Raw genomic sequence first — 72089 nt, forward strand, 5'->3', positions numbered from 1 at the left:
GCACACTTCAGTGGAGTGATCACAGGCTCTCAGTTGTATGTTCCATGGTTTTCTAAAGTAACATTCACTTTTATTGATTCTATACAAGAGCTAGGGACTAGATCTGACTTTCCCTTTAACTAATCATATTGCCTACAAAGTTTGTTTTCATTTACCTGTGCTCCAGGTTGGCTGAGAGAAAGCTCGGAGGCTATCCTTTCTCAGAGCAAAGTCCCAGACAGGTAGCATGGGATCCAGGTGTCTCATTCCCAGCTTCCCCAGTGCACCAGCTAGTAGAAACAGGCAAGTGGCATGGAGAACTCCTCCTCTTTACTTCCAAATTCCACACAACATAATAAGAACATCTAATGGATAGAATCTAATTCACATCCAGAACTTTAACTGCAATAAAGTCTGGAATCATACATTTTAATTTTCCAGCTTCTTTAAAACAGTATGACAAACTAGCAGGAGAGAAACCAGCAAATCCATTTCAAGTAAGCCCATGATTACTTTCTCTCTTACAACTGTACATAGATTTATGCCGCTCTAAGAAGTCTCCTTATTCTGGGGAATTTTCTGGACATCGTAATGGGAACTTAAATCTCACATTATTCATACCTCCATAAGGAATTTTTTACTTTTGTAGGCATAAAGAGCATTAGTAAATATTATTTCTTCCCTAGGACACTACACCAGAAGACTGCTAGCAAGTCTTTCCTATGAAGATATCTGAAAATTTAGGCTAAGGAAGAATGAAAAGCTTAGGGAAATTTCACACATTCTACTACTGGGTCCTTCCGGTTGCTCCTTTATCTATTTAGGGAGTGGCTTATCTTCTTATCTGAATGTTTAATAAGAAAGCCTGGGCTGGACTTTTGCACAGCAATGCCTAATGCACTGAGACCACAAGGAGAAATTCAGCCTTCTGTCGTTTCAACTCCCCAAATACTGAAGCACCCTTCTATTTCCTGGATGAAATGTCTGCCGGTTTTTCCCTCCAAAAGTAAGCTATTATACCAGGTCTACTTTCCCTTTTGTCAATAGTCCTGGTCTGCAAGTAGGAGTTTAATTCAAAATTTTTCCTTATTCAAATCGGTTTCATAGGATGTGATGATAACTCCATTAGAAAACTTAGTGCAGGGGTTAGTAGTTGTAAAATGCAGTGAATAACACCTACCACATAAATTTTTGCGAAGATTACATTAGTCTGTATATATGAAGTTTGTAAAATGGTACCTAGCTCTATTACACCTATTAAGCTTATGAAACTCTTATTACTGGCTGTTCCTCTTCCAATCTAGCTCCTTTCTAATGGCCTGGGAAAGCAGCAGCAGAAGGCCCCAGTCCTTGGGCCCCTGAATCCACATGGGCAACTGGATGAAGCCTCTAACTCCAGGCTTTGGCCAGGCTCAGCCCCAGTCACTGCAGTCATCTGGGGAGTGACCAGCAGACGGAAGAACTCTACTCTTCATCTTCTCATTCTCCTCCTTCTCCTCCTCCTCATTCTTCTGCATCTGCCTCCACTACCACTGCTGCTGCTGCTCTCTTCTCTCTCTTTGTAATTCTGCCTTTCAAATAAATAACATAAATATTTTTAAAAAAAGAGAAATGTAAAGTTTCAAGATATGATGTAATCTCAGAAAAAAGGAAATGCCTTTTGGGGGGGGCACACTACACAAAACACTGCTTTTTGCTAATTTTTCTCTCATCCAATATTTATTGAGCAAGAAGTATTAAACCCTGTGCTAGAACTTTCCCATGTCATTTTTTTATACTTCACAACAACCCATTGAGATAATAATCTTCATTTTAGGGGCTGGCACCGTGGCGTAGTGGGCAAAGCCGCTGCCTGCAGTGCCAGCATCCCATATGGGAGCCAGTTCAAGATCCGACTGCTTCACTTCCAACCTAGCTCTCTGCTGTGCACTGGGAAAGCAGTAGAAGATGACCCAGTCCTTGGGTCCCTGCACCAGTGTGGGAGACCAAGAAGAGGCTCCTGGCTCTGGCTTCGGATCAGTGCAGCTCCATCTGATGCAGCCAATTGGGCAGTGAACCAGCAGATGGAAGACCTCGCTCTCTCTTTCTCTGCTTCTCCTTCTCTCTCTGTGTAACTCTGACTTTCAAATAAATAAATGAATCTTTAAAAAAAAAAAACTTCCTTTTATAGATGGTACAAGTGACACACAAAAGGTTGTGTGTATTTTCCTATAAACAGGTCCAATAAAGTGACTGGTTCAAATTTACATATTTGAAGTTCCAGGCCAGTGCATTTTCTACTGCTGCACATTGCCTCTCCAAATAACAGTTCATTTATAGAATTACTTACTGATTATAAACTAATTGTACATATATTATTTCATTTATTTTTTCATAATAATTCTCTGACAGGATAATTCATCTGTAATTTAAAAAAAAAAGGCCTGGAAGTAATCATTTAATCAAATAGGGGTTTATTCCCTCACACAATACTAAGTCTTGGTAGCTTGGTTTCTGACATTGTATCAATGGCTTGGTGATGCCTTCAAGAACCCAAACTCCTTCCATCTTTTTCCTCTGCCATTTAACACATGTTGACTTTTCCTTCTTCAGTTTGTCACCTTGGGTTTAATAAAGCTTTCTGATAGCTCCAGTAAAAACATTGGCAGAAGCAGTGTGCTGAGACAGGTGTGGAAAAAGGAGGAAACAAACAGGACTTACGTCATTATCAAGGAGGAAAAAAATACCTCTTTCCTCAAAGGGTACCAAGAAAATGTTATCACATGGCCTGCCCTAGGCACAAAAGAGAGTAGGAAGATGAACTGCTGGCTTTTTACGGCTTCACTAGCAGGACACAGGGCATGGACAAAGGAGGTTGGTAAGAACTCAGTAGTGAGACCACAAACAGTCTCTCTTTCAGCCCTAATTATTACCATACACATTTCTCAGACAGGGGCCCAGGTCCACAGAGATTACACCTGCTCATTGTCTTAGAGGCAACATGCAGTGTCCCAGGGACATAAACCATGGTTTCAGACTCTGTCTTCTAAAATTTCCACTGTACCACAATAGCAACATAATCATGCATTGTTCCTAAATTTTTGACATGTGCAGTAAGAACGGTCCTTGAAAGTACATTTGGAGATATATTTAGACCATGACTTCTTCAAAAATAATGAGGGTTGCAATAAAAACGAATATGTCAAGTAATGTTGTATAATGAAATTAAAAATAAAAACAAAACAATAAAGAATAGAAATAAAATATGCTAATCACAAGAGTTGTAAATTTACTGATATTTATATTAAATTATATATATAATTTATATATATGTATATATATCTTGTGGAAAAGGGAGAATCAAAATGGATTCATATAACTTCCCGTTATATTTTAGAACTTAAATGAAACTATTCCAAACTTGAAAAATAAATTCTTTTCCATGCTAAATTCAAAAGGTAATTTATCCCTTGTGAGTGTACAAAAAAGACACAGAAGAACACAATAACTAACAACTTCAACATTAATCTTACAAAAAAAATTTAAAAACATAAATGGGAAGGTGATGTTTATAGTAGCAAAACTCATATTTTTATATGATTGTCTTGTACTCTAACTTGACACGATGTAAGAACATAAAATGGTTAAAAAAAATCACTGGACAACATGTTTCTTAGACCACATTACATAGGAAATAGTTCTCTTGGCCAGGCTTTCATTTGGCATTGACACTTTAATTCTAATTAACAAGATACTAAAAGCTCCATGAAAATACATCCACACACACACAGCATGAATTTCATGCTTTTATTTCCAAAATGCAATGATACTGTATACACTGTTTTTCTCTCTGATGTTTCCCTTATGAATGTGTCAGAATCACCATCCCTAATTGATGAATAGCATCATAGAACATGATTTTTAATTTCAGTCACATATTGCATTATGGACATAAATAGCACAGTGTTGTAACCAATTTTCTAATTTATATATTTAGGTTTAAAATTGTCCCCTATTATAAGTACCAAGGTACATCATTGCACACATTTCTGGTAAATTAAAAGCAGGATTGTTGTATCAAGATTGTCAGAACAATTTTTTTGTCGTATACTACAAAACTGATCTCAGAGATTTATTCTCTCACCATTGCAACCAGGCTTTTGACAGGAGCTGGATGGCAGATCATTTGAAATACACTCTGAAAAGTACCACTAGGAAGCACTGCTGAGACAACCCTCCCCACTCTGACTTCAAGTTTGGAGTTAAGATTGGAAGTGTTGACCTGGCATCAGAAGATAGAGGTCTGGCAAGGATGTTATTTTTTTATTTCATTTTTTAAGTTTATTTGAGAGATAGAGCCATAGACAGAGAGAGTGAGAGACAGTGAGAAAGGTCTTCTAATCACTGGTTCACACCCCAAATGCCTCCAATGGCCAGAGCTGGGCCTATCCAAAGCCAGGAGCCAGGAGCTTCTTCAGGTCTCCCATGTAGGTGTAGGAGCCCAAGCACTTGATCCATCCTCCACTGCTTTCTCAGGCCATCAGCAGAGAGCTGGATTCAAAGAGGAGTGGCTGGGACTAGGACTGGCACCCATACGGAAGGCCAGCACCACAGGCAGAGGCCCAAACTGCAACACCACAGGCTGGCCCCAAGGATGTTATTATCATCATTACTTACTTAATTGGTCATTATGAGATCAAGCATGATCATAAATGTGAAAATTCTTTATGATATCATAGAATTTTGCAAACCTAAGTGATTGATAGTTCAAAAGGACACTCAGGGGTATCCTTGAAGGAGGAGACATTTATCCTCATCATAATGGAAAGATGAGAAAAAAAATTTCTTGAACAATGCTCAGAGGAACGGAATTGCATGTTCTCCGTGTTATTTTTTGTTTTTAACTTTTAGGAAATATTTAAAGATAGGTTAAAACGCACTCAATTGTACAGACTTCTTGCTAGGTGTCAGTTGTTTAGTGATTATTCCAGAGACAATTGGATATCAAAAGACAATACAAGAGGGGTAAGAAGCAGCTGTTTACTCTTTCATGACATGTTGGGGAATTCAAGCTTAATGTTTATGAAACACTTCAAGTTTTCTGGCAATAAACGCTGTACTTCATGCTATTTCAAAATTCCTTTATACACTGAGTACACCACAAAGTCATTGAAACTACACTACATATCTGTTTGGACAGGATGGTTATCTAATTCTGCATCTATTCTCATTAAATGAAATCAATGGTATTATCATTATCTCCTAGGACATAGACTTCTCAAATTTATAATATCAAATAAAATAGCGTGGTAAAATGATTTCTTCAATATAAACAATGATGCATGGTTCAAAATAGTAGAATGTGTGTGACAATGAAGTTTGTTGAACTCTTAACAGCAATGTCCGAAGCTGATGATAATTCTGAAAGCCTTGCTTTCGTAACTTGGTCGGAACATGAATATTGTTTAATGTCACTTTTTTATGTCTATCGACTTGGAAGAAAGTGTCAGAATATATTCTATTTCTGACAAAATTTGACTCTTGGCATCAAAGAATTAATAGCATTGAGTTCAGTGAAGGAAAAGCTTATGCACTGATGCTTTTCAATGGCGTTTTCTCTTGCTGTTAAATCAGCTGTTCACCAAAATAAATAAATAAATAAATAAAGTATTGCCTGCACTTGTCACACCACATGATTCTGTGCTCAGACAACCCCTGAAATTCAGAGCATTTTTGCTAGTGTCATATACTGCATGTCACACCAGCTGCAACTTCGGTACTTTTTTCCTCCAGTATTTTAATGGGCAAACTTGAGTAATATATTTTCCAATTTCAAACCCTTCAGCACTGACAGTCCAAAACTCCTGAGGATATGAACTAATGCAAAAGGTTCCAGCAAAGCTGAGCATCTTCAGCTCTGGTCTATCAGTGTCAAGTCCTCAAACTCTTGAGAAATAATTTTACTTATTAAAACACATTTTCCCTCAAAAATACTGTAGGAAAGACAAAGCTCTCAGTGACCTCCCAGAAAATTGTTGAATTAGGAGAGAGGTCTACATAACTCCTCCATTTTAAAGTCTAGTGAAAGTATAATTAACGTACCAAGAAAGAACTCTGCTTTTCATTCATAGATTTGAATTATTGAACTGAGCGTGTACCTTGGGAGTATGTTGCAAACACATTGCTTCCCCAGCATCTCCTTTCTCTCAGAGATAAAGATAGACAATGCCAACAGGTTGCATTAAAGAGTGCGGCAACTATCTGCAGGTTTTTATTCAGCGTCTTAGCATCCTTTAAGATTTTCTGTTAACCCAGAAATTTCATAGCTTATAAATTGAAACAAACCAATCAGTGTACTTTTGATGAACTCTTTTTTTTTAACTTTTATTTAATGAATATAAATTTCCAAAGTACAGCTTATGGATTACAATGGCTTACCCGCCCCCATCACTTCTCTCCCACCCGCAACCCTCCCCTTTCCCACTCCCTCTCCCCTTCCATTCACTCAAGATTCATTTTCAATTATCTTTATATACAGAAGATCAGTTTAGCATATATTAAGTAAAGATTTCAACAGTTTGCTCCCACACAGAAACATACAGTGAAAAATACTGTTTGAGTACTAGTTATAGCATTAAATCACAGTGTACAGCACATTAAGGACAGAGATCCTACATGAGGAGTAAGTGCACAGTGACTCCTGTTGTTGATTTAACAAATCGACACTCTTGTTTATGGCATCAGTAATCACCCTAGGCTCTTGTCATGAGTTGCCAAGGCTATGGAAGCCTTTTGAGTTGACCGACTCTGATCATATTTAGACAAGGCCATGGTCAAAGTGGAAGTTCTCTCCTCCCTTCAGAGAAAGGTACCTCCTTCTTTGATGACCTGTTCTTTCCACTGGGGTCTCACTCACAGAGATCTTTCATTTAGGTCATTTTTTTTTTTTTTTTTTTTTTTTTTTGCCAGAGTGTCTTGGCTTTCCATGCCTGAAATATTCTCATGGGCTTTTCAGCCAGATCCGCATGCCTTAAGGGCTGATTCTGAGGCCAGAGTGCTGTTTAGGACATCTGCCATTCTATGGGTCTGCTGTGTATCTCACTTCCCATGTTGCATCGTTCTCTCCCTTTTTGATTCTATCAGTTAGTATTTGCAGACACTAGTCTTGTTTATGTGATCCCTTTGGCTCTTAGTCCTATCATTATGATGAACTCTTTAAGCGCCTGAAAACCCATTGTTCTTGGAGCATTTTATTAATTTGATTTCATAGAACAGGTCAGCTGCATGATTAGAGGTGTCTCTTGAATTATTATTAATGTGGAATGAAGAGCTACTTGTAAATTTATTAATCTAGTCCCCTTGGTAATTTTATATCATGTCTTTTGCAGAAATATTACATACTCTGATGACAACTCTTTATGAAAATATTTATTCAAACACATATCCTTTTAGAAATGTGTATCACATTGCTTATTACTATGTGTGTGCCATCATGGCACCTTTGCCTTCTTTATTAACAATTATTAAGACAGCACTTTGCCAAGTGTAGGGTCAACAGTGGACAAAAATCACATTGTTTACTAAAACAAAGCAATCTCAGTTTGAAGAAAAACTTCTTGTTGAGAATACTAGTAAAGATAGCATCCTGACTTAAAGTTTGATACGTCACTTGTTTGGAGCAGCAAGTCTTTATTTGGTAATGGCAACTTCTGGCTCCCAAGTTGTTCGTGGTCCAATGGCAGAGAGTAGACCAATACCTATGGAAGAGTCAAAAGAGTGCTGAAAGGAACCGTTGTATAACTTACCAAGCAAATTTCAACTCTGTGCAGAACCGTAGGCAGGATCAGGAATTTTTTGGTGAAAGTGTCAGAGAAGAAGCAGTTGACCATTGGAATTGTTTCATATGTTTCTACCAATGACCTTCCTTTTGCTTAGTCTCATAGCTTGCCAAGGAGTGCAACTTTGCAAGCTTTATGGCATCTAATGCCACTCCATTTTTGGGGTAAAGAAGAAGGGAGGGGGGTACTCGGTTACTACTTATTCTAATGAAATTATCATCAATACTCAATGTTAATTCTAAGGAATTTCAATGTAATGTTGTTTACAATGGCAAAAATACGTACACAACTTAATTTTTTTTAGAAAAGGAGTTTGCCTATAAAATAATACATTGAAGAGACAAAATAACATGTTATACAATAATATTAAGTGTCTTGGAAAGATGTTCAAAATGCATGAGAAATATTATCAAGTAACATACTTGTAAATACATACTTAATTTAAAGAAATCTACACCAAATATGTAAAATTACAATGCATGATAAAACTGTGAATGATTTTCTTCTTGTTGTTTGTAAGTTGTAGAAAATGAATTTTTCGTTGTGTAGAGAAAAAAAACTTCTTCAGAAGTGACAACTTTCCTTATGGAGTCTGTACTAGTTAGCTAACACAAATATCAAGGTCTTAATAACAAATTATAGTGTTGTTTGTGTTACTTGCACTATTATTATCATGACATGGGGTTTCTGAAAATACAATTTCTCCAAATGGAGAAATAAACCCCTAATAGAGAAATTTGTCTGTGATCTCTAATCATCCTTTGTGGAGACTTTGGAAGAAGCTTTCAGGGACTTCTCCAGAGACATCTCTTATAGCTTGATCTTGCTGCTCCTGTTTGGATACGATTTATCTCCCAAAAGTTTATGAGCTGAAAGCATTGTCCCCAGACTCACAGTGTTGGAACTTTTAAGAGGTGGAGTGCATTGAAAAGTGATTAGGTCATTGGCCTCCATGTTCATGAGTGGATTAATGCTGGTCTCATGGAGTGGGTTGAGTCTCACTTGAGTGAATTAGCTCTCATGAGAGTGAGTTGTTATAAAACAGGCTAGTCCACATGATTGGTTTCTTCTGACTATTGCCTTTTGCTTTTATGCTTCTCCTCCGTGCAGCCTAGAGGGCCCTCACCAGGAAGGACGTCAGCACCAGGGTATTTGGATCTTCCAGCTACCAGAATTGTAAGCCAATTGTAATCTCTTTAGTTATAAAGTATGCCACCTAACACATTTTGTCATAGTAACAAAATGGACTAAAAAAACTAGTCACCAGTCATTGAACATTTAAACCTCATGATACAGGAAATTTGAAGCAAAGCATTAGAAGTATGCCAAGGACATAAGTTGGTCAGGCAGGAGCAGGTGATACCATTGGAAACCCTGTTCAGATTGAAAATAATAAAGGTATTATATTTTTTTATCCTTAAAAGGTCATTCCTGACTTTGAATAAGTTCAGCAATTTAATTTTTATAGCTCTTCTACCCTTTAATTTACTCACCATGTAACAATCACAAGAATTTATTTTACTAGGTTACTTAAGCTCTATTCTTAAGGAAAATATTTCTATGATTTGTAACACTTTGACAAGTTGCTAATTGATGGAATCTTAGAAGAAAACTACATAGAAATTTGAAATATCTAATAACTTATGTGTTGGGATAGAATCTGTGGTAGGAAGAAATAATTCTCTGTGTCCTGCTCGATTTTAGGTAGGAACTTATGTATTCAATTAAATCCTGTAGGCATTCTGTACATGTCTGGTACAAAGATTGGTGAGCTACCAAATGTGCCCCCAAGAAGTATCCAGTCACTAAAATCGATAATGTAAATTTTAAGTTGATCATCAAATTGCAGTAAGTTACTAGAAATATTTAAACATAATAATGAATGGTCTGATCCTGGAAAAATGAGAAAGTATGTCTACCATAGAAAAATCTTTCTACCGCTCAATATTTAGTAGAGCATACACTTGCTACTACAATTACCATTGTGAGAGAAAAAAAAACTAAAAATAGTGGTATGTGAAATAGCAGCACCTTAAATTGCAGAAGAGGGTAAATGTTCCCATGCACTGGTATTGCTCCAAACCAAACAGGTCCTCTCTGGGCCCCTGTCCTTCAGTGGATAAGAATGCATGACACACAGTATTTATTTTGCCACCGATTTTGTCATATCTGTATCACTTGTACTACATTTTTATTTAATATCTTCATATAAATCAATTTAAATTGAGTTACTTTTTATATTTAGATCTATCCTGACCAATATCTATGAAATCTTGACTTTGATATACAAATTGCATTTTTCTAATACAATTAAAATAAACACAATGCTAAAATGAAAAATAAAGATCAATGTCTCATGTAAAAAGCCATAACACATCTCATCAGTAACAATACAGTATAGACATTAAGGCATAGAATTCTGGAGTCACACTGCTTGTATTCAATTTTCAGCTTGGTAGCACATAGTTGTCTAATTTTCTATAACCATTTTGTGCCTCAGTTTCCTAATCTGTATTTACTTTCTATGTGCATCATAAGAAATAAACAGTTTAATATATGAAAAATATTTAGGATGAAATAAACCTTTTGTAAATGTTAACTGGCATCAGCTATCATTATACTACCACTCGAGTGTATTCCAGAGACTGGGAACAACTAATATCTTCCCTTGAGAGTATTATCTATTTACAGCCAAGAAAGTACTGTCAGAAAGGATCTTGGTTCTCTGACACATTCAATGAATGTGTTGAGAGCCTGTCATCTGAAAGACCCCAACCCAGGAAGGAATATACTCCAGCACCACTCCAGGAGGCTGTATTCTGGTCACAAGGTCGCACATGCCTTTGTGTGACTGTAAATAATGAAATGAGTCACTCAAATAAATCCAGGGGTTCACTTCCTTGCAAGAGGTCACCAAATAGAAAGCTTCCTGTTTTCTTACTGATTTAACATGGAGACAACACAGAGTTCACAGCTTAACAAAATGACCTATGAAAACTCTTAAGAAGAGGAAAACCTGAAAGGCCAATCCTATTGTTTCTATCACCTTTCTTTGTTCTCCAATCACAATTGTAGCTGGTGGTGTAAATGCAGCATATTCCTGCCTAAGGCCAGACTCCAAATGTGCTTGTGTTTGTAAACATCATTGATTCACAGAGTCACTTAGACTCTGAAGTATAATTTCCTGAGTTTGAACATCAAGGTCTAGACACAATAAAATGTAACCTCAAATCTCATTTGTATTTGAAAGTAATTGTGTAGACTATCCATGTGGCCGTATGTGACTGTATACAAGCTTTTGACAAAGAGGCTAACTGGTTAGGTAAAGCCTTAGGTGGGAAATTCTATTTCCACTCTATCATTTCTATTTGTAAACAGCATTCTTGGTTTTGGATAATCATAGAGGAAAAACACACACAGAGAAAAAAAAAAAAAAGCCCACTAAACCATAGCTCTGAAGCAAACCTCAGGCAGGGCGGGAGCAGCCAGCCTCCCATTATACAGCTGCTTGCCAACAGGCTCTGTGGGCACACAGGAAGGCTCCTACTGAATCTGAATGTGCTTTGTACTGTGTTTTTTCTTTATTTATTAAGTCATTTTGCCTATTCTGTAATCTCCAATAGTGATCTGCATTTCAAACACTGTTCCAAATAGCTGAATTGAGAAGTGTTCATCTTGAGTATTTTGGAATACAGAAAATATATATATATATATATTTGCAGTTTAATTAACTAGGAGATTGAAATATAGTGTAATGACTAGGCATATTATGTATATGTTCATAATTGTATATATACCTTATAAACACACAAATGCAATATAGAGTTGGAACGAGTTGGAACACTGCCAGTGGCAGATGTAGCATGTCCCAGCTCCTCCAGCCTTACCTGTGCCCTTCTCCTCTTTACTTCTTGCCTTTCCACCATCCATTTTTCTGGAATTGCTTCAAAAATATGCATTTATTTTTTTTCTGGCATGTCAGGGCCTTTCACAGTGTTCTTTCTGATAGGCACTCTCCCTACATCCTATATCTAACTACATTCAATTCACTTTTATTCAGAATCTAGCTAAAATATCACTTCATTCACTCATTTGTTCGTTTCTTCCTTCAAGCAATTTGCTCTCATTGAACACATGCTGAATTCAGAAAACAAAAGAAATGCAGCCCTCACTTTCATGGAGCTTAAAATCTAAAGGGAAATAGAAACAATGAGTAACCATATAAATTTGCATATTACACAACATTACACAAATATGACAATGAATTTTCAGGTACACAAAATAATGATGTGAAACAAAAATAAGGATCTAAGTTAGTGAGCCTGGTGTGGAGTGAGAGAGTTGGTTAAGGTTGTGGCAATGAGACTCAGATATAAAAATTACATTAGACAAATAGCAGCAAGAGTTTTCCTAGGTACAGGAAACAGCTCAAACACTGGACTTTCCTTTTTATATTCTTACAACATTCCATTCTTCTTTTTAACAATAATCACAAGAGTGATTTGCAAAATACTTGCTTCTTCCTCTAGACTCTCATGAGGTCAGTAATAGTATCTACCTTGTCCCATGTTCTTTCTCATGTACAAAGCATCATGACAGTCTGAGTGACATAGGCACCAACAGAGGACTGCCAATGCATGCAGAGAGTATTGATGACCTGCAAAGTCAGGAAGACTGCATTGTTACTTTTAATCAATACTGAATTTCTGCTTTATAACTGCAATGTAGGGGTAGGTGCTTAAGCCTTGTAATTAAGAAGTCAGTTAAGATATCCATGTCCTACATCATCAGACTGCCTGCGTTTCATACCTGGCTCTGACTCTTGACTCTATTTTTCTGCTAATGTAGACTCTGAGAGTCAACAGAGAATGTCTCAAGTGGTTCAGGACCTGTTATTGATGTGGGAGACTTGGACTGAGTTCCTGTTTACTCCTATCTACTAACTTTGACCCCTGCCCAGCCCCAGTCAATGTGAGGTGTGAACAGGTAGGAGCAAGAGGTCTCTCTCTCTCTCTCTCTTTCTCTCTTTCTCATCCTTAAGTTATTAATTATGTTCACTTATACCCATTAAAAAATCTAGACTAAAGCATGCAATCAACCTAGCTAGCAAAACTTACCATCCATGCTATTATCTCTGTGTGGCACAATGGAGACACCCATATGCATGTGCAATGAATAATTGTTAGTTAATAGAAGAAATGTTTATAGCTATGATCAGTTACACCAATTCATTTATTCAACGATATACTGGAGCCTATTATATATCTCAAGTTTTCCTGGGTGCTGAAACCATTTGGGAGGTCTCAGAGAGTTCAAAGAACTCAGAAAAAGATTACAATTTACAAAGACAGTGAGGTAAGTATTCAAAAAGCTATAAGCATTAGTTACTCTGAGAGTTAAGAAAGAATGGGGGCGGGGAGAGAATTGGTTGCTCTAGAGTAAGTAACTAATATTTTTTTCAAGAAGTGAGGATAGTGGGTATGATGCTTAGGACCAAGATGGGATTGTCCAGATAGGCTATCAGGGGAAGTGCATTTATCCCAGCTATTTCAAATTTCAGCCATTAACAGTGAAGTCTAAATCATTTGGCTGCTTAGCCTTTCCAGCCATATGGGAACTATCTCCCAAAAATGGTATATGCTATTGAACTTTTCTGCAAAGTTACTTTGCACTTTATAGACTGCTGTATTATATGCATTAAAGCAACACAAGAGGTCTAACTCACTTTCTACATAATTAATGGATATGAATTGCAGAGAGAAATGTATTCCTTAAAAGGAGGTAATTTTTTGTTTTTTTTGTTTACAGCCTCAGGGGTGTGTGCTTTCTTTTAGACTTGAATGGGTTTGGAGAGGATTTTCTCCATGGAAGGAAATATATGAAACAACAGCAATAGCACAAAGCAGTAGATCTTAAAATTATGGATAGTATGGCAGAAATAATTCAACATGATCGAGACTTGTTGGTTGTGAATTGCTAGTTAGTATAATTACTAACATGTGGAGAATTGCAAATCAAAAATTTCCAGCTTTGCTTATTATTCACATGACAGCACTAAATTAAAATTAAATATTACAGTCATCGAGTAAGCAACAAAACATTCTATAAAATTTCTTAGGAGCAATCTATTAGAGAACTATAGAATCATTCAGCAATGCAGATAACCATTTCATTCCATTTCTATAAAATATATTTTTAGAAATTTCAGTGGCAAAGCTTTGTAAAGAGGAAAATCTATAAAGATTTATATTCAATTCCTTCCAAATCACAATGCAAGAACATATCTTCAATATGTGAGCTTTTTTACCAGTCCCCCAAAATCCTATATTAAATATAATGGTGAATCTCCTTTATTGCTCACACAAAAGCTGAGAATTGTATTCCAAAGAAATCAATACATATTCTGAGCAGAAGAAATTCATGGAAATACCCAGACATGTTAGAGATTATAAAGAACTTCTATTTTATGCATACTAGGAAAAAAGGAAAAAGGAAAAAGCACATTCATACCAAAAACTTCTCACACAAATCCTTTGAAATTATTTTCTATTTGATATTCAATTCAAAATTACCCACTAAAATTAATACTTATATTTGAGCCAGGAGTTAAACCAAACCCACAATAGAAATATAGCTTGAAGTAGTTTTAATTTAAATCAAAAAGTAAACTTAAATCAGTATTTTCCTTTTAAAAATATTTTAAATTAATCCAAGAAAAGAATTATTTAGGTTCAAAAAGCAACAGTTAATGAGGTTGATACCAACCACATCAAATTTGTATCCTAGGCTATGAAAATGGAAATGAAATTTCTAGAAATTGTATTTTGTTACATAAAATATAGTGAGACATCTCAAAATAAACTGACGTGACTCTCTAGAAAGATTGTGATCCCATATAAACATGTATAATATGCATCTTCATAGTCAAAATTTAGATAGTGCACATTGACAACAAAATGGCTTTCAGAAACACTGAGAGGGACTTCCAAGATGGCTGAATATGGTGTAGTCACACTAACTTCAATTGCTCCAGGATATGAAAAGAACAAAGGAAGGATCATGTTTCCAGGCCTCCAACTTTTTGGTGAAGCAGTGAAAAAAAGAAGAAGAAGGAGAAGGAGGAGGAGGAGGAGATGGAGTAGGAGGAAGAGGAGGAGGAGTAGTGCTGGTGATGAAGAATAAGACTCAGTGAAACAAGAGGAGAGAAGAAGCCCATGTCACTGCTGATATTGCCTTAGGGAGAAACATGTGGACCACACTGGCATTTTTCCTTTTGATTTATTTATTTGTTTGTTTATTCATTTATTTATTTATTTTGATTGGCAGAGTTATGGACAGAGAGAGGGAGAGACACATAGAGAGGTCTTCTATCCACTGGGTTACTCCCCAAATGACCACAATGGCTGGAGCTGGGCTGATCCAAAGCCAGGAGCCAGGAGCTTCTTCTGGGTCTCTCACGTGAGTACAAGGACACAAGCACTTGGCCCATCTTCCACTGCTTTCCCAGGCCATCATCAGGGAGCTGAAGAGGAAGTGGAGCAGCCAGGTCTCAAACCAGTGCCCATATGGGATGCCAGGCAGAGTCTTAACCTACTACACCACAATGCCAGCCCCCCTACACTGACTTTTAGTCTAGGCGGAGTGCTAACAAGGGGCAGAGTGCCCAGCTAACCTTGTGCATAGAGAGCACATTGCTTGCTTCCCATCACTACCCCCAACAAGGGCTCCCCACAACAAGCACAGAGAAGAAACTATCTTGATGTGGCGAGTGAAAGCAGCCATGGCTTGTGCACAAGAAAGAGGATTTTTTCTGAGGGATAAATTCATAGCCCCTTCTGACTTTAAGTATGGCCTGGAGGTTGGCATGGGATAGGGTACCCACTTAAGCCTGTGTGGCACTCCCCTCCCCTAACTCTATCACGAGTGACCATACTCACACTGCCAAGGAAGATCAACAGGCAGCAGGCTCTGGGAACTCCTCTGCTCTCTCCACAGAGAGACCAGGCTCAATGGGGCTGAGAGCAGATCCCTTGCTCCCTCTGACTGTTAGAGCTCTGTGAATGATGACTGTGGGGATTCTGTGACAGCATGATAGGGCTTGGGGTATAGATGGGTCCCTGAGCAAATACTCTGTCTGGCTTCAAAGGCTCAGAGTTCCCTTAGTGCTTAAGGTGGGTCATTGCAGAGGGTTCTGTGCTCACAGTGAGAACTGCACAAATTCTTTGTGTGGTTCATTGACCTGCACTGGGCAGGGGTGGAGCCTGTAGCTACCGAATGCTCACCCCAGGCATTGATCACGTTGGCAGAGAGGAGGTGAGGCAGTGATCACAGCAGGTGATGGGATCATACCTTTCCCCTTACTGACAATAGTGGAGATATACCACACCCAACTTGAGTCACCCGGGACTCTTGTACCACACCAGAGCACTAACTGGAGCTCCATGACCCCACACAGCTCACACCTCTGAATATCCACTGAAGGAGCAGGCGCTCCACTAAGTCACAGAGACATATATTAAAGATAAAAGCCGTCAGGTGAGAAAACCAGGTGGCTCCATAAATGCCTAAAAAATAATCACAGAAATATGGGAAACTTGAACAAGGAAGACAATATGACAACCCAATAGAACACAACAACACTTCAATATTAGAAAGTGAAGAGGAAGAGATTAATGAAATGCCTGCAAAGGAATTCAAAAGAATGATCATAAGATTACTAAAACAATGAGTAGAAAATTCCTGAGTTAAAGAAAGCCATACAGACATGGATGAAAATTTTTGCTGGGAGATAGAGATATTGAAGAGAAATCAATTTGAAATATTACAAATGAAGACTTCAATATGTCAAGTAAAAATTACAGTGGTAAGCCTTAACAACAGACTTAGAGGGGCAGAAGAAAGAATATCTGAGCTATAAGACAAACCTTTGGAACTATCTCAGTCAGCACGCCCCTCCAAACAAAAAGAACCTGTTTGGTTCCAGATCTTAGTGGAAATGCTTCCAACTTATCCTTGAATTCGGTATGATGCTGGCTGTGGGTTTGTCATATACTGAAATAAATTCACCTATCTACAACCAACTAAGCATTGACAAAGTTTATGCCACAAGGGTGGCCCCAGAAAACTCAAGAACAAAACAGACAATTCAGTTAAGAAATGAGCAAAGGACACAAATAGGCATTTTTCAAAAGATGAAATTCAAATCACTGACACATGAAAAAATGTTCAGGATCACTAGCCATAGGGAAATGTAAATAAAACCCACATTGAGGTTTCATCTCACCCCAGTCACAGTGGCCATCTTCCAAATATCAAAAAAGCAATAAATGCTGGTGAGGATGTAGGAGAAATGGTACCCTAATGCACAGTTGGTGGGAATGTAAGCTAATACAAATTTATGGGAAACAGTATAGAGATTCCTTAGAAATCTGAAACTAGATCTACCATATGACTCAGCCCTCCCACTCCTGAGAATTTCCCTAAAGAAAGGAAATCAGCATATGAAAGTGTTATCTGTATCCCCATGTTTATTATAGCTCACTTCATGATAGCTAAGATGTGAAATCAACCAGATGTAATCAACTGAGGACGGGATAAAGAAATTATGATATATATACACTATGTTGACTTTTGCAACAAAATGGGCACAAATGGAAACCACTATGCTTAGTAAAATAAGCCAATTTCCAAAAGATATCATATGTTTCCCTGATTTGTGGTAATTAATATACAGAGGACAAATAATGTCATGGATATGAGTGAAATTGATACTTTGAGATTTGATTATTGTTTACAGCCCTTGTCTATACTCTCGAGGAACAGTAGTTTTTCTACTTACTAGTTGTTGAATTCTTTATTTGGTGGAGGGTTAAGTTAAGCCGTCACCTGCAGTGCTGGCATCCCATATGTGCACTGGCTCGAGACCCAGTGTTCCACTTCCAATTCAGCTCCCTACTAAAGACTTGAGAAAGCAGCAGAAGATTGTCCAAGTGCTTGGGCCCCTGAACTCATGTAGGAGACCCAGAAGAAGTTCCTGGCTCCTGGCTTCAGCCTGGCCGAACTTCAGCCATTATAACCATTTGGGGAATGAACCAGTAGATATGAGATATCTCTCTCTCTCTCTCTTTCTCTCTCTCTCTCTCTTTCTCTTTCTCTCTCTCATTCCCTCTTTCTCTCTCTCTAACTCTGACTTTCAAATAAATAAATAAATCTTTAACAACAAAAAAGTCCATCTGTCTTTGATAGAAACATTCACAGAAGAAATAACAGCAGATTTCTTTTTTGAAATAAGATTAAACCAAAAATATTGTTAATGAACGTATTTAAAATAATGAATGGAAAAGCCTTGTCAACCCAAAAGAAAATATTTTTTGATATTAAGGCAAAGTAAAATCATTTTGAGATATATAAAGGCCAGTGTATGATTGGGCCAAGGCCAAATCCAGGCATCAGGACAACAATCCAGGTCTCCCACATCAATGGCAGAAACCCAATTTCTTGAGTCATAACCACCATTCTCAGGGTCTGCCTTTACAAGATGCTGAAGTCAAGAGCCAGAGCTAGGAATTGAACCCTGGTACTCTAATGGCTCTTCTAAATATAATTTTAAAGCAGTAATACTGCTGGCCAGGGCGGCGGCTCAATGGGCTAATCCTCTGCCTGCAGCGCCAGCACACCGGGTTCTAGTCCCAGTCGGGGCGCCGGATTCTGTCCCGGTCACTCCTCTTCCTGTCCAGCTCTCTGCTGTGGCCCGGGAGTGCAGTGGAGGATGGCCCAAGTGCTTGGGCCCTGCATCCGCATGGGACACCAGGAGAAGCACCTGGTTCCTGCCTTTGGATCAGTGTAGTGTGCCGGCTGCAGCAGCCACTGGAGGGTGAACCAACGGAAAAGGAAGACCTTTCTCTCTGTCTCTCTCTCTCTCTCACTGTCCACTCTACCTGTCAAAAAACAAAGATGTAATACTGTTAATAAGTAGTATGAATAAATATAAACAAAGAGCAAAAACTGTATGTAAGCTATACAGAAAAATATGAAATTTACTGCACAAAGCTTAACTAGGTATCATTCATGTGGATAGAAAAAGTCAGTTTTTTTCCAAATGAAATAGTTTTAAATCAATTTTAATTATAACTCAAATAACTTTTCAATTAACTGGACAAACTGATACCAGTATTTTTATGGAAGAGGAAAAGGCAAATAGTAATGAGAATTCTGATACTGAAGAAGAGGGGAGAGGGGTCTTGCCTTTTTAGGTATCAAGATTTATTGTACAATAATAGAAAGTTTTACTGTTGACATAATTTTTAGACTCCCAAAAGAAATTCATTCACATGTGTGTATTTTGGAAAGGTTTAATAAAGCAGAAGAATGATAAACCACAAATCTGGGATTGAAGTTTCAGCTGAGAAAATGATAGGATCTGGAAGCAATGCACAGGTAGGAAGAGCACTGATCACATTCTAGTTCTTGTGTTCACATATATTTATATTAATCTTCTGCATCATAACTTATGGTTTTATACGCATTCTTTTGTGTGTTTCAAATGGCATAAAATAAAATTTTTAAAATGCATTGTCTTCATTTTAGAATTATGCTCAGCTTCATAATGGCTAATTAAGTTTGCCATCAGGATCATTTTCTGCCGTCAAAATCAATTAATGCTCCCTCTCCTAAATAGCCCTTCAATTTCTCTGTTCCACATTGAACCAGCCTCATTCTCTTTTCATTTTTCTTACAAGCCATAAAAAAATGGAAGTTGTGTTCAGGTGAATATTCAGTATTTGGGGAGGACTGCATTCTCAATGTTTCTTGTTACTCTACTGTTAATACATCCCAGAGCCAAGTGAGTTGCTTCAATGGAGTCCTCTCACTGCCTCATTTAAAGCACTCAGTTAAAACAATAATGCCAAGAAATTTATTTCCCATATGCATAATTTATTTTTATCATATAATTTAGTACCTGACATTTACATTTATTTCTATCTTTCAGGGATCACATAAATAATTTGTAAAAATCACATTGAATTATATGCCTATCTCCAAAGAGGTTAACAATTTCATTGAAATTAAAGTAGATCTCCCTAACTATGTGATCAAAATAGAGCAGAGAAAAGCATGTGGAATCTCAGGTTCCAGTCCTAGTTCTGTCATTGACAAATTGCATATTCTTATTCAAATTAATCTCTTATTCTAAGTACCAGTTTTGTTATCTCTAAAATGAAGGGGATGGTATAGGTCTTCTTAGAGAAGCTACTTAATTCTGTTTCTAAACTAATACAAATTATATAATAATTTTCTGTAAAACCCTCTAGGGCAAGATATATAGCCTTTAAAGTTGAGCGTATAGAAATTATTAGTAGTATTTTGAATGTAAGCAAAGTTTTTCTCCAATTGCATTCCCTGTAGTCCCATGGACCTATTACTATCTCCTTCTCCTAATTCAAATACCTTATAAGAATAGATATCATGTCAGAGAGAAAGCAGCTACAACCTAAAAAAATTAAATATATTGAGCTGATGGATTTTGTTAAAACATAAAGTCTTGAAAACAAAGGTGCTTGTTATTTTTAATTCCAAAAGTTTGATAAGCAACAACGTATAAAATTAAACACACACAAATAAAAACACTGAACAGTAAAAATATATAACAACAAGACTAGTGTCTGCTAATAATAATTGATAGAATTAAAAAGGAGCGAATGATCACATGGGAAGCAGGATATACAGCAGACTCATAGAATGGCAGATGTCCTAAACAGCACTCTGGCCTCAGAATCAGCCCTTAAGGCATTCGGATCTGGCTAAAAAGCCCATGAGAGTTTCTCAGGCATGGAAAGCCACCACACTGTGGCAAAAATAAAAAATAAAAAATAAATATATAAATAAATAAAAGATCTCTCTGAGTGAGATCCTAGCAGAAAGAATGGACCATCAAAGAAGGAGGCATCTTTCTCTGAAGGAAAGAGAGAACTTCCACTTTGACTATGGCCTTGTCTAATTAAGGTCAGAGTTTATGAACATAAGAGGCTTCCATAGCCTTGAAAGCTCATGACAAGAGCCTAGGGTGATTACTGACGTCATAAATAAGAGTGTCAATTGTTAAATCAACAATGGGAATCACTGTGCACCTACTTCCCATGTAGGACCTCTGTCCTTAATTTGTTGTACTGTGTGAATTAATGGTAAAACTACTATTCAAACAGTACTCTATACTTCGTGTGTCTGTGTGGGTGCAGTCTGTTGAAATCTTTAGTGTATACTAAGTTGATCTTCTGTATATAAAGATAATTGAAAATGAATCTTGGGCCAGTGCCGCGGCTCAATAGGCTAATCCTCTGCCTGCAGCGCCAGCACACCAGGTTCTAGTCCTGGTTGGGGTGCTGGATTCTGTCCTGGTCACTCCTCTTCCAGTCCAGCTCTCTGCTGTGGCCCGGGAGTGCAGTGGAGGATGGCCCAAGTGCTTGGGCCCTGTACCTGCATGAGCGACTAGGAGAAGCACCTGGCTCCCGGCTCCGGGTCAGCGTGGTGTGCCGGCCGCAGCGTACTGGCCGCAGCGGCCACTGTGGGGTGAACCAACGGAAAAAGGAAGACCTTTCTCTCTGTCTCTCTCTCTCTCACTGTCCACTCTGCCTGTCAAAAAAAAAAGAAAAGAAAAAGAAAAGAAAATGAATCTTGATGAAGAATGGGATGGGAGAAGGAGTAGGAGATGGGATGGTTGCAGATGGGAAGGAGGTTATGGGGGGAAAAGCCGCTTTAATCCAAAAGTTGTACTTTGGAAATTTATATTTATTAAATGAAAGTTGAAAAAAGATAAAATAAACATATGATTTGAAATCTCAAAAAATATGATAACATGAAAATTAGTATCTTTCCAAAATAAAGCATGCAGTCAATAAAAAGTATGGAAAAAAAAAAAGAATTGATAGGGGAGAACACTTATATGATGTATAGAAAATGTCTTGGCTTTTCCAACATTGGAAGGATGGGCAAGGAAAGAGAACTAGAAATCTCAGTTTAGTTTTGTAACTTGTGAACAAACAGAATGTGTGCCTTACTTCCTGGAGATTCAACAATGAATCTTGCCTAATGGACCCAGTTTCCTGTGTGACGATGTAAGGAGGCCTAGAAGACCTGAAAAGAGAGTGATGGGAGTCAGAGTACTTAGCTTCAATGGCTGAAGGTCATAGTCTGATTTGGAAACACAAATGATAATTAGAGTCGGCTGAAATCAAGTACACCAATCACAGGAAACATCCCCAGATAGCCATGGGCACACCCATAAAGAGATATTATTTGGGGAAATTATTAGACAATCGTAGTCCTAAACTCCTCTACTGGTTCAAGCAGAGGTCTATACATGCCAAGGGGAAAGGAGAATGAGAAATTTTGCTCATGTTCAACCCCAGACACTAGGGTGGATGAAGGGTCAGAAATGCTGAGTGGCCACTAGCAATGCCCAGGCACAAAATAGTGAAACTGAACAAGGGCAGCAGAGAAGCCCCCCACCTTAACAACGCGTCTGCACTGAATCACAAACAGGAAGCTGTAGAGGAAAGCAAGAGCATATATCAGAGAGATACTTCAGTGGCGTGAATGTGCACAGCTGGCTGAAAGTTGAAGATGGCACATAAACACCAAGAAACACCAGCACTTCGTGCGGCCGGTGCTGGGTGTAGTGGGTAAAGCTGTCACCTGCAGTGCCAGCATCCCATATGAGCACTGGTTGGAGACCCTGCTGCTCCACTTCTGGTCCAGCTCTCTGCTATGGCCTGGGAAAGCAGTAGATGACCCAGGACCTTTGGCCCTTGCACCCACATGGGAGAACCAGAAACTCATGGCTCCTGGCAATGGATCGACACAGCTCCAGCTGTTGTAGCCATCTGGAGAGTGTACCAGCAGATGGAAGACCTCTCTCTCTGCCTCTCCTTCTCTCTCTGTGTAACTCTGACTTTCAAATAAATAAATAAATCTTTAAAAAAGAAGAAGAAGAAGAAATACCAGCAATTCAGCACCCACCGTGAGTACAAGGCACAGCTGTCCACTGCTAAAGTATCTGGAGACTGTAGTGCACTTACAGTAATGATAGCACAGACATAATCTCAGCTGTCTGACTCATGACTATATGAAGTACCATCTTTGAAGCACTGAAAGAAAACCAACCAACCTGAGATTCTGTATCTAGCAAAAACACTTCAAAAATGGAGGAAAAATAAAAACATTGTTTTCAGTCTAATAAAACCTGAGAGAATTCATTGCCAGAAAGATATTCATTGCAAGGAATGCTAAAAGCAAATCTTAGGGCAGAGTAAGTAATCCACATTGGAATTGGATATACAGACAGAAATGAACACTGAAAATGGATATAAAGATAAAAATAAGATTGCTGGTAATTATGCAATTGAAGGTAAATATAAAAAATACATTTCTTTACTTTTAGTTACTTTAAAATATATTAAACTATTTAGTGCAAAAATTGTAAAAATATATTAGGAGTTCAAACAACACATAATATTAAAATATGTGACAACAAAGGATGAGAGGGAGGACAGAGAACTAGCATATAGTCAGGCTCTGACACCATGTATATTATTTGAAAGTGACATGTGAGAAGTAGAGATATAAACCCCTGGGGATAAGCATGAAAATAGAAAAACATACAGGTATAACTAATTAGCTACTGATGAATATCAACATAATTTTAAAGTATTTCATTTAAAAAGAAATATTAAAAGAACAGATGGAACTAATAGAAGGAATGAAAATGATAAATATTAACCCAATAAATATCTTTAATCAAGTCAAATGTAAATTTTATAATCATTCCAACAAAAATAGATATATTTAGAGTATTAGATAATAAATACTGAACTATAGTTTGTATTTAAGGGATTTCACTTTGACTATGAAGACAAAGAAAATTTCAAAGTGAAAGGATTAAAAATATTCCAAACTGAGTGGCAATGTTAATACCAAACAAAATAAACTCCAGAACAAGTATTTTCCTAAGATATATTACATAATGAAAATGAATAAATTGAACAAGAGAACAATCACTCTCTAAATATCAGTATATTAAATTCAATATGCAGGGGCCGGAGATGTGACCTAACAGGTAAAGCTGCCCCTGTTTTCCCTTTTTAAAAGTACTCAGTGGGTCTTTCACTAATGACCCATTGAGCAGTCAAGAAGTGGCAGAGAAAAAGTACCACTAAGGTGAGAAGTGGCAGCATGTTTTGCTGTTTTGCTTCAGTTGGTGATGTGATAAAAAGAAAAAAAAAAGCTGCCCTCTCTGATACTACCATTCTATATGGGCGCCCATAACGTCTCAGCTGTTCCCCTTTCTATTCAGCTCCCTGTTATTGGCCTAGGAAAAGCAGCAGAAGAAAGGCCAAGAGTTTGGGCCTTGACACACACATGGAAGACCTGGAAGAAGCTCCTGGTTCTTGGCTTCAGCCTGGCGCAACCCTGACCGTTAGGGCCATCTTGGGAATGAATCAGCAAATGGAAGATTGATTTCTCTCTCTCTCTCTCTGTAACTCTGATTTTCAAATAAATAAATAAACCTTTTAAAAAATCCAACATACAAAAATCCAATGATGTGCTTATATATTAATCAATGCCATAAATAATATTTCAAAAATATTAACTTCCTTGGAATTTAATAGGATAATGTGAGAATAACTACGAGAAAGAAGTGCAAGATTTATATACTGAACATTTAAACACTGATTAAAGAATCCAATACCTAATAAATGAAGAGATATACCATGTTCATTGTTCTTAAGAGTTCAATTCTGTCTGAATTTTTTTTTTTTTGATAGGCAGAGTTAGACAGTGAGAGAGAGAGAGAGAGAAAGAGAGAAAGGTCTTCCTTTCCATTGTTTCACCCCCCCCAAATGGCCGCTACAGCCGGGGCCCTCCACTGATCTGAAGCCAGGAGCCAGGCGCTTCCTCTTGGTCTCCCATGCGGGTGCAGGGCCCAAGCACTTGGGCCATCCTCCACTGCCTTCCCGGGCCACAGCAGAGAGCTGGACTGGAAGAGGAGCAACCGGGACAGAATCTGGTGCCCCAACCGGGACTAGAACCTGGGGTGCCAGCGCCGAGGCGGAGGATTAGCCTAGTGAGCCACAGCACCAGCCTCCTTCTGAATTTTTTGACATAAATCAGTAAGCCAATTCTAAAACTTAGATTGAAAAACAAAGAAATCAGAATAAAAGAAGCAATTTTATAGAAAGAAAAAAGATGGAAGGCCTATTCCATTTGATTTATAGATTTACCATAAATTTACCATAAAACTGTAAAATGTAGCCATACAGAACAATGGAACAAAATGAGAAGTTCAGAAATAAACCCACACAGATGTTATTCACTCATTTTTTTTTTTTTTTTAAGGAAAGTTGTTGAGGCCAGCATTGTGTTGTAATGAGTAAGACCACTGCTTGCAGGGCCAGTATCCCACATGGGCATAACTCAAGTCCTGGCTGCTCCACTTACAATCCAGCTCCCTGCTAAGGTACCTGGGAAAGCAGCAGAAGATGGCCCAAGTGCTTGGGGCCCCTGCATCCCTGAAGGAGACTGGGAAGAAGGTCTTGCCTTGTGGCTTCCAAACAGCCCAGTTGCAGTTCCGCTGCAACCACTAGGAAATGAACCACCAGATTTCCTATACCTACATGAAAAGATGCCCAATATCATTGGTCATATGGAAATCCATATGAAATTCACAGTGAAGTATCACAACTGTACTTGCTACCTAAAATAAAAAGCTGACAAAGATGCAGAAAAACTGGAACTTTCCTGAAAATATGAAAAATGGTATGATCATGTTAGTAATCAGTTCTGCAGCTTTCTTAAAATTTAAGTGTACATTTATTGATGATCCAGCAATTTATCTCTAAGCTTTTTCCAAAAGGAAAGATACTTTATGAACATATAAAAGTCTGCATGTTTATGGAAATACAGATACAAACTCAGTACAAGCCCAACTTAATTGTCTATAATCACTTAATGCCTATTATTCCAGCTAGAGAAAAATATTGAGCTTGAGATGATGCCATGCAGAAAGTGATTGATTCTCTGATATAATCTTTGCAATAATTTTCACAAGTTCCTTCATAAAACCTTCGGTTGGGTGCAAAGCCTTTCACAACTCATTTATATTATTTCTACTGAACTCTTTTACTAAGTAAAAAGTTTAGGAGGTCTACTACTTTTGCGAAGCTGAAGACAATTGCATACCACAGGGACATGTTGATCTAAAACTTGGAATAAAGACAGAAAAGAGTAATCTAATATAGGTTATTAGAGAATCATAGACATTACCTTTTAAATTACATTAGAAATGAGCACTTCTTAAAGTCACAGTTATTTAATGTCCCTTACGTAATTTTTCAGTAAGCATTCATGAATAAATGAATGCAATCTAGAAAAAAATGCGTAGTGGGTGATTTTTTCCAAATATAATTAAAATATTAGTAGTTGTATGCAAAACATGGTGATCAACTCTTCTTCTGAGAATATTTATAATTATTACTTGAAAATCATTCCTGTTTTTTGCTCCATTTACTATATCCCAGAAATTGCACTTAATTGGAACCAAGTGAACTCTTGTTCCATTACATTTGGTTCCTCTGGCAGAACAATAGAGGAAAACACCTAAAGGAATCCACCTGGTTGTCTTTATTCTAGGGCCTAAATTAGAGCTATCCTCGAGCAGAAATTCCCTATTTCTTCTCTTTTGTCTCCTAATGTGGTTGCCCTATAGCTATAGAATTTTAGCATACAATATGGCAGCAACTAGACATAGATGGCAATTAAAATTACATAATAGTAAAAATTCTCTTCTTTAGTTGCAGCTGCCCCATGTCAAGTATGGAGTCACAGCCACTGTGGCGCCTGTTCTATTGAATAGTACAGACTACAGAACAGCTCCATTTGAACAGCGTTCTATCAGTCACAACTGATCTACAGCCAATACTTTCCCATTAAAAGTACCTACTTAGAGGCAAACATTGTGGTGCAGTGAGCTAAGCTGTCACCTGCAATGCAGGCGTCCCACATCAGAGTGCTGGTTCAAACGCTGGCTGCTTGGCTTCTGATCCAACTACCTACTAATACGCCTGGAAAAGCAGAGGAGGATGATCTGAGTACTTAAGCCCTATCATCCAATCTACATGGGAGAGCTCCTGACTTCAGCCTAGCCCAACAGTTACAGCCATTTGGGGAATGAACCAGTAGAGACACAATCTCTCTCTCTCTCTCTCTCTCTCTCTCTCTCTGTCTTCACCTTTCAAATTAAAAAAATCTAGCTAAGACCTGGAACAAACCCAAATGCCCATCAACAGTAGACTGGATAAAGAAATTATGGGACATGTACTCTATAGAATACTATACAGCAGTCAAAAACAACGAAACCTGGTCATTTGCAACAAGATGGAGGAATTTGGAAAACATCATGCTGTGTGAATTAAGCCAGTCCCAAAGGGACAAATATCATATGTTCTCCCTGATCGGTGACAACTAACTGAGCACCAAAGGAGAAAGTTGTTGAAGTGAAATGGACACTATGAGAAACAGTGACTTGATCAGCTCTTGTCCTGACTGTCGATGTACAATGCAATACTTTATCCATTTTAGTATTTTTTTTTTGTTCTAGTACCATTGGTTGAACTCTGTAACTAACACACAATTATTCTTAGGTGTTTAAATTTTAACTGAAAAGTGATCCCTGTTAGGAATTTGGAAAACCTTATGCTGAGTGAAATAAGCCAATCCCAAAGGGACAAATACCACTTGTTCTCCCTGATCGGTGACAACTAACTGAACACCAAAAAGGAAACCTGTTAAAGTGAAATGAACACTAGGAGAAACGGTGACTTGATCAGCCCTCACCCTGACTGCTGATGAGCAACTTAATATGTTATCCCTCTTGGTATTTTTTTTTGTTTGTTCTACTTAATACTTTTGGTTGAATTCTGTAATCAATACACAATTCTTCTTAAGTGCTGAAACTTAACTGAAAGTGATCGCTGTTAAATATAAGAGTGGGAATAAGAGAGGGAAGAGATGTGCAATTCGGGACATGCTCAAGCTGACTTACCTCAAGCGGTAGAGTTAGAAACATACCAGGGGATTCCAATTCAATCCCATCAAGGTGGCATGTACCAATGCCATCTCACTAGTTCCAGTGATCAATTTCTGTTCACAGTTGATCATAATGATAGGACTAAGAACCAAAGGGATCACATAAACAAGAAGAGTGTCTGCAAATACTAGCTGATAGAATAAAAAAGGGAGAGAAGGATCCAACATGGGAAGTGAGATACACAGCAGACCCATAGAATGGCAGATGTCCTAAACAGCACTCTGGCCTCAGAATCAGCCCTTAAGGCATGTGGATCCGGCTGAAAAGCCCATGAGAGTATTTCAGGCATGGAAAGCCAAGACACTCTGGCAAAAAAAAAAAAAAAAAAACAACCACAAAACCTAAATGAAAGATCTCTGTGAGTGAGATCCCAGTGGAAAGAACGGGTCATCAAAGAAGGAGGTATCTTTCTCTGAAGGGAGGAGAGAACTTCCACCTTGACCTTGTCCTTGTCTAAATATGATCAGAGTCGGTGAACTCAAAAGGCTTCCATAGCCTTGGCAACTCATGACAAGAGCCTAGGGGGATTACTGACGCCATAAACAAGAGTGTCCATTTGTTAAGTCAACAACAGGAGTCACTGTGCACTTACTCCTCATGTAGGATCTTTGTCCTTAATGTGCTGTACATTGAGATTTAATGCTATAACTAGTACTCAAACAGTATTTTTCACTTTATGTTTCTGTGTGGGAGCAAACTGTTGAAATCTTTACTTAATGTATGCTAAACTAATCTTCTCTATATAAAGAAAATCGAAAATGAATCTTGATGTGAATGGAAGGGGAGAGGGAGTGGATAAGGGGAGGGTTGCAGGTGGGAGGGACGTTATGGGTGGGAAGCCATTGTAATCCATAAGCTGTACTTTGGAAATTTATATTCATTAAATAAAAGTTAAAAAAAATCTACTCAAAATAATGAAAGTCATCCTCATCTATTATCTCTTTCTCTAGTTCTACCTGTTTAGTACTCTTGTTTATCCATGGAATTATTCATCATTCATCATGGCTTGAGGAAGTCAAGTATCTGAGTGAGAAATCTCTACTCTTTCAAGAATTTCCCTGTCTCTAATGAAGCTAGTTAACATGGAAACATTATGGCTTTTCTAAAATGGAAGATTTTCTCTCCTCCTTTACTGCAACTTTCCAGACCCCTTCTCTAAGAAAATTATCATATTAAATGAGATGGCAGGTTACAACATGATAAAATGCAATGAGCAGAATTAATTCTAGTTGCCCTATATAAAGTACTATCCAAAGGATTGACTATTGAAGGAAAGTCTCTAAGTAGAGTAATGAAAAATAGTTCTCTTTTCAATTCAGGTTTAGCATCTTATAGGCTGCCAAGGAGTTCTTTATTCAATTTTGTCTTAACAACTTCATTAATGATTTGGAAAGAGGAGTAAACAAATTCTTAATGAAACTCATTGATGAGGCTGACTAGAAAGTGCTATAAACAAAATTGATGACAAAAAGCTATCTAATGAGATGCAGAAGGCAATGAACTATTGACAAAAGCACCCCAAATTCTACTCTGACAAAAGTTAATGGTTAACATATAGATACCTGATTGAAAACAAAAGTGCTCAATTGAAACATAAGGAAATTAGTGGCTGCCTTTTGCAATGTTAAATTTATAACATGATAACAAAGGAATCAGTAGTTTCTATTGTCTTTGAATAAAATTGTGTTATCACATACAGACTAAAAAGCAACAATCAGCAACAAAGAGAGGCAAACTACAGAACTGGAGAAAATAGAAATATATTTTAAAAAGATCATGGAAAATGAAATTAACATAATATTTAGGTGCACAAAATTTTTAAAATCCACTTGTAATTTATTAAGATTGATTGATTGATTTAAAAGACAGGTTATAAAGAGAGAAGGAAAGACAGAAAGACACCTTTTATCTGCTAGTTTACTCCACAAACAGCCACAAAATGGCCAGGGCTGAGCCAGGCTGAAGCCAGGAGCCAGGAACTTCTCTGGGTTTCCCATGGGTGTGGCAGGGTCCAGAGACTTGGGCCATCTTCCACTACTTTCTCAGGTGCATTACCAGGAAGCTGGATAGCAAGTGGAGCAGCCATTGGAACTAGTACCCATATGGGATGCCAGAGCTTCAGGTGGTAGCTTAACTTGCTTTGCCACAGCACAAGCCTCACATAATTTTTTAAATATTATACATATTAAATGAATTTTTCAAAGTATCATTTTATTTGAAAATAATTCATCTGAAGAAGGATTAATAGAACATATAATGAACTCAAACAACTTGACAGCAAAAAAAAAGCTGATTAAAATATCGACAAATGATCTCAACAGACAATTCTCAGGTATTCAAATAACCAAAAACTATACAAAAACATGCTCAACATCACTAACAATCAGGGAAATGCAAATTAAAATCACAGTAAATTACTGTCTTGTCCCAATTCTAATGACTATTAAAAAGGCAAAAAAAAAAAAAACAGCATGCTGGTAAGGATGCAGAGAAAGCGTAACTCTTTTCCACCCTTTTTGAGAATGTAAACTACTGCAGCCACTGTGGAAAACAGTGTGAAGTTTCCTCAAATAACTGCAACTAGAACTACCATATTATCAGCTATCCCAGTGCTGGGTGTATACCCAAAATAAATGAAATCACTATTAAGAGATATTTGCCCTCATTTGTTTACTGCAGTCAGAAAATAGAATTAGTTGAGATGTCTAAAGGTGGTTAAATAAATAATGAAAATGTTGTATAAGCCAGAGGTTTTCTAATAGTTCAAGAACAAAAAAAATTATGTAAAAAGAATGCATAGATTTCAAAAAATTTTTGCATGAAAATAAATGTATCTTTTAATTCCATTTCCATTAACTTTATGAGGTCCCCTTGTATATATAAGTCAATATTATTCAGAAACAGTTTTTTGAATGGAGAAACAATTATTTTAGACTTAGCACTATCATCTTGAGTTGTCTGGTTAATCAAGTATTAACAAGGTAGAGTAGGTTTGACTTCTTAAAATCACTGAGTGGATTTTCAGACTATATTTTTTAATTTGTTTAAGCACATGAAAAATGTGTAACCAGAATATTAGGGATCACTAAATTCACTGCTCCTAATAAGGATTTGGAAATATATTGAGAGTGAGTGTAACTGGTTATTTTTTACAAGCTACTCAAACACTCACTGCTTTTGGATGATAATGCACAATAATAAATAAAAGTTATTTCCTAGTTCATAAATGTAGTTAACATTAGAGATCTTTTAATGTTATGCAACTGATATTTTTTTTTTACTGTGGTAACAATGACAAAGGCACTTGAAAACATTCAGAGAAAAATTAAAAATAAATTTCTTTTGGTGCAAATTTTTTGGAAATACATAAAATGTATCATTTTAACCAATTTTCAGGTGAACAGCTCAAGGACATAAAGTACCTTTACATTGCTTTTCATTCATCATCACTATTCTTCTCCAGAACTGGGTCAGCCCAGCTCCAGACATTGTGGCCACTTGGGAGTGAACCAGCAGATGAAAGATCTCTTTTCTCTGACTCTCTCTCTCTCTCTCTTTCTTTCTCTCTGTAACTCTTTTAAATAAAAATAAAAATAAGCCACATACTCAAATGGAAAACTATTCCTTGGTCATGAGTTGAAGGACTTATATTATTAAAATGTCTATGCTTTAAACAATCTAGAGTTTCTATATAATCCCTATTAAAGAACACCAATGGCATCTTTAAAGAATAAGAAAAAGCAATTCCAATGTTCATATGGAATCACAAAAGACCCAGAACAGTCAAACTCATCCTCAGGAAAAAAAAATCAAGTTAGAGGCATCATAATATGTGACTTCAAAATAATTCAACAGGATGGTACTGGCATTGAAAGCCAACACATAGATCAATGGAAAAGAATGGAGAACCCAGAAATTAATATCTATACATACAGCCAATTGACTTTTTGACAAAAATTTCTGGGTTATATATTGCAGACAAGACCATCTTTTCAATAAATAATGTTGGCAAAACTGGATGTGTGTATATAGAAGAATGAAATGAAGTCTCTATCTCTCACCATATACAAAAATCAACTCAAGATGGATCAAAGACCTAAATTTAAGACCTGAGACTATGAAATCACTAGGAAAAAATGTAGGGGAATCATTTCAAAACATTGGTGTATGTGATGATTTCTTGGATAAGAGCCCCAAAGCAAAAAAAAAAAAAAAAAGAAAGAAACTAGACAAATGGGAGTATATCAAATATAGAATCTTCTGCATAGCAAAGGGAGCAATCAATAGATTGAAGAAGCATCCAAAAGAATGGGAAAATGTATTTTCAAGCTATTTAACAATTTTTTAAACTTTTAAAGCATAATGCATATAAAGCATACAATTGTAAGCACATAGCACACTGAATTATGCCAGTGAGAAAATTTATGCAATCATATCCAAATTAAGAAGTTAAACATCACTAGCACCCCAAAGTCCTCCCAGCCCCAGCCACTTCATCTATTATCCTGAGTTTGAATGCCATAGATTCATCTTATCATTTATATTTTAAACAGCAGTATATAATATGCATAACTTTGTGTCAGGCTTTTTTCAATATGTTTATGAAATTCATCTAGTAGGCCTTTATATAGCAGTAGATCTTTCATTAACAAGTCAAATTCCATTCATTTTATTTATTCATTTGACCACTGAAAAATATTTGGACTTGAGTGTTGTTATTAAAAAAAAATCTTATGTATACTATGCTGATCATTAAGTATGCATAAATTGAACTTTAAAAATAATAATAATGGGTCCAGCACTGTGGTGCAGTGAGTAAAGCTGCCGCCTGCAGTGCCAGCAACCGATATGGATGCTGTTTCGAGTCCTGGCTGCTCCACTTCTCATCCAGTTCTCTGTTATGGCCTCAGAAGGCAGTGGAAGAAGACCCAAGTCCTTGGGTCCCTGCACCCTCTTGGGAGACCCGGAAGACACTCCTGGCTCCTGGTTCGGATCAGCTCAGCTCCAGTGGTTGCGGTCAATTGAAGAGTGAACCAGCAGATGGAAGACTTCTCTCTCTCTCTCTCTCTCTCTCTCTCTCTCTTTGCTTCTCATTATCTCTCTGTATAACTCTTTCAAATAAAATAAATAAATAATTATTTTCAAAAATTAAATAATAATAAAGCAGCAGATGTTTGGCCTAGCATTAAGACTGTGCTTGGGGTGCCTGTATTCTCTATCAGAATTCCTGGATTTGAATTCCAGCTCTGCCATGGATCCCAGCTTCAGTTAACGCCCACCCTGGGGAACAGCAGGTGATGGATCAAATAATTAGACACTTCACACCCTCATGAGTGGTCCCTATTGAATCCTTGGCTCCTGATGTCAAATTGGCCCAGCCCTGGGATTGTGGGCATTTAGAAAGTGATCAGCATATTGGAACTCATTCTCTCATTGTCATTTTCTCTCTCTCTCTCTCTGTCTCTCTCTCTGTCTCTCTCTCTCTGTAATAATAATAATGTCATTTGAAGCCATTTGAATAAAACCATTTGAAAAATTTACAGTATGATCAGTAGTATTTGAAGGTTTATATTGCTTAACATCAGTCAAAATTTGGGATTGGTACTTTTAGCAATTTTGTTGTTTATGTAGTAGTACCTCATTTCTGTTTTAATTCACATTCATTTGATAAGTACTGAATTTGGATCTTACATATTATTAATTTTTCTACTGCATTGTCATTTTCTTCTTAATTTAAATCAATATGCTCACATCTTAAGATCACTTTGCAGTGTGTATAATAATCTATGGCTTGCAATTTAACTATTCATAAAGAAGAATTTTTGGGGGCTGGCACTGTGGCATAGTGGGTTGAACAGCCTCCTTCAGCAACAGCATCTTAATTAGGTCCAGTTTGGCGTTTCAACTGCTCCACTTCTGATCCACTCCCTGCTAACGCACTAATGCACCTGGGAAAGCAGCAGAAGATGGCACACACACATGTCCTGGATCCTGGCTTCAGCCTGGCCTCCAATTTGCTGGTTCACTCCTCAACCAGGTGTGGGCTAAGCAAAAGCCAGGAGCCAGGAACTCCATCCAGGTTGCTGTGTGGGTATCAGAGGCCCAAGTACATTGGCCAGCTTGTGCAGTCTTCTCAGCTACTTACTAACTAGAATTTGTATCAAGCAGAGCAGCCAGGACTCCAGCTTGTACTCTGATATGAGATGGCGGTGCCACAAGCTGTGGCTTAACCTGCTGCACCACGACATTATGTGTCTGCTTTTACGTGTCCTATTTAAGAAATTGTTCTCCACCTCCAATATCAAAATATTTACATTGACTTATAGAAATTCCTAAGCTTTTTTGTTTCCTAGATCCATTTGAAGGTCTTAGAAAGACTTTGAACATCTAAGAATAATTTTTAAGGGAACAAAATAAAATATATAGCATTACAGTAAGAAAAAATACATTGAATTAGAGCCCTATTCTTGGACTCACAGATTCAGATTACAACCTAATAGCTTTATCATTTAACCAGTCACATTTAGATCTACAATCCACCTGGACACAATGTTTATGTACACTACAGAGAAAGGGCAAACTTTTCTTTATAAAATGTGCATATCCAATTGATCCTACATCTTTTTTGAAAAGATCTTCCTTTCACCATTGCTCAGAAGAAGTAGTTTTGTATAAATCAAGAGTTTAACAAAGTGCAAATCTTTTACTAGGTCCTCAAAATTATATCATTTGATCTGTTTTATTTTCTCGATGTAGTATCACAAAGTTTTGATTAGCATAGAACTATATAATTTTGATAAATAGTAGAATAAATCCTTCCATTTTTAAGAATGCTTTATTTCTGACCATTTAAATTTCCATATAAATTTTAAATTAATTTCTGATCTATTAAATAGATATTGAATGTAAATAGAATTTTTGAGATTGTATCAAATTTTAAATCACTATGTTAAATAATTACAAGTTAGTCCTCTCACTTGCAAACACTGCCTATCACTTTATTTGCTTCTATCTTCTTTAGTTTCTTTCATTAGTACACATTTTAAAACTTTAATTAATTAATTTATCTTATTTGAAGGACAGGGGACAGAAACAAACACAGAGATCTTCCATCCACTTGTTCACTCCCCAAATGACCACAACAAGTAAGTTTGGCCAGGCCTTAGCCAGCAGTCCAGAACTCAACCCAGGTTTCCCACATGGGTGGTTAGGGACCCAACTGCCTGAGCCTTCACCTTCGATCTCCCAGGATGTGCCTCACAGGCACCTGCAGTGGGGAATGGAGCTGGAACGCAAGCCCAGGCACTCTGATGTGGGATGCAAGTGTCCTTAGTGTCATCTTGCCTGCTGCACCAAATATCCACCCTGACATTCATATTTATTGTTTTCTCTATAGAGGTAGTGTGTCTTTTTCCTTAGAATAATTTTTATATATTGAAAATATGGTGTATGCTAAAAACTATCATTTTCACATTTCATTTGAGGATCATTTGTTTCTTCTTTAAAAGAATTCAATTCTTTTATAGAAAAGGTTTATTTGTTTACTGGAAAGGGAAAGTTACAGCGAGGGAGAGAGACATAGAGAAAGATCTTTCATGTACTGGTTCACATCCCAAGTGGCTGCAATGGCAAGAGCTGGGTCAGACTAGACTCAGGAACCAGGAGCTTCCTGTGGGTCTCCCACGTACATGTAGGAGCCCAAATACTTGGGCAATCTTCTGCTGCTTTCCAAGGCATATTAGAAGGGAGCTTATTGGGACTGGCATTGTGGCATAATGGGTAGAAGGGAAATGGATTGGAAGTGGAGCAGCCAGAACTCCAACCAGTGCCCACATGGGATGCCAGCGTTGCAGGCGACAGCTTAATGTGTTACAACACAAAGTCAGCCCTTCAATTAACTTTTGTAAACTGAATCTATATTGAGAAAAACTTGCTAAATTCATTTATTGATGCTAATATACAAATAAACATTAACTTTCAGATTTTCTACAGACATAATGATGTCATCAGCAAATCATGAGCATTCATTTCTGCAAAATATTTAATACTTTCATTTTTCCCTTGTATTACTGCACAGCTTACCATTATTAATATATAATGTTGAAGAGAAATTGAGAAAATTGATACTTTTATGTATTTTCATGATCTCAGAAAGATTTCACCATTTTTCCATTATGAGGTCTGTTGTAGATTATTTCCTAAATTTATCAAATTAAGAAATGATCTTTCTATTCTTAGCACCCCAAATAAATGTTTTCAGTATGAGAGGGCATAAAATTTTATGAAATTCTTCTCGTACATCTATTCAGCTAATTATAAAACCTTCTTTGTTATTCTGTTAATATGGTTAATTATATAGATTGATTTTTAAATAAGAAAAGTTCATTTCCTGGAAAAGTGCCATTTGTTTGTGTATATGTCCATTGCTAGATATATTTTGTTAATCATATTTGTTATTTGGCATCTATATGAATAAGGTAAGACTGTATTTTTCCTTTTTTAGTACCATTATCAGGTTTTCATATCGAAATTAAACACAAGTTAAAAATGAGTTGGAAAATGTTCCCTTTTCTCCTCTCTAGAAGAAGTGGAAATACTTGGAAGAATTTACTGATGAAACCATTTTTGTCTGGCATTTCTTTGCAAGGAGGTTTGAAATTATAGTCAATGGCTCTAAGTATGAGAGGACTATTAAGCTTTTTAATTTATTCCTCTCTCAGTTTTGGTTTTATATATTATATACACACATATATAATTTTATATCTAGTAAAATACTACACATATATTTTTTTTTTTTTGACAGGCAGAGTGGACAGTGAGAGAGAGAGACAGAGAGAAAGGTCTTCCTTTGCCGTTGGTTCACCCTCCAATGACTGCCGCGGCTGGTGCACTGCGGCCAGCACACCGCGCTGATCCGATGGCAGGAGCCAGGTACTTATCCTGGTCTCCCGTGGGGTGCAGGGCCCAAGCACTTGGGCCATCCTCCACTGCACTCCCTGGCCACAGCAGAGAGCTGGCCTGGAAGAGGGGCAACCGGGACAGAATCCAGCACCCCATCCAGGACTAGAACCCGGTGTGCCGGCGCCGCAAGGCGGAGGAATAGCCTAGTGAGCCACGGCGCCGACGAAAATACTACATATATTTTTAAAGGTTTATTTATTACTTATTTGAAAAGCAAAGTTACAGAGAGGCAGAAGCAGGGAGAGAGAGAGATCTTCCATCCGCTGGTTCATTCCTCAGATGGCCACAATGGCTAGGGCTCTGCCAATCCAAAGCTAGGAGCTTCTTCCGGGTCTCCCACATGGGTGCAAAGGCCCAAGGACTTGGGCCATCTTCTACTGCTTTCCCAGGCCACAGCATAGCGCCGGATGGAAAATGGAAAAGCCAAGACTCTGTTACAGCACTGGCCCCTATACAAATATATTATAATTCATATAATGCTATATATGTAATCTATATAATGTTATATATTTATTTATGCCATAATATAATATATATTTAAGAAATGCACCCAGTTAGTTGACATATTTTTTATTTTAGTTTATCTTCTTTTTCTAGTTTTTTAGTGTGAAAGTCAACTTACTGATTTGAGATCTTTCTACTCTTCTGATATGATAATATAATTGTGTAAAATTCTCATCAATACCAGTTTGTATCTCAGAATTTTTGCCATGTTTATACTTTCATTGAGTTCAAAACATTTTCTAACTTCTCCCTGTTTTTTATTTGATCTGGGTTGTTGGAAATGGATTATTCAATTTCTAAATATTGGTACTTTCCATATTTTTCTCTCATCTATTTCTTTCCTAATTCTGTGGTAGTCAGAAAACCACCAACTTTCTTAAGATTCTTAGGATTTCAACACTTTTAAAACCACTAATACTTGGGGCCAGTTCTGTTTTATAAAGTAGGTTAAGCCTTTTCCAGCATTGCCAGCATCCCATATGGCACTAGTTTGTATCCTGGCCACTCTACTTCTGATCCAACTCTCTGCTAATGGCCTGGGAAGAAAGCAGAAGACAGCCCAAGTGCTCGGGCCCCCACACCCACATGGGAGACCCAGAAAAAATCCCCTGACTTCTGGCTTTGGATCAGCCCAGCTCCAGCGTTGCAGCCGTTTGGGGAGTAAACCAGCAGATGGAAGACCTCTCTCTCTGTTTCCCTCTATCTGTAACTCTGCCTCTCAAATAAATAATAAATCTTTTTAAAAAATAAAACAATTAATAAGACTTGTTTTATAGTAAAACTGCCTCCTACAATGCCAGTATCCCATATGGTCACCAGTTCATGTCCCAGCTGCTCCACTTCTGATCCAGCTCCCAGCCAATGGTCTAGGAGAGCAGCGGAGGATGGCCCAAGTGCTTGGGCCTCTGCCACCCACATGGAAGACCTGGTTCCTTGTTCCTGGCTCCTGGCTTCAGATTGGCCCAGCGCTGGCCATTGTAGCCATTTGGGGAAAGAAACAGTGGTTGGGAAGACCTCTCTCTCTCTTTCTCTCTCTGTCTCCCCCTCTCTTTACACTGCTTTTCAAATGAAGAAGTAAATTATTGTTTTAAGAAGTTTTTCAAAATAATGATATGTTTGATATGAGCAATTTGCAGTTTTCATCATTCTTTTGTGTAGATTCAAATCCTATATGTATCTTTTTCCATTTTCTTGAACATTTTTGTCTTCTGTTACCTTTTTTTTGTAATGAAGATCTGCTAGTGATAAGTTCTCTCAGCTTTCATTTTCAAGGAAGTCTTTTATTTCCTTTTATTTCTTTCCACTTAAAAGATATTTTTATAGAAGTATTTATATGTGGGTACAAAATTTTCAGGTGACATTTTTTCTTTCATGATCTTGAAAATGTCTCTCCCTAATGATCTGGCTCATAGAGTTTCTGAAAACAAGTGTACTCTCATTCATATATGTGTTCTTCTAAACATAATGTGCTTTTTCTTCTCTGGCTGATTTTAATAGTTCTTTCCACAACTTATTTTCAGTAATTATATCTTGCTATGTACATTTATTTCTGTTTTTTTTTTTTTTTTTTTTTGCTTAATAAACTTTGTTATGTACTTGTCCGAATGATATGTTTCTTAATATACCTATGACAATTCTCAAAATATGGATGTGTTATGTATGAATTAAGATGGTAGATGTTATTTAATTTGCTAATCAGATGACCTGGGGATGAGGAAGGTATTCTGGATTGTCGAAGTGGGCCCAATGTTATCAAGAGTCATTGTAAGTGGTATAGGGAAGCAAGAGTCATGCCGGAGTGATGCCTTGTGAGAAAGACAGAAGCAGACATTGTAATGCAGGAAGCCTTTAGTGTATGAAAAAGACAGAAAACAAACTCTCTGCTTTCAAATTTATATTCTCTTCCACTCCCACCTCTTCTCTTGAGACTGTAACTATCACTTGATATTCCATAAATCAATGATGCTCTGCTTTGTTGTTTGTTTGTTTGTTTGTTTTTAATTTCCCCAGTCTTTTTCCCTCCTGGTGCTTCCCCTTGGTCAGTTTGCATTAGGATATCTTCATACATATAAACCATTTCTACTTCAGTATCTAATATATTTAATTCCATTTAGAGCATTTCTCATTTATATGTTATATTTGTAACATTCCTGATGTTTAAGTGTTGTATTTCTTGCCACATTGTGTTCATATTTTCCGGTGCCTCTTGAACAAATGGAGCCTATTCATATCTGTATAAGTAGCCTTTTCTGATAATTCCATCGTTGCAATTTCTGAGTCGTTCTTTTCATTGTTTCTTCTCTTGGTTATAGGTCATGTTTTTATGCTGTTTGCCCACCCAGTAATTTTTTAATATGCCCCAAACATTGACAATTTTACCTTTGCATTTGTTGGATTATGCTGCATTTCTTTAAATAGTATTATATTTTCTCCTATATCCAGTTATTTATTTAGAATCAGTTGAATCCTTTCACAGTCTGATAAGCCAGTAGTTTCAGATTTGCTTAGCCTCATTGTTAAGGCAATACTCCTCAAAACAGCTACACAAACCCCCTTATATCTGTATTTATGAGTTCTTTCCATTCTGGGTAGTGGAAACATGAGTGATTCCCTATTCAGAATGGACACCAAACATTGGTTTCCCTCCTCATTCCTGATAGGTCTTTCCTAGCCTCAGAGAGTTTTGTCTCATGCAGGCATCAATCCATACTCTGCCAAAGACTTGGGAGAATGTCTCTATCTCTCTTTATATGTCTAGATGTACAGATTCCTGCTCAGTACTATTCAGTCCCACAAATTTCAACCACACTTATCTCTTCAAATTCAGTCTCTCCTATCTCAATACAATGGCAACTTCTTTTTATATCTCTTCTTTCACTCCATCCTGAAACCTATAAATCTCGTCAGTTTCATCCAACTACTAAACTCCATCACATCGTCTTTGATTAAAAACTCTCACAAGTTATGCATAGGCGAGTCCCTCCCCTTGCTACATCTTACCATTCTGCTCTTCCCCCATTCACTCATGCTTCAGCCTTATGGATTGTGTTTAACTTCCTTGCAAATGTCAAGTTCCCTGTTATACTTGGCATTTCCTACATACTATGCTACTCCTATGATGTCAGAATATTTCTTCCTGTCAGTCTTCATGTCCTTTTCACACATACTCACTCCCCTCATATTTCAGGATGATATCTTTGGTTTTGTTTTGTTTCATCGTCTTCCTTTGCTCAAATCCCAGCACAAAGACTTACATTTGGGGAAGATATTGATACTTTTAGGATACATCAAGATCCTCCACTCTGAGCTCTTGTTTCAAGCTCACTTTTCCACTTTCCATTCCAGATTGATTACTTAATAGACTTTGTGTCCCTACATCCTTTCCTCACCTTATTAAACTATAAGCTTCAAGAAAGGACAAATATTTTCTTTCTTTGCTCACCTTTATATGCCAGAATGTAGAGTAGTACTTAGAACAGGAGGATATCCTCTAAATATTTTATAAATAAGTGAAAAAATTAAAAAATAGACTAAAAATAGAAGACTAAAGATAAAAATACCCCACTTTGCCACTTACTAGCAATGTAACATCAAGCAAATCATTTATTCACTTTAAGCATGGCTTCTTCCAATGCAAATTATCATCATCAAATATATTCAAAATATATAATTAAAATTATTGTAAGAATTATATCAAAGATAATGCCTATAGAAGTAACTTTTGCTATATGTATGACTATACAAATATAAGCCTTTTTTCTTTCCTTTTTTGTCATTTATAATGACTATTTTACCGTAACATGCATTCTCTAAACTTAAAAAGAAAAAGGAAAAGAGATGGCAGCTTATCAAGTGCAGTGTGTTTCAAGGGCCAGGAGGATATCTATGTTCACAGAGTGAAAGGGGGCAAGGCTTCCCTTAGCTTTAAAGTTTTCAACCCAGTTCATTTTTATTCAAACACTACCACCAAAACAAGCTCAACTGTGACACAGTTCATAAGTGCAAAATATTTCATTTGTGGCTGGAATAAATGAGACACAAATTCTCATCAAATGTGTATTCAGTAGGAATTTCACTCTGCCATCTGTAGGATTTTCACAAACTTCAGTGCACTCTGAATTTCTAACAGAAAATCCAGCTCTCAAGGACATTATGCGAATTTGTGACATGATAGTAGGACACTTGCTGGGAAAGTAAAATAATGAACTAGTAAGATTTTTCCATCCATCTAGGAGATTCATCTGTGACAGATGTAATAGTGATAATAATTTAATCATAATTATGCTATTATGCCATATTATTATGACAGTTAAGGTTATAATTTAATGTCACACCCTTTTAATTCAATAAAAGTTATTGATACATTAGGACTCTTTTAATGGTAAACGCTTACCCCTAGCCAACATTTTTCTTGCTCTTGATGGTATGAAAATTATATGCTTAGATAAAAAATAACCTCATGACTGAGTGATGAAATAGGTATTAAATCTCGATTCCAAATAGTTATTGATTTGGAGATCTTGTGTAATTCTCTTAAAATCTCTCTCTCTCTTTCTCTCTCTCTGCATGCATACATATAAATTTCCATCTCTTTCTCTTCCTACCTGGAACACTTGTTCACTACTTTAATCGAGGTACTTATTTTAAGATTACCCTCACTAGTTACTTTATCTTTGTGCATTCACTGTTTCCATATCATCCAACTGAACCCGCTTCATGTCCAGTCTGGAGCTGAAGCAAAATCATACATGGGCATGAGACACAGGTCTGAATAGAAAGAGAAAAAGAAAGAAAAAGAAGCTAGTGTGATCATGTTGGCAGGTTGCCAAGTCTCTACTACTTTGATGTGATTTCCCCTGAGTCTGGCTGGAGACTGCTGGTGCCTTAGCTGTTGTAAATCCCATGGCAACCCCCCTGAGCTGTCTCCCTCTTCATTAGAATCCTGAGACTAGGTTTATAGACAGCACTGTAGGTCAACTGAAGCTCCAAAGTCAAGCGAAAATCTCAGTTTCTGTCCAGTAAAATCAGCCACCTAGAGCAGTGCTTCTCATAATTTAATGTGCCCATTAATCATCCAGGGATGTGGTGCAAATGCAGATTCATATTGAGTAAGTCTTGGGTGATGATGAGAGTCTGCATTGTCAACATACTCCCTGTTGAATCTGGCTCCTGCACCCTACTTTGAATAATGAGGACTGAGATCGCACTCTTGTGTTTAGAATACTCTCGGGCCGGCGCTGCGGCTCACTAGGCTAATCCTCCACCTAGAGGCGCCGGCACACCGGGTTCTAGTCCCGGTCAGGGCGCCGGATTCTGTCCCGGTTGCCCCTCTTCCAGGCCAGCTCTCTGCTGTGGCCAGGGAGTGCAGTGGAGGATGGCCCAGGTGCTTGGGCCCTGCACCCCATGGGAGACCAGGAAAAGCACCTGGTTCCTGCCTCCTGCCATCGGATCAGCGCGGTGCGCCGGCCGCAGCGCGCCGGCCGCGGCGGCCATTGGAGGGTGAACCAACAGCAAAGGAAGACCTTTCTCTCCGTCTCTCTCTCTCACTGTCCACTCTGCCTGTCAAAAAATAAAAAAAAAATAATAAAAAAATGGAAATGCATATTAAAAAAAAAGAATACTCTTAAACATAACCTCGCTGATGCCATTTCCTTCTTGTTTCTTTGTTTTCAAACTTCTCCCAGATTCCTATATTTTTATTATCCTGCTTACATTAATAATTTTTAAAACACAGTTTACCACAGAATGAAATAAGGAATATTTCTTTGATTCTAAATTTTTCCTAATTCTTAGAAAGACTGGCATGGTTGAACACGTACTGGCTGTATCTTTATGCATAACTGGGCTGGAATTCCTCTTAGAATTCTTAATAGCCAGATAATTTGTACATCCGGCGTCTCATCCATAACATGGATATAATAATAAAATAATATTTATTTCACAGAGTTTTTGTGGTGCTTAGATACAATAGCTTAAAAGATTCCTTGGTATACTTTGAGATCCTGACAGATATTGGAAAACGGTTATTACATAAGCTCTGCTCAATAGAATTATTCAATATTGCATAAATTATTTTTGTTAGGATTTAGTATGCTAAGTATGTAAAAGTTTCAGCAAATGCTTTTTATGAAAGCAGAAAAATTCAAAGTATTAACTATTATATGCTTGGCAAATAGAGTCTATTTTTAAATTTTGAATTTCATTTGAGATAAATTATTTTGTATTATAAGGCGGCTGTGTGGCAGATTTTTTAATCAGCTTTCACCGCCTTTGAAATACATTTGTTAATTGGAAACAAAATAAGTGGCTTAAAATTTCTGTGGATGCAGCAAGTCTAGTTAATATTTTCTAAATGGTGCTTGAAAATAAATATGCATGTATCAAAAAGTACTTGATAAGCACCTAAATGTGAAGAAAAACACTCCCCCCCAAATCACTAGTGCATCAAAATATATTGATGCATTGATAGAACGGTCTCTAGTAATTTGCTGCTAATCAGTTTTAAGAAATAGATGACAGCAAGGTATTTTTAAACAGTTCGTTTGCAGCTGACATGAATTTGGATTATGTGGACTGACTCACCATATAAATTCGACTATATGGAAGATATGCTATTGATTCAGACAGTCGTTGACCTCAGGGATAACACTTGCCCTAGCTGAGTAAACCAGCTTTTAGTTTAGGACGTTTTTTCTTTCAGTGTTTCTGCATTTTGAAAACAAGAAAGCAGAGATTAGGAAAGCCTATGATGAGCTAATGCAATAAAAATCATCCAGCTTTACCCAAACTGTTCATTCTAAAGAAATAATAACCTCCTTTCCCAAGGAAAATCAACCCATGCTTTGGGACATTTTTAGCCCCCAGATCCTACACAAATTGATTCACATTTACAGGTGCACAACTCTGGTTTCTTTCAATGTCACCGATGTCTTTATAATGAAAACAATGCCTGAATTTCCTACAATGGCTTAAATTTGGGGTATGAAGCTACTCCGCCGGTAGGTATGTGATTCAAGATGTGTAAGGATTAGAAAACTCCAAATTGGGAAATGGTTAAGTCAGTTTGGAAAGTGTCTTCCTTAGTGGTTCTTTTCCTTTTCACTTTCACAAATGGGAAAGTAGAGTACTGTGAAGAGTACTGCCTGTTTTCTAAGAGGGTCCATCTCCAGCCAAAGAGAGATCAAACCCTATGGTTGGAGCACATCTTCAGTCTAATTATTTAGTTTATTTCTTCCAAGTAACAACACTTCTCATTCTCCTTTCTCTTTTCCATTAATTTTTTTTAAAAATGTCTCCCTCAATTCTAGATAGATAGGTGGATGCAGAAAGATAGATAGGTATACACCTGCATTCTCATTCTCTCTCAGTTTCCAACCCTCTGTTATGGGTGAAAATAAAGAAGTACATTACATATCCATCAGAATTAATTGACAGGGATCTCATCTTTGGAAGGGACTATTAAGCTTACTGATTTTCTTATTATGGCATCTTCTTTTGATTCATGGGATATGACAAAAATAGCATATTCAGAAAAGTTTTCATAATTTTTAAATATTTATTTATTTGCAAGTCAGAGTTACAAAGAGAGAGACAGAAAGACAGACCAACGTATCTTCCATCCACTGGTTCACACCCCAGATGGCCTCAACAGTCAGGCTGGGCCAGGCCAAAGCTAGCTAAAGTCGCTACTTGGGAGATCTGCATCCCATTTCAGAGTGTCAGGTTGAGGTCACAGCTCTTTGACTTCCTACTAATGTGTACCAAGGGAAGAAGCAGATGATGGCCTACGTGCTTGAGTCTCTGTACCCATGAGGGAGACCCAGATTGATTTCTGGGCTCCTAGCTTTAGCTTTGCTCAGCCCTGGCTATTCCAGGAATTTAGAGTGAAAAAGTAGATTAACAAATCTCTCTTTGTCTGCCTCCCTGTCTCTGTCAGCCTGCTTTATCAAATAAAATGAAAATAAGTAAATTTTTAAAAAGTTTAGAAATAATTGTGATGATAATAAGTTTAGATTCAGGTATCATAAATGCAGCATATTTAAACTTGAAATTAAGAAAATTTGATGGCTATGGATCAAATCAAAATGCAGTTATGTGATTATACTCATATACATACAAATGAATATATATCCAGCTACACATACATTGACAGCATTTTTGTTACCAGTTCATTTCATCTGTACTACTCAGGAGTGGCATTCCAAGTATTCTCTAACTGGAAAATTCCCTATTTTACTTTAAAACAGATCAAATAATAGAGCTCATCAAGACACAAAAATGTGAAAAAATGAGATAAATTCATGTCTTTTGGAATTATAATCTATACACATACTTATTTCTGTCCCTTTCATAATGCCAGGTCTTTGAAAGTGGAGTAAGCACACATACAATACAATTTTCTTCAAATTTCTTTTCAATCTACAAATTCCATGTGTCAATGAACTAATAAACAAACTGCTGAAGATGATTAATTCATTTCCTAATATCTTATAAGCATATTCACAGATGCTATCAACCCAAAGCAAGGCCTCCAGCAGCCTTGAGCCGGAGAGGGCACCAGCTTGGAGACGGAGGTGAGATCAGACTGCAGGGACTCATGGTGATATAGGCAGAGAGAGAGCATGGCATGTTTCATTAACCACATCCTCCCCACAACAGCGGTGTCCAGCTAGAGCGATGATTGTTTACAGGCCTTGTCTCTTCTGCTGGGGTACAGTGTTTTATCTTCATACTATTTGTTGAACAATTTACTTACTGTAGGATTAAACTTACAATCATCAAGTCACCTGCAGATAGATCTTTGTAAAAATTAAGAGTGGGAATAGGAGAGGGAAGAGGAAGAAGTGTTGTAGTGTGGGCCAGAGGGAGGGTGGGTTGGAAGTATCACTATGTTCCTAAATCTGTATATATGAAATGCATAAAACTTGTATAGCTTAAATAAAATTTTAGAAAAAGACTCTAAAGCAAATTATGTCCCTATATTTCACATAAAAAATTTTGAAGGTAAAAGTACCCATACAAGTACTTTTGCAAGTACTCAATCTCTGCCAAAATAAATTATGGCAAAAATTTATGCTTAAAGAGTCATAAGCAAAATAAGTGAACCTTATTAAACTATAATACACACATGGGAAAGAAAAAAGCATTGTCTGAAAGTATAATGCAATCCATGCTTATTTTATTATACACAGACCTAAGTGTTATTTACCTAAGATTCATGATATGCCATGATTAATCTCTTCTGGGGAGATCAGTATATGAAACAGTTCAATGCCACAACAGAAATATTGCTGCTTTAGATGGAAAGAGTTGCAGGTGAAGTCATTACTTGTAGTGACCTTCCTACTTTTCTGTATTTCATAGGATATGTTCCATATAACATATTGTCTACAAAGAAAGTTTTCTTCATTATTGTTGATTATAAACAAGAATTTCCAGTTAGTGAATCAACTATTTTAATTCTAAAAATTTGAAACTCTAAGCTATTGACATTCTTAACCACTCAATAACTGCTTGTTGCCTTACTTATCTGTGCTCCTATATATTTTTGCTAATGCTAAGCTGTAAGAAGAAATAGTAATGCAACCTCCCAACTTTAATTTCCAGAAATGCAGGGAGCAATTTCAGATAGTTAGTCTTTCTTACAGACTAGTGTCTTTTGATACATTGAAGAGATGAGTAAAGCTGTTACAATGATAATGGAAGAACCTTATACATTTTCATTGACATCAAGCTGCCACTGACATCATGGAATTGACAAGGTAATGGTTTTCACACATACTTCCATTGACACCATAACATCAGAAGTGTCAGACACAATGGAAGTGTCTCTTGCAAGATCCACTGGTATTTTAAAAAAAGAAAAGTAAATTCAGAGGGCTATGATAATATAATATTGTCTCTTAGCACTCCTAATAGTTCATAAATTCATCTGATTTATAATGAACTCCAATGTCAGAACCAACCTTTTACATATACAAATTGAAGAATTAAATGAGAAAATTGAAGGTGATGATGTGATCGATGTAAAAATAAACTTCATCTGGAGCTAACATTTATAAAGTACCATGTTCAATTGTTTGAAACTGGGAACAGACTGTGGTAATGAGAAAATAGTCAAGAAACTCACACCAATTTGGTATTTTAGGTTAATTGCTTTATTATTAATACAGAGAGGTTGCACATTAGTTCTGTATAATTAGACAGAAATTATGCAGTGTTTGGTAATTGTAGCACAATTCTGTAGTTTGTAATAACTTTGTGCTGAAACAATATAAAAAATAAAGAATTGCAGTCCTTATAAAGAGATGCATAGTTGGCATCAGAGCACAACTTGAAGTAAAAGCTGACAGATGACAGATTTGCACTATTTCTGCAAGGTAAGTTAACTTGATCATATCTGCATGACAGTGTATTAACAAGATGGTAGGTGGTATTTTAGTGTGACTGGAGGTTTAACTTCCTTTCTTCTCATTTATGAACACTTTGTTTCTGGATACATGATTCAGTTTATATCGTTAAATTAAGACTCTTCAGAAAAGAAACTGGAGTCAATTTTTTCTGTGACTTTAGTTAAAATTATGTTTGTCTAAATAGTCATTTTTAGTCTTTTTAAACTTTGGAACATTCTGTCTTTCAAATGCCTGCCAAGCGTGAGAGACAGGGACCCAGACAAGAGAGCTCCTGTGCTGACCTGGAGACAGCATTTCTACAGAGGAGACAAAGCTGAGCTGTGCTTTCCTAAGTATGACCTCTATGCAGAGAGAGTTCTCTTGAAGAAGGTAGGGTGCTCTGAGTCATGAGAAAAAGCAGACCAAAGCCAGTCTCAGACACAGGTGCAGCTTCTGGAATCTGCAGGCTGGCACAGAGATGAGGAGAACAAATCATCTGAAAGCCTCGAGGCACAAAGTATGAATACGGAAGATCAGGCCTTGCCTGCTGTGTTCTTTTAAAAAGGTGTTTATTTTTTCCTTTACAGATTAGAAAGAAATACACCCAAGGGAAGAAAGCTGTGAAAAAGGGCATCGTCCAGTTTCCTGTAAATTGGCCACTGTGGCCTGCTCAGCTTATCTCTGTAACTCTTTCCAGAATCTTCCATCAGACTGTCATCAACCTACTACGGACATGTTTTCCCCTCAGACTTCTTTTTTTTTTTTTTTCTTAGAAAACCAATAACTGGATAAGTTTTTTACATTGAATTTAATTTCTAGCTAATTGTTCTGTTTATACCTTGTAATTATCTATTTGGGAAATTCCCCCTAGATGATAGCAAGTTATTCTTGCAAAAGATGTATGTGCCAAGCTGAGATTTCACTAATAAAGACAACATACATGACCTTGTCTTCACACAGCATATCACTCATAAAAGAAGTCAAAACAGCACAGCAAAAAACAACCGGTGAAACGGTGAAATCATAAAATATTTCTGAAATATCAATTAGTATCTTAGAAACAGCAAACATGAAAGAATTAATTCTGCAAATTTACTTTTCACTAGGCATTGCCCCAAGAATGGGATCTGTGAAGGTTCCTAACACACATGCTGTAGACCTTGCAGTTTTGAAACTAGCCTTGCTGCAATTTAACTAGTGTTGTTGAACACATACTGTAACCCTTGACGAGGCCAGTCACACTCTCATCTCGGGTCTTGCACTTGGTCCTTCTCTTAAATGTTCTCTAAAATTGTCTCAGGATCACTCACTTTCCTCACTTCTTTCTCCAATGTCAGCGTCTCAGTGAGACATTCTTTGACTACTGTTTCTAAACTCACACCCTAGCCTCTATATTCTACATCATATCTCTGCACTTCAGTTATCTCCATCAGAAAGTTTTTCTTATTTCTTTACCATCTAATATACTATATATTTTAAATTTATTTCCTATCTTCCTTACAACTTGTAAGCACCTAGAGTTCAGAGATATATGCTACAATGGAATCATTGGCATTATTTTTACATATGTAGATGACAGGGAACTAGTATGTGATTTTATAACTTGTTAACTTCCTGGAGTTGATCATCTTTTTCCACATTATTAACCAATATAAATTATAACAGATTAGAATGAACCTAAGTAAATTACCGACCAGTGGAGAAAATCAGAATTTGCTAAATATAGAAAATCACAAATCTTCATTTTAAAAACAACTTTTTAGCTATTTTTCTTATCACAAAAGCAATTCATGTTCATCATGAGGAAAAAAAAAAACAGAAAAACAGGCAAACAAAAAGTGGAAAACAAATACAAATCATAGTCCCTTCACCCACTTATAATCATTGCTGATATTTAAAAATTTTCTGTGACAAAAACAGGGTCATCGTATTTGGACTGCCCTGTAACGTCCATAATCAACGTCCTGTCAGATGTCTGGGTCTCTCCCTCCTGACAATGCTTTGAGTGACCACCCACTGATGAGTAACCTGGACGCATGAAGGAGGTAATGCTAGAGGAAGAAGCCCAGACCAGTGGAAGACAGAATCCTGTAGGTTACATTTTCCCCTTTCTGCCTCCAACTCCTGCCCTACAGAGTCTAGATTCAGGGTTGACTTGATTTCTGGAGGAGGGCTCAGCCTCAATGAACCAGAGGAGTATCACTGGGCAGTGACCAAAACAATAATGCCTTCTCCTCCTGTATCCTCTTCCTTTTTACCTGCCTCACTTTCCTGGTCTCTCAATTTTGTTTTTTGGAAAATTGTCCCGAATTTGACTTACATCATCTGCCATAGTTACACAGCAAAATTGGGCTCAGACATGATTATTTCCATGTTCTTTTTTATTTTTTAAAACATTTAATTAATGAAAAAAGGACAGATTTCATGTATTTCAAAGATAAAATTCTAAGAACATGAGAATGTTTCCCTCCTCCTTCCTTCCTACTATTTTTTCTTTAAGTTTTGTGATAATATATTTTCAGTTTATTCTATAATCACAGGCTCTGGGTCAAAGGATATGCACAGTCTTAGGGATGTTTTACAGAATTTGCTACCCAATTTGAGTAAAAATTATGACATCCTATTAATTTTAGTCAGCAGTACTTGTGGTGAGCCAGGATATTTTCATTACATTGTCAAAGGAAAAGGCATAACCTGTATTCTGTTTCATCTGACTAAAAACCACGTGCTTTTCTAGGGTGGCATGGGAGGGCTGATGACTAAGGCTCATGTCAGCAAATTCAAAAAATAAAAATTAAATCTGAAATATCTTTGCTGCTGAAAATATTTTTTCTTTTTCTCCCCCCCCCCTTTTTTTTTGCGATCATAGATCCTTCATTCCATTACCCAACCCAATAGTAATTTACTTTTCATGTCACAGAACTCAGCACCAAACAAATTACATACCTCATCCACGGCTATAAGCTCAAAATGCTCCAACCGATGTTTTCACTAGAAACCGCAGGCAACGTGATGCCAGGGTGTTTTTTCTGATAGTAAAAGAAATCCTAGAAACTCTTTACAGTTATTCCTGCGAGGATCAACGTGGCATACACCAGTAGTCCAGAGATCAAGATAAGACATATTTGAAGCTGAATCCATGCTGACGGAGAAACACTTTCCGTTCTTCGAATACTTGAAGAACATCATTTCCTATGAACTGGATTATCTCTTCATAAATTGTTGGCCACAGCTAAGATGAGTTGAGCTCCTGCCTTTGTTACTGAAAGCAGCAAGCTGATCTGTGAGTAATGGACACAACAGAGTAATCAGTTTGGGGACTAAAAATAAAAAATAAAAAGTACATTTAAAAGCCCTTAATGTTTATTGTTTGGGAAAGTAATCAAGGTTCTCTGCATGAAAGAAAAAGCCACACTCAGGAACCTGTGCTGCAATGAGCTCGCATCTCCCTTACCAGTATTACAATTTCATGTTGGCATCTGGAAGATGACTTTGGCTTAGTATTGAATTAATTATTTGATAAATAAATTCAAACTAATAGATTCCCAGAAAGTGAGCTTACTGCCTCTATTACACTATTCTATATTGAAGCATCACTGTTTTAAAAAAAACAGAGAACTTTTTTCTTCCTCTTGAAAATTTTTTTTGCCATCTTAGAAAGTTCTTTGTAATAGATGAAAAAAAATCCTTTAAATAGTATATTCCTGTGGCTTTTTAAAAACAATTTGAATTAGGCTTATATATTTTAATGAGGACAACAGTGTATAAATCACTGATGAAAATGAGATCACCAGCTATCCAGGGGAAGGGTCAGTGCATGCCAGGCTGCCTGGGCTTGGCAAGCCTAGCTCTGGCCACCCTGGAACTTGAAGCCTTGAAATAAAACTTTAAACACACATCACCAATACATTGCTACTTTAATACGTATCGTTTAAGTTTCTCCTGACACTTGTAAGAACACATATTTAAAAAAGTAAAAGTTGCACAACCCAAGCTAAGGACAAATCCTGAACCCTCCCAAGTATGAATGTGTTCAATTTGATATTTTTAATTCTGTGTCTGTGGAGAGAAAGAAACTCATGCTCAGCCACTGTCTATAAATTTCTGTGTGCCTACTGACATAATATGTAGATGTCCTTGGACAGATAAAAAGACAAAAAGAAAATTGCCTGCCTCCTGCACAAACCATGAAGCACTCACTGCAAACCATCTCAAAGACCTCCCTCTAAAGACCTCCCTCTAAAGACCTCCCTCTAAAGACCTCCCTCTAATCAAAACAATTTTCCAAGGCTGAAGGATGATCTAAAAAAACAGATAAAATTACACAGAATCAAATCAAAATAGTATATTTTTAAACCTATGTCTATTGGAATATAATTTCTTACAAATAAACAAACCAATGAAAACATGAAGTTTGGATAAAATGTTTTCAATGTTTACTTTTTAAAAAATGAAAGACCCGATAACAAGGTAAACATTGCCAGGAGAACAAAAGCTGTAGCATTCACCACAAACTTGCATTTTCACTCATTTTAACACACAGACATGGCCTTACCTTTTATATATGAAAGTGTAATAGAATCTTTTTAAGCAGTTCTGCTTTTTCTTATGCCTCTGAACATCTGGAGCCAACGTCCAGTAAGTGGTCAGCTGGTGGCTTCCAAGCTTACACTGCACCAAATCGTCTAAAACGGATTCCATGTAAGTTTAGAGCTGACTTCTCAGGTGAACTATCTGCATGGATTTTAACTAAATTTAATTTTTAATTTCAAAGGAAATTTGCCATGAAAGTTGGACTTGATTCTTCAAGTCCTATTCTTCAAGAGTCCTATTAGACTAAATTTCAAAAATGGATGCTTTCTAATGATTACTGTTGTCTTCGGAAGACCAATTCCATCTATATCAAGTTTTGGCAACATAGAAGAGATTATTGTCATACTCTCAAAAGCTACTATGTTTTCAGAATCATAAATGATCTTCATTTCCTCAATCAATACATTTCTTATGCACATTTCTTAAAAATGTCAATTGCATGTGTTTAGATTTGACAAATACTTTATTGTAGCACTTTTCATTTCTCTTGATTACTGGAGATTGTTCCGACATCATGGGGAGATGCATAAAGACAAATACTAAATGCTGTACTACACCAGCCGTGTCAGTAGCACCACTGAGCGAGCTTTCAATGTTAAGCTATATGACAACTGAACAGTTCCTGCCAGACATAAAGTGGACTTGTATTCAGTCAACATTTCAGCACTTCTCTGGAACACAACCACTTTTTAGAATTACAAGGTTTTCTTAATTGAAAGTAGATTTTAAAATTATAGTAGTTGTTAAATACTAGCAGCTAAATTTTCACTTGTATGCTTAAAGCTGTTATTTGGAGCTGAATCGAGCAGGCAGTTTAACAAGCAACAGGAAATGTTTAAAATCACCAAGATCATTATCCAGTAAAATTAAAACCCTCAAACCAGAGGGCTGAGTGTTACATGGGAATTATAAGTGAAACCAGCATCCTCTTTAGGAATACATGTGCACAGGTGAAACTGTTAGATATACTCAACCATCCAGGGAAGATATGAGCAGACCAAGCATGGTTAGCCTGAGGGAAGCCATGCTCCCTGAGGCCAAAAATGTGGACTCAGTTGTTCAATGTAACAGACAGCTGACAGTGACTGTGCTAGTGATTCAGGTATGTGCTCATGGACACAGGTGTATGGAAATCCTAGTTTACAGGCTTCTTTCCTGCACCTGTGGATAGGGTGGAACCGATGAGAGCATAAGCCAGTCAATGCTTGGTACTTCCGAACATGTCACTTTACGTGGCAAAAGGAATTGTGAAAATATAATTCAGGATTGTGAGGTGGGGAGAGTATCTTGGATTACCTGAGTGGACACAATGAAGAGGTGCCTAAAGACAGAAGCAAGGGCTCAGAGTTGGAGGAGGAGATGTGACAATAGAAGCAGAGGAAAGAGAGGAGAAAAGTTGCCATATTATTGGCTTTGCAGGGAAGCACGAACCAGATACAATGGAATATACATAGACTCCAATAGCCTGAAAAGGCTAGGGAATGATTCTACCCTAATTCTTCAAAAGAAATCAACCCTACAAGAACCGCTGAGGCAGCTGACCTTCAGAACTGTAAGAAAAGTTTGTGGACATTTCTTAAGACAGCAACAGAAAATTAATAGAGATGTTATACGTAATTAAGAAAGAAGCAACTTGAATTTCATCAAGAAACACTCAGCCAGGGCCCACTTGGTAGGCACAGCAGTGAAGACAATGGTCTTGCTTCTTCCCTATTCTTCCCTAGATTTGGACAGTTTTTTTTTGTTGTTTTTTTTGTTTTTTTTTTTTTTTTGTCTGTCTACCTCTGAGGTCCTTTTTCATAAAGCATTAACTTAGAGAAGTTGCCACTGTGAATCCATTCCCTGCCTCTTCTTCTCCCAGTCACTTGCCAGTTTTATGACCCAAGAATGTCTTTCTCAAACACATGGCAGCCTTCTCTTTGAAATGTAACCATCAAAACAATGACACTTATATTTTCCAGTTTCTGTGGGAGGGTAGGAGCTTAACTGTCATGGGCACAAATTAGCAAACACAGATGCCCTAATTTTATCAACCAGCCTCTCCTCTATCGTCCTTTCATATTTTTAACTCACTCCAATGTTCAGTACTTGCCCCACAACCATTTCTTTCAGTGGAGTTGAGTTTAACCTGTTTCCTACTGCAATACTCTTAACTGAATTACAATAGTCTTGAATAAGATCTCCTTTGAGTTTTTAACTGTGTTGTTCAATTTTTCTTGAACAGTCCAAAGAGCTTGGGCATTCATATCAGACATATCTGATGGTGAACACAGGCCATGCTGCTGAGCTTGTTACAGCCTGTTTTTCCTCACTCGCAAAATGGAGATGACAATTAGTTCACCTTATGAAAATTAAGTGAGCCAATGCTGGGCCTAATCCACTGAGTGCCTGTTTCCAGTATTGGTTGGCCTTGCATTAAATCTCCTGCCAGCCACAAATCTGATCTAACCACTACCATCTCCCCTTACAAACACATAAAATTGTGAAGTCTTTTAATCAATTCCTGTTGTGCTTAGAAAAAAAAAAATTCCAAACTCTCACACTCAGATGAGGTGACCACTTAGAACCAGAATCTTGTGAATTTCCCCCTGTACTCTGTATTCCAGAAATATGCAACTGCTTCCAAATCCTAGACTCTTGCCTCTAGATTGGCCCACATGTTTCAATACTTTGCAATCTTCAGCTGGCAGAATTAGATCTTTAACACACTGAAATATAGTTGTTCCTCTTGTGAATTCTCAATGTCATTCACTCTAGTACCTAACATATAGTAAATATTCAACAAACAATGTACAGATATAATATTAACATTTTGTTATTCATATAAATGAAAGACATCAACAGAGTGCATACAAAGAAGATTTGATGACTTTAAAAATCCATTTGATCGGAAAATGAAAGTAATGGTGATCTTTGCATGCTATGTGCCTTTGCCTTTCATACTCTCAATATCAAAATGTCACTCCAATTTATAGATAAGATGAAACTCAAAGAAATTAATTCAAGATTGGCTATTTGTCTTTGTTTAGACCATTAGACATTTTGAATATATTCTATAAAGACTCTATATATCTGAAATAGACCCATGCCCTTGGCCTTCTTTTGATTTATTATGCAGTAAAGAAATTGAAAAGAATTGTGCAGCAGAGATCAAAAGACCTTATCCTTGTCCTACTTTGGACTTCTAATTTTAGATAGAATTCAAACTTTCTACCTAACAATTAGGTGATCTCTAACCCACTTGTTTATTGCACAGTGAACATATGCCTCTGACAAATGTCTGCTTGATTATTAAATTCTTTTTCATTACAAGCAAGTCAGTATTTCTTTGAAACAAAGAAATGTAATAGCCATAGGTTTTTTGAAGATTGCAAATTATTGGCCCTGAGGCTTGGAGCATTTTGTCTTAGATGCTCTGATGACAATGACATTGTTATTATATAAAAGCATGATGGCATCTTACATTTATTATAGGATATCGAGACTATGATGGATCAAGGAAAAAAATTATCTCCAACCACATTAGAAGTAACTTGTTTTTATATAGTGATACTTCACATCTGTATTTGGGCATGTGACATCATGAATGGTTCTTACCCAACTTTTAGAAAGTCATGGTAAAATAATCATAAAAGTTACACTGTTAGATCTTGAATTTTATACACTTTTATTCAGTATATAAGCTTATTCAAGTATTTTTAATATAATTGCCATTTCCCATAGAAAAAAATTAAGTAAAAAGCAATAATTTTTAAAGATTTATTTATTTGAAAGGCACAGTTACAGAGAAGCAGAGACAGAGAGAGAGACAGAGACAGAGAGAAACAGAGAGAGAGAGAGAGAGAGAGAGAGAGAGGTCTTCCATCCGTTGGTTCACTCCCCAAATGGCTGCAATGGCCGGAGCTGCGCTAATCTGAAGCCAGGAGCCAGGAGCTTATTCTGGGTTTCCCACACAGGTGCAGGGGCCCAAAGACTTGAGCCATCTTCCATTGATTTCCCAGGCCGTAGCAGAAAGCTGGATCAGAAGTAGAATAGCCAGGACTCAAACCTCTACACACATATGAGAAGCAGACACTGCAGGCAGTGGCTTTAATCATTACACCACAGCACCGGCTCCAGTAATATTTTATTAATAGTTTTACTGAGCACCTACTTCAAATGAAGTTTAGAAAAATAGTAACAGGGAAAATGAGGGAGGAAAAATGGTACAATGTAAAGAAAATTTGCACATTTGTTTTTTCTTTACAATTAATAGAATCAGATTTTGGATCAGAATAAGGAAGACTTCTAACTACCATTGATTCCTATTCAGGTTAGGAATTGGACTGCATGGTGGTTAACTCTATAGTGTTCCAACTTAAATGTTCATTTGAATCATCTGGAAAGATTGGGAAAGAGATCAACTCAGAAGTTCTACCCTCACTGTATTAGAAAACTTGTTTTCTAGATGATTTTAATGCAACCAATCTTATATTTTGTGATGAGCAGCTGCTTTACATGTGTCCCATAGATTGATGTATGCTTAAAGCTTAAATCAAATAGCTTTTCTTTTTTCTCTTTTTTCTCTTTTTTAATAGTCACACACTATCATTACTTAAAGAATCTTCTGTTTATCTTATATTCTTATTTAGCCATTGTGTGTGTATATATATATGAACAATTTTTAATACCATATATAGAAATTTTAAATGTTTGATTATCTGTGTATATGCTATGATACTCCTTTCACTGTAAGATTTACTTGGGGGCCAGCATTGTGATGTTGCAGGTAAAGTCACCACCACCTGTGACACTGGCATCCCACATGGGTGCCAATTCCAGTCACAACTGCTGCACTTCTGATCAAGTTCCCTGTTAATGATCCTGGAAAAGCAGTGGAAGATGGCTTAAGTACTTGGCTCTTGTTACCCACGTGGAAGAACAAAATGAAACTCCTGGTCCCTGGCTTCAACCTGGCCCAGTCCTGGCCATTGAAGCCTTTTGAGAAGTGAACCAGCAGGTGGAAAACCTCCCTTTCTGTTGCTCCCACTCTCTCTCTCTCTCTGTAACTCTGCCTTTCAAATAAATAAATAAGCAAAACTTTAAAAAAACTTATTTGATCTTTTCACTGGGTATAGAATTGTTTCAAAATCCTTTATTTTTTTCCTCCAGCACTCTGAAATTGTTGTTCTATTGTGGCAGTGTCTAGTGTTATGATTAATCCTGACTTCTGTTCTTTGACAAATATCCTGTTTTCATTTCTCTCTCTCTCTTTCTTTTTTTTTTTTTTTTTTTTTTTTTTTTTTTTTTTTTTTTTGACAGGCAGAGTGGACAGTGAGAGAGAGAGACAGAGAGAAAGGTCTTCCTTTACCATTGGTTCACTCTCCAATGGCCGCTGCGGCCGGCGCACCGTGCTGATCCGAAGCCAGGAGCCAGGTGCTTCTCCTGGTCTCCCATACGGGTGCATGGCCCAAGCACTTGAGCCATCCTCCACTGCCCTCCTGGGTCACAGCAGAGAGCTGGACAGGAAGAGGAGCAACCGGGACAGAATCCAGCACCCCAACCGGGACTAGAACCCAGGGTGCCGGCGCCGCAGGCAGAGTGAGCCAAGTGAGCCGTGGTGTCGGCCTTGATTTTTCTTTCCATTCTGAAATTTTAGTAATTTTTCTTTATCCATGAAGCTCTTTTAATATGTACAACATTTTTTTGTTTCCAACTTAAACCATCTTATTTGGCACTCAATGGACCAAACCTGTATATTTTTCAGGACTGAGAAATTGGTTTCTACTATTTCTTTGATCATTTCTTCAGATGTTGAATTTAATCTTTTCTTCTACCATTGAAGTTTTCGATATTTTTGAATTTGAATATTTTCACAAATCACTCATTTTAGCTTTACTACTATCATATATGGTCTGTCTCTGAAATTTAAAATTACATTTATAAATTTAACTGAATTAAATTCTTATCCTGTGAGTCCCCTTTTAATCCATATAATTTGATGGCTGAAAAATTCTCATTGTTTTCCTTGTTAACCCTAACTGGAAAAATGTTAAGATCACTAGTGTCTTCAATGATTGGTATTTCCCCTGGTATCAGTTGTCTTTTTTTTTTTTTTTTTTTTTCTGCTCCACATGAGATTGGTTTATGGCCATAGGCTGACTAATGTAACTGTTAATATGATTTTCCTCTTCAGCTGCTTGCAATCTTTTATGCTAACTGTGTTCTTCCTTAAATGAAAAGGCAGATGGGCAGCTCTGTGTAGGTTTTATAGCATATGAGTATCAACATAGCATAGACAAGCAAAATAGACAGAAAGGCTATGCATCTCTGGCAATGGAGGGATTTAGTATATTCCTCTCCTATATTATTTGTTGAACTCTTTACTTAGTATAGAGTTAATCTTGTGCATATAAAGTTAATTGAAAATAGATCTTAGTAGAAAAATAAGAATGGGAATAGGAGAGGGAGGAGTAAGAAGGGTAAGAGTGCAGATGGGAGGAATCACTATGTTCCTAAAGTTGTATTTATGAAATGCACGAAGTTTGTATACCTTAAATAAAAGGTTTCTGAGAAAATAAGAAGAAAAAACTGCATTTCCTTCATATTTCACTCCATGCTTCCTTGAGACTGCAATATCACTCCTACACTTATATAGAATCCCATCTTCCTTGTGGCTCATTGTCTGCAGGAAAAAAAAAGAAGTAGAATCAGTCTTCATGGTCTGTGAATGCCAGGGTACTGGAGAAGATGATGTGCCTGGCGCAGTCTCTCTGGTTGCCTCTCAGGCTCCTCTGTTTTGTTCCGTGATAACTCTGAGCCAAGAGCTTCCCTACAGGATTGCTTGGGTTAATCTTGTTCTGCTGCTTTAGGTCAATAGATCACCTTCTCTGCTTCTTCCTCTTCCTTTCAGTCTCCTAAGCCTTCCTTAAGGCCCTTCAGCACTGCCTGCTTGCTTACTTCTTGGTGAGTTCTATGGTGCTATCAACCGCACATGTATGTACATTTTCTTTCCTTCTATGGAGAGCAGGAGCGAAGAGTGGGAGACCCACAGGTTCAATTTGTCATTTGGTACCTAATATTCTGTTCCTACAATGTTCTGTTATTCTACCAGACTGAACTTTAGTCTCCCTCATCCAGCCTCTGCTTAGTTTTCTGTTCATTTCTTTTGAAAAAGCCTCTTTTTCTTACCCCATCAAATTCAAACTTCTTTAGCCCCTATCCTCAGCCCTGATTTTTGTTTGTATGTCTGAAGACTTTTCTTTGTGAGTCATCCACTAAGGGTCTCACCTGCTCCGCGTTCCTAACTTCTTTCACTACTTTCTGCAAAGGGGAGAAGGCTGTCTTCTGGTGTAAAGTGCAGCATCTCTACAAGAAGGCAGACGTAACTACCAGTGGTTTGAGTTCTAAATGTCATTTTTCCTTCCTGCCACATTTTATTAAACTTAACAGAAAGGAGCTTATAGGCACCTTTGTAGTCATGATGGGTGAAGAAATTATTGCCAAAATACAAGGAAAAAATGCTATTGCATCCCTTTGTCAGCCTTTCCAAACTCATGGACTCAGTGTCTTTTGTTCATAACTGTATTCAAGTTCTGTTCTAACTAAAAATCCAGAAAGATCAAGATCAGTGGATAATTACTGTGCATTAGTATCTCTTTCCTATAAATATTGTTCATTGCATTAGTTTCAATCTAAAAATGAGTTTCTCCATTCTCTCTCTCAGTGTGTAAAAAATAATGAGAGTAAAATGTTACCTTGTCAATAGCTACAAAAACTTGTAGAACTAAGAGACTGGGATTAAGAATGACAATTGGGGGCTGGTGCCGTGGCTCACTTGGTTAATCCTCCAACTACGGTGCTGGCATCCCATATGGGCGCCAGATTCTGTCCTGGTTGCTCCTCTTCCAGTCCAGCTCTCTGCTGTGGCCTGGGAGGGCAGTGGAGGATGGCCCCAGTGCTTGGGCCCCTGCACCCACATGGGAGACCAGGAGGAAGCACCTGGCGCCTGGCTTCAGATCGGCGTAGCTCCGGCCATTAGCGGCCATTTGGGGGTTGAACCAATGGAAGGAAGACTTTTCTCTCTGTCTCTATCTCTCACTAACTCTATCTGTCAAATAAAAAAAAATGATGATTGGTTGGGGATAAATATCTAAATTATCTACTAGAGAAATAAAGTATTTTCCTCTTTTGAGTTAGAAAGCAATACTGCTTGGACTCTCCCAAAAGAAAAAGGACCATATGAATTAAACTAGCTCATTTACTTCCTTCCTTCCTTCCTTCCTTCCTACCTTCCTTCCTTCCTTCCTTCAATTCTTTCTTTCTTCCTTCATTCTTTCCATCCTTCCTCCCTCCCACCCAGCTATTTATAAATATTTATTGAGTTCCTCATATGCACCAAGAATTTTCTTGGGAGTTGGAAGATTCTCCTCTCTCTCTCTCTCTCTCCCCTTCTCTCTGTGTTTCTCTCTTTCTCTTTCTCTCTCTCTCTTTCCCTCTGTAACTCTCTTTCAAATAATATAAATAAAACTTTATTTCCAAAAAAGATCCTAATATTCCATTTTTAGGCAAGATCCTCACATGCAAAAATTTATAAGCAAGGGTGCAATATAATGAAATTTGTGTGTGTGTGTGTGTGTGTGTGTTTTAAGGAAGGTAACTGCTTTAGTGTGATCCGGCAATCTTAACAAAATATCATGAACTGGGTGGTTTCAGCAACAGAAATTTTTTTCCTCATAGTTCTGAAGGCTGGAATTCTGAGGTCAGGGCTCCCTCATAGCTCAGTTCTGTTAGAACTCTCTTCCTGGCTTCCAGGTGATCATCTTCTTGCTCTGTATTTATATGGAAAGGGAGAGTAGGGGCTCTGATGTTTCTGCTAATAAGGACACGAACTCCATCATGAGAAACCCATCTTTATAACCTCATCTAAGCCTAATTATCTCCCAAAGAGCTCCTCTCCTAACAGCATTTCATTAGGTGTTAGGGTTTCAGCACTGCAAATTTACGTGGGAGGGGAGTCCAGCCCATTTCAGTAACTCCTACAGGATATGAGCATGGACTTGAAGGACATGGCAGATACTGGAAAAAATCAGTTTAGGAGAATACTTACTAACTGAATAGTTAAGAAATGCAAACCAAGGTAGTGCCAGTCTGGATGAAAAAGAGATTAATTTTTCAGACATTTCTGGGATAGAAGCAACAGGTTTTGTTTAATTTGACAGGAAGAGTGAGAAAAAGTATATGGCAGGCTTTCTTAGTAACATAGATACAAAGTACATGATTGTGTGGTTTATCTTTGACCTATGGCTTTTCACCTCTTGCTGGAATCTCTGATTCCTTCAACATAGCACTCAGTTCTTCACCTCTTGACTATTAATATTCAGTTCCAATTCTGCAGCTAATTCTTAGCCTTCTGCCTACAAGACAGATAAATGCAGCAGCATTGTATATTTTTGAGAAAATCCATTGGGCCCAGAAGCAGAATTCTGAACATAATCAACTTCTATTTATGTGGGTTTGGAAGTCTTCACTGTTCTTGCCAAATCCTGCACATCGTGAACAGGGCCCTGGGATGTGGGTGCAGTCAGACCGTGTCAGGGAGATGGGTTGGGAATCCTGGCTGGTCCACTCTTAGTTCAATTCTATATTCTTCTTTATAGGTTAAGAAAATGAAACAGGGCATTTAGAGTCCAAAAAAGTTAGGATGAGTAGGAAACATCAAAAATTAGTAAGATGCCAGCCAGCGCTGTGGCTCACTAGGCTAAACCTCCGCCTGCGGTGCTGGCACCCCGGGTTCTAGTCCCGGTTGGGGCGCCAGTTCTGCTCCTCTTCCAGTCCAGCTCTCTGCTGTGGCCCAGGAAGGCAGTGGAGGATGGCCCAAGTGCTTGGGCCCTGCACCCGCATGGGAGACCAGGAGAAGCACCTGGCTCCTGGCTTCGGATTGGTGCAGTGCGCCAGTCGTAGTGGCCATTTGGGGGTGAACCAACGGAAGGAAGACCTTTCTCTCTGTGTCTCTCTCTCACTGTCTATAACTCTACCTGTCAAATAATAAAAAAAAATTAGTAAGATGCCTTAGTGTTCATAGGAGGGAGAAATTAGAGAAGATGCAGACGTTTACATCCCTATAGAATAGGAAGAGAAAAGTGACTGAAAAGCAATTCAAGCAATTCTGAAAGAGTCGCAGGGTCCGTGAAATAGGATGAGTAGCCTTTGGTGATCAATGGTCTCATTTCACAAGGAAAACCTATTTTAAGTTTATTTATACAGAATATTAACAGAGGCTTATGAAACACCTATTGATCACTCCAGTTTTCTGCTAGTGGTGTAAGAGAATATATTCATGCTCCTCTTTTCTGCATTTCCAGTCCCACTCATCTCTCTTCTCTATAAATTCAAACTTTCATGAAAATATATAATACCAAGAGAATGCTTTAAAGTGTTTTGTATTTCTCATCCCTACACTCTGTATTCCATCATTTAGATCACTCTTTAATATGGGTATGTATGCCTTTTTCAATGTACTTATGTTAACTGTAAGAGCAGACATTAAATAATGCCTCCATCCACCTTCTAAATGTCTAGCACAGTGCCATGTGCACAGTGTGATCTTAATATTAATTGATGTTTAGTTCTGGCTAGGATGGTTGGTAAATAACAATTTATGACTGAACATTGAAGGCATGTTCTATTCATTATTATTTGGATCTCTATGGCAGTAATATGCTCTGAGTTCTTACTTTAGTCCTGAACTTTCCTTTAAACAAAATCTAAAAAATGAATCCTGACCTGAAATCATTTTTCTGCCATACTTACTTGAACTTTGTAGAAAGCATATCTGAACTATTATACTCATTTGACTCTCCCATCTCATTAAATTTATGCCTATAGAAAATAAGGTATTCAGTTAATTTCATTTAAAATATTTGCACCATTAAGACTGATAACATATTTTAAATCATTATTTATTTTTGGTATCTTCAACTTAAGTGAGCATGTATTTACAATGTCTTATGTGTCACTATTTTGTTATTCAAACAGAGAAATGAAAAGAAATGACAAATTTGGTTCTTACATGTCCAGTATAGTGACAAATATAGACATAAAAAATAAAGAAAAGTATCAATATCAAGTATTATGCCAAAAAGCACAAAATGACTCTCCCAGGAGGATGTTATACAATGTAGATTGCATAGTAAGCCAATGAAAGCATGGAGAATTCATAAACAGAAACATCTGAGCAAAGCAAACATGGAATAAGTGGAGAAGAGGGGTTAGAGGATTCTAGACAGCAGTGTAGGAAAGGGGTGGGGAAGTTAGAGCAAAGGAAAGGGAGTATGTATGACCTGCACAGAAGGCCATGATGTCCCATCCATACTTGCTGACCTGGGAGGTTTGGGAAGGGAATAGTAGCAAGCAGACTGATAAACATAGAAGCCAAAATACAGGGGACTTCAAATATTGACTTATTTTCATTTGTATTTAACGATCAAATAGTCCCAGCCTCTCAGCATGAGCTTCTATTGTAAAACTCTATTAGAGTTATTTCTACTAGGAAACCTTTAAAGCAGAATATGAGGGGACTTTAAAATTCATAGAAAAATGAAAAAATGTTTATTTTGGTACCAAAAAATTTAAATTCATACAAGGATTTCTTTGTGAGTGTGTGTGTGAGTGTATGTGTGTGTTTCATTTTATTTAAGGTATACAAATTTCATGTATTTTATGTATACAGATTAAGGAACATAGTGATACTTCCCAACTTACCCTTCCTCCTGCCCATGCTTCCACCCTTTTTTCTCCTCCTTCTCCTATTCCCACTCTTAAGTTTTATAAAGATCTATTTTCAATTTATTTTATACTCATAAGGTTAACCCTACTGTAAGTAAAAATTCAACAAATAGTATGAAGAAAGAAACACTGTCCCTCAACAGTAGTGACAAGAGCTATAAACAATCATTGAATCTCAAAATGTCAATTTCATTCCAATACATTACATTTTATGTACTCTATTAGTTACCACAGATTAGGGAAAATACATGGTATCTGTCTTTTTGGAATTTGTTTATTTCACTAAGTATAATGGTTTCTAGTTTCATTCATTTTATTGCAAAAGACAGGAATTCATTTTTAAACTGCTGAGTAGTATTCCCTAGTGTATATATACCATAATTTCTTTATCCAGTTTACACTTGATGGACATCTGAGTTGATTCCATATCTTAGCTATTGTGGTTTCATTTTGTTTGGATAAATTCCCAGAAGTGGGATTGCTGAATAACATGATAGATCTCTTTTCAGATTTCTGAGGAATCTCCTTATCGTCTTATACAATGGCTGCACCAGTTTACATTCCCACGAACAATGAATTTAGGCACCTTCTTCCCTGCATCCTTGCCAGCATTTATTGTTTGTTGATTTCTCTATGAGACCCATTCTAAATGGGGGGAGGTGAAACCTCATTGTAGTTTTGATTTGTGTTTCCCTGATGGCTAGTGATCCTGAGCATTTTTTCATGTGTCTGTTGAGCATTTGCATTTCCTCTTTTGAAATATGGCTGTTTAAGTCCTTTGCCCATTTCTTAACAGGGTTGTGTGCTTTGTTATTGTTGAGCTTCTTGAGCTCTTTATAGATTCTGGATATAAATCCTTTATCAGTTGCACAGTTTACAGGTATTTTCTTCCATTCTGTCAGTTGTCTCTTCTCCTAGCTGACTGTTTCCTTTGCAGTGCAGAAGCTTCTCAGCTTGATGTAATCCCATTTGTCAATTTTGTCTTTGATAACCTGCACTTCTTGGTCTTTTCAAAGAAGTCTTTTTCTATACTAATGTCTTGCAGTTTCCCCAATTTTCTCTAGCAATTTGATGGTATTTGGTCATAGAATTAGGTCCTTGATCCACTTTGAGCGCATTTTTGTTTAAGGTGTAAGGTAGGGGTCTTGTTTCATAATTCTTCATTCAGGGATCTAGTTTTCCCAGCTTCATTTGTTGAAGAGACTGTTCTTGCTCCAGGGCTTGATTTTAGCTCCTTTTTCAAAGATAAGTAAGTTGTAGATGCATGGTTGATTTCTGGAGTTTCTATTCTGTTCCATTGGTCTACACATCTATATTTTTGCCAGTACTAGGCGGTTTTAACTATAATTTCCTTGTGCTGTGTATTGAAATCAGGTATTGTGAGGACTTCATTATTGTTTTTTTTATTATTTTTTGACAGGCAGAGTGGACAGTGAGAGAGAGAGACAGAGAGAAAGGTCTTCCTTTTGCCATTGGTTCACCCTCCAATGGCCGCTGCGGCCGGCGCATCGCGCTGATCCGAAGCAAGGAGTCAGGTGCTTTTCCTGGTCTCCCATGCGGGTGCAGGGCCCAAGCACTTGGGCCATCCTCCACTGCACTCCCTGGCCACAGCAGAGAGCTGGCCTGGAAGAGGGGCAACTGGGACAGAATCCGGCACCCCGACCGGGACTAGAAACCGGTGTGCCGGCACCGCAAGGCAGAGGATTAGCCTATTGAGCCACAGTGCCAGCCCTATTGTTTTTGTTATTACTTCAGCTATCAGAAGTCTCTTGTATTTACATATGAATTTGGTATTTTGGCTTGGATCATACTGAATCTATAAATTGCTTTTGGTAGTATTACATTTCGGTGATATTAATTCTTCCAATCCATAAACAGAAGATTTTTCAATTTTTTATGTCTTCCTCTATTTCTTTCTTTAATGTTTGGTAGTTTTCATCACAGAGATCTTTGACATCCTTGGTTAAAATTATTACAAGATATTTAATTTTTTTCTGTAGCTATTGTGAATGGAATTGATCTTAGCAGTTCTGGCATTATCTGTTTATACAAAGGCTACTGATTTTTGTTTGTTAATTTTAAATCATGGCACTTTATTACCAAATTCAGTTATGAGTTTCAATAGTCTTTTAGTGTAATCTTTTGGTTCCCCTATATGTAGAATCATGTCATCTTCAAATATGGATAGTTTGACTTCCTCATTTCTGATTTGCATCCCTTTGATTTCTTTTTCTTGCCTAATGGCTCAGGTTAAAACTTCCAGAACTATATATAATAGCAATGGTGAGACTGGGCTTACTTGAGTGGTTCCAGATCTTAATGGAAATGTTTCCAACTTTTCCCTATTCAATAAGATTCTGGTTTTGGGTTTTTCACAGATTGCCTTGGTTGCTGAGGAATGTTCCTTCTATACCCAATTTGCTTAAGGTTGTTATCATGAAAGGATGTTGTATTGTATCAAATGCTTCCTCCACATCTATTGAAATAATCATAGTTTTTGTTCTCCGGTTTGTTAATGTGATGTATCATTTAATTATTTGTGGATGTTGAAATATCCTTACATACCAGGGATAAATCCTTTTTGGTCTGGGTGAATGAACTTTCTGATTTGTTGTTGGATTTCTTTTTCTTTCTTTTTTTTTGGGGGGTGGGGGCTATTTGGGCCAACAATGTATCAGTTTTTTTTTTTTTTTCAAAAAAAACCCAGCTTTTCATATTCTGAACTTCTGTATTTTTTTAGTTCCAATTTTGTTTATTTCTTCTCTAACTTTAATTATTTATTTTCTCCAACTAATTTTGGGCTTGCTTTGTTGTTGATTGTCTAGGTCCTTAAGATGCATTGCAAGCTCATTTATTTGGTGTCTTTCCACCTTCTTGATGTAAGCACCAATTGTTATAAACTTCCCTCTTCACACTGGTTTTGCTAAATGCCATGAGTTTTTATATGTTATATTGTCATCTTCATTTGTTTCCAGATTTTTTTATTTATCTTTTGATTTCTTCTATGACTCAGTGTTCACTCAGGAGCATGTTTTTCAGTCCTCATGTGTTTGTACATGTTCTTGAGATTCTTGAGTTGTTAATTTCCAGCTTCATTACATTGTGTTCAGAAAAGCTGCATGGTATGATTTTGATTTTGTTAAATTTGGTGAGACTTGCTTTATGACCTAGCTTATCATCTATCCTAGTGAAAGCTCCAGGCACTGAATAAAAAAATGTGTATTCTGCAACTGTGGGATAAAAGGATCTATAGATGCTATTTAGGTCCATTTGGTCCAGAGTTGTTAATTTTCTGTCTAGTTCATCTGTCTATTGATGAATGTGAGGTGTTGAAGTCCCCACTGATATGAGTCTATGTCTCCCTTTAGATACATTAATATTTTGTTTAGAATAGCCAGGCGCCCTGCCATTGTGATCATTTTTTAATGTGATTTTTTATGATCACATCTTCTTGTTGGATTGATCCCTTAATCATTACATAATGCCTTTCTTTGTCTCTTTTAACTGATATTGTGTTAAAGTCCATTTTGTCTGACATTAGGATGGCTACACCTGCCTATTCTGCTTTTCATTAGCATGTAGTATCTTTTCCAACCTTTCACTTTCAGTCTATGTGTATCTCTTTTGGTGAGGTGTTTTTCTTATAGGCAGCAAATAGATGGGTCTTGTTTTTTTAAGCCTTTCATCCAGCCTGTATCTTTTAATTGGAGAGTTTTGGCCATTTACATTCATAGTTACTATTGATAAGAGACAACTTGGCCCTGTCATTTTTTCTGTAAATATTCCTATTGTTTCCCTTGGATTTCCTTTGTGCTTTTATTAAGAGATCTTCTGCCTTCACATTCTTTCACAGTGATGACTATCTTTCTGTGTTTCTGGGTATAGCACATCCATAAGCATCTTTTGTAAGGTTGGATGTGTGATGACAAATTCTATCATTATTCTATTTGTTATGTAAGATCTTTATTTCACCTTTATTCTTAAATTAGAGCTTTGCAGCATACAGTATACTGGGTTGACAGTATTTTTCTCTTAAGATTTGGACTGTGTCTCTCCATTCTCTTCTAGCCTGTAGTCTTCTTCTTCTTCTTCTTTTTTTTCTTGGTACCAATTTTCATTTACTTTTTTAATTTAGTTTTTTTCTTTTGTTTTGTTTTTAACTATTATTATACTATATAAATTTCATGTATTCCTTATATACAGATTTAGGAGCATAGTGATAATTTCCATCATGCCCTCCCTCTTGCTCACACTCCTACTTTTCTTCCTTCTCCTCACCTATTCCTGTTCTTATTTTCTTATTTTTTTACAAAGATCTATTTTCAGTTAACTTTAAAATCATGAGATTTCTAATGAGTAGTCAGCTGTGAGCCCAATTAGAGATCCTCTAAAAGTAATCTGGTGCTTCTCTCATACATACGTTTCTCATAACATGCATTATTCCTCATATACATGATTATCAAAATTTATTTGCAGCAAAAAAACTTATGCTTAATTCCATCTTCCACAAACTTTTTTAGGTACCCTCATATAGCCATTACTCTGCTAGGGCCTAGAGTCAGGCTGCCCTGCCTTATTCTTGTTATTTATAAGTTATGTGACATCAGATAAATTATTTAAACTTGCTGAACTCCAACTGATTTATATAAAGCATTAATATTGTATTACCAATTTTGAAAACACATTTTAAAGATCAAGTTAAATTATATGATACATATAAAGTTCATAGCACAATGCTTAATTCATAATCAATATTATTATTACTATGATTATTTCTTCTTATTCATCCTGAAAAAGCTACCTTACTTCTAAGAACTTGTTATACCCATTTCTTCAGGCTATTATCAAAATAAAGTAAGATAACACTGAGCATTGTTAAGTATTTAATAAATTTTTGCTATTTCCATTGTTCCATTATAATTTCTTCACTATCATTGTATCTGTCTAACTTAATACATAATGAAATAATATGTATCTAATAAATATTTGTTGACTAACAATTTTGTATTATTACATGACTTCTACATAAAAGTCTTTGTGCTGGAGGCTACTGGATATATACAGGGCCATTGTTAGTAAGCTATTACTGGTGGGTCAAATCTGGCCATATCTACTGTTCATTTATTGTATAGGGCTGTTTTCCCTGCATAACAGCAGAGTTGAATAGCTGTGACAGATGGTATGGTCTGCAAAAGCTGAAGTATTCATTGAATAGCTCTTAACACAAAATGTTCACCAACCTTGAGTTAGAGATCTTGTCCTTGAGAAGTATTTGATCTGTCAAACTTCACTAAGATCAGACATAAATATCCAAGTCAGAATATACATTTCATTAGAGCAGTATGTACAGATTTCATAGAAGGCCATAACCAATCCAGCAGTCTGAGCAAAATAATTTATTTTAGCAACAGCATTCAGAACTGACTTTTATTAAAGCTGAGTAATACTAACAAAATTCATTTTATATGTATTCATTCAATAGATATCCACTAGTATTCTTTCATATGTCAGATATTGTTCCAGGTATCTGAAATGTAGCAATGACCAGGAATAGATCAAGACCTGACTATCATGGAGCTTATGTTTTACTGGGGGCAGACAATATATCAAAAAATTAATAACTGTATGATATAATATCAGTTGATTTAAAGAAAAAGAAGCAAAGTAAAAGGGTAAAAAACAGTAGAGATGGGGAAAGCTCAGCATGGTTAGAGAAAAAGTCTTTGAAGAGCTGATATTTTTATCAGAGACCTAGGAGAACGAGTCACGCACATATTTGGGTTCTAGCGTTCCAGATTGAAGGGGAGCAGGTGCAAAGCACTGTGTCTAATGTGTTAGAGAAAACATACTGGTAACTCACTGTGTTTTATCAATGCTTTAGAGATTTAAATTTTAGGTTATGTATTATTTCTTTAATTAATTATCCTACCAACTTTACTATGCATGTAATCTTATCATTCTCATTTTGCAAATGCAGCTTTTAGGTCTGGAGAGGTTAAGTAATTTAGCCAACATCGCAGAGCATTTAAATGGTGGCATTTGAACCCAAGTCTGACTCCAAAGCTCAGGCTCTAAAAGTTTGCAGTCTGCTGCCTTGGAAGGTATCTAGAAAAATTTAAGAGATATGGGCATGATTTCTAGGTGCAGAAAAAATAATACAAGGGAGTGTATTAATCAACAAAGGGTATATCTGCATCACAGCAAGTTTTCTACTTTGCCTTTGATGTAGTCTATATAGGACATTAAGCAAGATAAGGCTCAAAAATTAGGCTAGGGATGCATAGCAGAGGGCTAAAAATCCTAGAATCCTAGTCAGAAGAGTGTGTTTTTAATTGGTAAAGGGAAGACATTGAGGATTTATAGCAGTGGAATAAATGGAACAGTGTTGTGGGAAGAGCAGTCTGGCAACAATGGCTATGATGGATTCACTCAAGGAAGACTGGTGAGTAGTGGAAATAACTCAATATTTACTGCTCTCAACCAGACAAGCTTCAGTGAGAGATGAAGCTGAGATGATGGCACCAGGAAGACAAGAAGGGAAATGTGTGCATTGAACTTCAGAAGCAGAATCTACTTGATGTGACAACTGATTCTTATCTAGATAATGAAGAATGCAAAGATGACTGTGAGCCTAGAAGAATAAGATTTGACCATGAACAAAAATAAGGAGGAACTGGTTAGGAGACAAGAGGATACATTTGGGGTGGATTATGTGACACTGATTGGAAGAAGGGGAGATTAATCAGTTACCTTGAGATAGAACTAGAGAAGCAGAACTGGAAGTTATCTGTGAAGAAGTAAGAGGTCAGGCTAGACAGGAAGATAAGATAATTGAGGCAGGAGTGAAAAACAAAAAAATGAAAGACCTAAGACCAGAAACCTTGTGAAAATGCTACATTTTGGAGAGAGCATAAAGAGAAACCATACTCCAGTCGATAAAATAGTAATGCGTTAACACTTATCAAGCATTTACTATGTTCTAGATATGAATCACAGTGTTTTACAATATCCAACCTAGATAATGAATTAGCTAGGAAGGTAGAAAATACAGAGGACCAAGAAGGGAAAATTGTTCTAGAAATACCTCCCAGTCTGGCTACAAGTGAGGAGAGTGATGGAGAGTCACAAGGAGGGTATGGCTAAGCATCCAGGACTCAGATCCGAAACATTCCAATGCCTCCTCAAGCTCAAAATAGAATGCTTCTGTTTCAGGTTTTATGTGACATTTCATTATTAAAACAAACAAACAACAATGGGGCTCTGCTGTGAGAATGCTCTGAAACCCACCAGCTGGGTAGTGAAGAAGGAATACCCTCTCAGGGAAACCTCCCCAGTGAGGAGAAAGGAGGAGTGGAAGAAGGAAGGAGTTGCTGAATAGTGAAAGAGAAAGGAAAGGCACTAAGGAGAGTGGGATAGTAGATGGTCCAGGATGCCTTAGAATTGCCTTCTGGAGGTCAGTGGTCATCAATTTGAAGTGAAAGAAGTCAGCATGGCATTTACCAATAGCCTACATTGCGTGGGATTCTTGGACAGCAAACATGAAACAATGCTGTCTCAAACCTTAAGGAAGGCAGGAAATTTCGTTCTTATTTTATATACATAACCCTACTTAATCATTATTACAATAGTATAGTGTGGGATACACATACACACATGCACTTACACAAGAACTTCAACAGTATGTGGATAGTAAGAGATTCAGGAAAGTTTGCAGTCTTACCTGACAAAAGCCTATCAGGAATCCTTGAATTCTAAGCAGGATCATGTAGATTCTTTAGAGAAACACCACACCTCCTCAGATACAGGGAACACAACTCCTCTGACTACACGCCACCCATTCTGCCACAGCAGCCATACTGGTAGACACATTTTAACCTCTTAAATATGTCCCTCCAAAGCCTATTTTGCTTGAGGCAGGACATGAAACTCCATGGCCCC

General features: G+C 37.1%; 1 long non-coding RNA gene and 1 other non-coding gene across 2 annotated transcripts; one reads left to right on the top strand and one right to left on the bottom strand.

Annotated features, from left to right (window-relative positions):
• Nucleotides 1-6887: 6887 nt before the first annotated feature.
• Nucleotides 6888-60411, bottom strand: LOC127493665 (uncharacterized). The gene is made up of 3 exons (XR_011390558.1): nucleotides 58918-60411; nucleotides 50739-51073; nucleotides 6888-7715 (listed from the first exon to the last, which is right to left on the bottom strand). It is a non-coding gene; the product is annotated as an uncharacterized lncRNA (long non-coding RNA).
• Nucleotides 23927-24062, top strand: LOC127493848 (small nucleolar RNA SNORA21). The gene has a single exon (XR_007924386.1). It is a non-coding gene; the product is annotated as a small nucleolar RNA SNORA21 (small nucleolar RNA).
• Nucleotides 60412-72089: the final 11678 nt, after the last annotated feature.

The sequence above is a fragment of the Oryctolagus cuniculus genome, chromosome 7 (genome assembly GCF_964237555.1).
Source record: "Oryctolagus cuniculus chromosome 7, mOryCun1.1, whole genome shotgun sequence".
In the NCBI taxonomy this organism is placed as follows: Eukaryota; Metazoa; Chordata; class Mammalia; order Lagomorpha; family Leporidae; genus Oryctolagus; species Oryctolagus cuniculus.